At 36.8% G+C, this 72,089-nt stretch overlaps 3 protein-coding genes and 1 pseudogene across 3 annotated transcripts; 2 read left to right on the forward strand and 2 right to left on the reverse strand.

The window, feature by feature from the left end:
* Nucleotides 1-6,683: 6,683 nt before the first annotated feature.
* Nucleotides 6,684-7,758, reverse strand: LOC143624753 (pentatricopeptide repeat-containing protein At1g06270 pseudogene; annotated as a pseudogene).
* A 10,899-nt stretch (nucleotides 7,759-18,657) lies between these two features.
* On the forward strand, nucleotides 18,658-19,173 carry LOC143624785 (RING-H2 finger protein ATL52-like). The gene has a single exon (XM_077095320.1). The coding sequence runs from the start codon at nucleotides 18,658-18,660 to the stop codon at nucleotides 19,171-19,173; it is 516 nt and encodes a 171-aa protein (XP_076951435.1).
* Nucleotides 19,174-21,605: 2,432 nt separating this feature from the next.
* Nucleotides 21,606-23,531, reverse strand: LOC143624786 (glucosidase 2 subunit beta-like). Its single transcript, XM_077095321.1, has 5 exons — nucleotides 23,405-23,531; nucleotides 23,219-23,332; nucleotides 22,144-22,239; nucleotides 21,877-22,059; nucleotides 21,606-21,700 (listed from the first exon to the last, which is right to left on the reverse strand). Exons 1-5 carry the CDS (start codon nucleotides 23,529-23,531, stop codon nucleotides 21,606-21,608), a joined length of 615 nt encoding a protein of 204 aa, XP_076951436.1.
* A 39,296-nt stretch (nucleotides 23,532-62,827) lies between these two features.
* LOC143624754 (LOB domain-containing protein 3-like) lies at nucleotides 62,828-63,649 on the forward strand. Its single transcript, XM_077095302.1, has one exon. It carries the CDS (start codon nucleotides 62,957-62,959, stop codon nucleotides 63,647-63,649), a length of 693 nt encoding a protein of 230 aa, XP_076951417.1. The 5' UTR covers nucleotides 62,828-62,956.
* Nucleotides 63,650-72,089: the final 8,440 nt, after the last annotated feature.

The raw sequence follows: 72,089 nt of genomic DNA on the forward strand, positions 1-72,089 counted from the left end.
CATAGCATGGAACATGGCTTTGAAGGGTGCAGTCAGGCTCTTCCTATGCTCAAGCGACGGCTCAACTAACCGTCGTGCATTCATGTTAGAAAACTTAAGTAACATTATAACACATAACCATATATGCCATTTAGCCATGTTGGAGATATTTGCTAAGTGTGTTAGGGATTCGGGTATTGCAAACACACACAAACACAATATTACTGCAAGAGAAATAATAAACGAAGATGAACACGCGAGATTTACGTGATTCGGTCGGCTGACCTACGTCCACGGGCTGCAACCAGGATACTTTTATTATTGCTTTCTGCCTCACTTGTGATGAGGAATTACAAGTACACAACGAATATAAATAGAGAACATATTAGGTTTTACAACTTAAGCCCCAAGAAACGAATAATGGGCCATAATCAAATAATATGGGCCAGGCCTGCCACTAGTCTTCATTTGATTAATCTGCCACAAAATATGTCTTCTAACTCGGGCCCAATTAAGCCTCCGTAAACCTAACAATCTCTCACTTGGAGGCTTGATAATCTTCAAACTACCTACCGATGATTGTCTGTACCTTTTGTAATCTTCCTCGTCTTCCTGGTTGCATATGCTTTCTCATCAGTTAACCTGATGGCCCGTTGAAGCTCCCCCGAGCTCCAACACCTCAATCATGGCTACAACTGCCACTGACTCGTTCTCTATTCCTACCGACTCCCACTTACACGAACTGCCGAATTCTGGAATACCTTGAGAACAAACAACACTCTCCATATTAAGCAGGTAATCTTCTGGAGAGACTTTAATCGCTGAAATACCGGTTCTCTTAACCCACTGTTTGGTAACTCTGGCTAAGCTTTGACTGGTCGAATTCCAGCGCTCCCACTGCCACGAAAACCCCTGACTGGTTTCTCTGAACCTTTTCTAGCACGTTCAACCTGAATATGACCTGTGGCTCTGGGTTTATCTCTTGCAAAACAAACCTTCTTCTGCCCACTAGACTCTGTGAACCGGACTTTGGTCTTCTTCTGAACCGGGTCGGTCACTCCCTCAGACAATAAACTGACCATATACAACGAACCCCTCTTTTTTCCTCGAGCTATGACAAGATTTCCCTTAACAACTTTCCACTGCCCGTTCCCAAATTTAACCTCATGCCCCTGTTCATCCAGCTGCCCAACAGAAATCAACTTTTTCTTTAAGCTTGGAATCACTCTGACATCCTTTAAGGTCCATGAACCGGCTGAAGTAACTAAATTCATGTCACCTATGCCCGTAACATCAAGAATATCATTGTTCGCTAGTCTAACCTTACCAAAATTACCTTCTTTCAAATTCTGCAATGCTTCACTGCTGTGGTTAGCATGAAATGAAGCACCAGAATCCATAACCCAAGAATCAACATTATCCTCAACACTAAGAACTAAAGCCTCATCCTCTGAGTATTCTTCCGCTGTGTTGACTTATTTCTTTTCATTTTTATCATTCGAACACTGATTCCTAAAGTGTCTCATTTCGTTACAGTTCCAACATACCACATCCTTCCGAGTCCTAGACTGACTCCTTTTCCTGTTCCCACTCCCACTACCTCTGTTATTTTTTCTTCCTTTGCCAACATGCATTAAATCACCCGATGATTCACCTGAATTTCTTCGCCTGACGTCTTCGCCTAGAATAAGATCCCGAATACCATCAAAAGTGAACTCGCTGGTAGAACTAGTAATCGCTGTAACAGTTCCCGACCAGCTATCAGGCAAGGATGATAACAGTAGTAGAGCCTGAACCTCATCCTCGAATTTTATACTAACTGACCTAAGTCTTGACAAAATCGAGTTAAAGTTGTTGATGTGTACTGTAACTGAACTTCCTTCTTTCATCTTCGTGTTCACCAATTCACGAATTAGGAAAACCTTATTAGCTGCCGAAGGCTTCTCGTACATATTAGACAAAGCATTCATTATCCCACACGTTGTGGTTTCCTTCAGGATGTTGAACGCACCATCCTTCGATAACGACAATCTAATAACTGCCTTGGCTTTCTTATCCAAAGTTTCCCACTCATCCGGTCGTATCTTCTCCGGTCTTTCACCCAATACCATATCCAAATCTTTCTGAACTAGCAAATCCTCCATTTGCATTTTCCACCAACCAAAGTCTTTACCATCAAACTTCTCAATCTGAAGTTTTCCACTCTCAGCCATCAACTCAAACTAAGAATTTTCGACTTTGGATCTAGGCAACAAAGTCAGAAAAAATAATCCCGGACAAACAAAATGACCCCTGCTAATCACCACAAACCCACCCGGCTACACTGCCCGGCAAACGCCAAAACTCGATAATCAAACCCGAAGCCAAAACCGAAACTAAAACCCGATGCAAAAACGATAACAAAACCTTAATCAAGAAACTGAAAAGACGAACAGAGAAAGAATGCACCTGATCGATTTCTTCTTGATTGAAAATAGAATTGCAACTGTGGTATTATTTATTTGTTGACTTCACGTTCACATAAGAGACAAAAAATAATTTTGTGATTCAACACACAAATCACAATGGTGGCAGTAGGTTTCTTCCACAAAAGACAAAAAATAACACAATAATTGATATGGTGGTGTTTCAAACCTTTTTGTCTTTTATGGTGATGTCAAAGCTGGGTCACTGGAATCTGAACGAACAACAGAGTTAACGGCTGGCTGCCAAAAAAAAACCCTAGTTCGACCCCAAATCTTGCGATCGTGTTCTCCGGTGTGAACCGTAACCTCGGCTCTTGATACCACTTGTTAGGGATTCGGGTATTGCAAACACACACAAACACAATATTACTGCAAGAGAAATAATAAAGAAGATGAACACGCGAGATTTACGTGGTTCGGTCGGCTGACCTACGTCCACGGGCTGCAACCAGGATACTTTTATTATTGCTTTCTGCCTCACTCGTGATGAGAAATTACAAGTACACAACGAATATAAATAGAGAACATATTAGATTTTACAACTTAAGCCCCAAGAAACGAATAATGGGCCATAGTCAAATAATATGGGCCAGGCCTACCACTAGTCTTCATTTGATTAATCTGCCACAAAATATGTCTTCTAACTCGGGCCCAATTAAGCCTCCGTAAACCCAACAAAGTGATCTCACTTTGACCTATTTATAGCCATTTTCATAAATGATACGTAGATATTTGATCATACATAAGGTGTGCTTAAAAGAGGGGGAAAAAAAAGATTAGTGAGGTGTGGACCCACTCTTTGGGTACCTGGGTTGAGTCTTTTTATTTTATTTAGAAAATGATTTGGTTAGATTTGGTAATTATTTTGCCTGTCCAATGGAAAAAATAAATAATAATAAATAAATAATAGGCTGCTTGTCGACTAAATGTTTTAAACATGTTAGTATAGTTTAGAGGCATGAAATATTACCAGCTTGACTGGTTATTCGGGTCTGTTTAGTTTTCTTGTTGTCTAAGTTATAAACCCAAACACATCTTTATATATTGTCAATCATATACTTGTAATTCCTCATGAGAGTGGGAAGCAAAGCAATAATTATATATTGTTTGCGGTCTGTGGACGTCTATTAGTCACTGTAGTCAAACCATGTTTATCCTAGCGCTCTACCTTTCTGCAGTTAATTGTGTGTGTACGTGCAGGAATCAAGATCCTAATAGTAGAGTTACTCCAAGAATTAACATACTCTCTTATATGGACTAGCTAGATACCAGGAAACATTACAGAAAAGACCCAAACGTATAATAGGTGGGCAACGAGTTAAGTTGCAAGGCCATAAACAATAGAAGAAAAAGTATTTGCAAGTAGAATAATGTGATGCCGGACCCAAACTCTACCGATTAGGGCTCTGGTTTCGTAGCTCAAAATTCTCTAGGGGTCTATTTGGTATGACGTAATGGTACAGATGAGGGAGTGGAATGGATGTAATTAGAATGGAATAGACAAAGGAATAAAATAAATCATTACCATTCATTGTCGTGTTTGGTTACCATGTAGGAATGGAATGATCATCCTTTAATTATTATTATTATTATTATTATTATTATTATTATTATTATTACTAATAATAATAATAAATATTAATATAAGTATTAATAATATGAATATTCATATTAACTCATTTTTAATTATAAGACCTGCGCGTTTCAACGAGACCATTAAACGTATAAAAACAATTATAAAAATGTTAAACCACGTCTGCGCGTTATGAAGCGTTGAGTCGCCAAATAATAACACTAATATTGTTAATACGATAATAAGTCTAATATAATAATTGTTATATCATAATATACAAAAATAAGAATAATATAATAAAATTAATAATAACAATAATAATAACAGTAATAATAATAATATAACCTTGATAATGTAATAATAATTATAATATAATAATAATCCTAATATAATAATAATCATAATATATTATTATTATTATTATTATTGTTATAATTATTGATTCCATTCCTTGAAGGAATGAAAAAATAAAAAAAACACCTATACCTTAAAGAATGAAAATCGTATATTTGAAAGAATTTCATTCCTTGTGAAATTGTTCATTCCATTACCATATAACAACCAAACATGGGTTTTTCCATTCCGTTGGGATGAACTATTTCATTCTATGAACTATTTCATTCTTTCTCACATTCCTTTATACCAAACGCTACCTAAGTTTTACTTGATTATGATCCCGTTTTTGTCTAAAAACCAGTAAATCACTGACTGGCAAATTCATGTGTATATTTAAGTCCTTAATTTTCATATTAAGTTGTTATCTTTTAATCATAAAACTTTGGGAATGCTACCAAATTTATAAAACCTCTAAAAAAGAGATCCCTGTGTAATACTCCAATCATTTGTATTATGTCACTTTCTTTTAAGAATCTATCTTTATGTATTTTCTATTTCCTTGCTTTTTGATCTGGGTCATGACATGAACATGAATATATATGGGCTAAGCTAACTAACAACTTAGATGTAGAATGTTGAATGACAGCTTAGATATGTCCAACGTATGGATATGAATGAATAATTTAAAAAGTTGTCCAATCCTGAAAGTATGCATGAAAGCAATTGATGGTCTGCTCAGCTGATTCACTTAGAGTTGAACATCATCAATGGTCTTTTTAGTATATACATTGTACTCGTTGAATGGTTCCAGAGGTCAAACGAGCAACCCACTCAGTCTTGGCCCAGTTTTTAACTAGTTTAATTTTAATATTCATATGATTATAATCATTTACGATTCGACTCAGATCGGTTTGAAAGAGTATGAGAGTTTCGGTTGCAAGGTGCGCACATGTTATTACAAGATTGGTTTGGTGTTTTTCAACCTAAAAATGTGCAATCCAAAGCCGTCTCAATTGGCATAAAGCGTATAATAAAATTGGGTCGTTTTCAATGAAAATAGATGTAGTTCAACATCATGTCCCAAAAGACATCTCAAAATTCTCTTAAGGTGATATTTTGATACCCAAGTGACGGTTATTGTTATAAGTTAATCCTATAAAAAGATGTAGTTCAACAATATCTGACATGACACAAAAACTAGACACGTAATACGGCTAAGGATTCATAAACAAGATAGCATCTTTAATGTGACCATTCCAGCATGTTAACTCATTCAAAAATAAAAATTAAAACATCTAAATTACATATTCAAATTCGCTTCTAACAAAATCTTTTTAAGATTTTTCATGAATATTTTAAATCCTCCAGAGTCTCACCGTCTAATCTTCATCATGTGCCTTTTGATTCTAGTTCAGGTAGCAAACGGGTTAACCTGTTCAATAAACGACCAAGCTCGGATATATGAACGTGCCTACCCAAAACACAAATTGCCAACCCTATAAATTTCCAACTTTATACAAGTAGCATAAAATAAATTTTGGGTCAACACCTGTAACACACAATACGATGATTTAGACAAACACTACATCACATACCAGACAGCAAATCATACAAGTAATGAAAACCAAACTCGCAAGTGTGCCAAAGAGATCCTGTTTGAGGGGTAAAACACATACAGACTAACTTACCTAAATGGGTAAAAAATTGCCTCCAGTAAATTCCAATGCTATGTGACTAGAGGTGATAAGTGGGTCATGTTCATGGGTTGCAGGTCGAACCGGGCATGAACCCAATAACCGTGTCAGACACGTGAGCACGAACATGACACGAATAATCATGAGTTGACACGAACACAACCAGTTTAACCCAATTTTTTTTAAAAAAATTTATGTTTGGCAATATTTTGCACATTAATACTCTAAAACTACAACTTCGCAACAAACAACACAAATGTATACAAAATGATTTATCTTTAAATTATAATATGTTGATACCATACTCTCTTCCAAATTTTAAATTTGGGCATAGAATACAAACTGTTTCAAGACATGACATGATATCACATTTAAATAAATTAACGAATTGAACGCCAGGTCAACCAGAACACAACCCGTGAGATCAAAATAAAAGTGGTCACAAAATGAATTTAAAAAAGCACCTGCCAAAGATGAAAAAGGTCTGCAAACTGCAGTCACCAAGCAGCCCGCATCGGTTCCATTGCATCTGCCATTCTATTTCAGTTCAACTATGATGGTGTTTTCACGTGTACCTGTGGGACCCACTGAACCCCAGAATTTTTTACTTAAAACCAAGAAAGTGGGCACAAAATGAAGTACAAATCTTTTTGTGGCTCTGTATAAATTTCCGAAAAGATATGTTAAAACGCTAGGAGTTCAATTCTGCAAACTTCTTTTTAAGAACATAAGCAAACTCCACTTCACCAACAGCAACCAACCCATCAAACACTTTCTGTCTCACTTTTACATACGGTATAAACCCTCGGTTTGTCATCCTCACAACAACTTTACCAGCCAAAACAAACAACCCAGATTCCAAACACGCCTCAACAAACAACTCATAACTCTCAAACCCAATTTGCACATCCATTTCCTCAAGAAAAACAACCATTTCAACCGCTTTATGCACATCTTTATGAGCCCGCATCGACTTCAAAACTTTAACCACTATTTCTTTCCTAGGCGATAATCTAAACTTAGCCACCATCTCCTTCATTAACTCCTCAATCTTTTTAGTCTTTCTATGCTGACAAAGTAAACGAATTACCGAACCGAAACTATCCAAATCCGGCACGCACCCTGCACTATTCATGGACCGCAAGACATGAACCGCTTCATCGTATTCATCGACTTTGCATAAAGATGAAATAAGATAGTTGCATACACCAGTGTCAGGTATGTAACCGATTGAACGCATTTGCAACAACATGTCAGCAACGTCAGATTGTTTTCTTTGATGAAGCCATACGCTCGAAAGAAGAAGGTGAGTTTGCGGGACGGGCGTGCAGCCTGACCGAAGGGTGCACTGTAAGATTGCTAAGGATAATGGTAGAGGATTAGAGCTTTGGAGTGTGAATGAAAGGAGGTGGGTGTATGCGCGTTGAGGGTGGGTGCGAGGTCTTACAGGAATGAAGCTTTGTAGAATGCTGTCGATGATTTCGGTTGTTTGTTGTTGGTTAAAGTTTGAGAGGAATGTGAAGGGATTGTTGGCGTGAGACGTTTGTTTTGAGGTGTTAAGAATGTCTGCAATTTGGTTGTAAGTTTTGGTTTCAATGGCGGATTTGATTGATTGTTCAAGCAAATGTTGGGATGAGGTTGTGTGTATGGAGGATGATAAATGAGTAAAAGCGTAGGAAAACGAACGGATTGGTTTGCATAGCTTTAACATTGCTTGATTATTATAGCCTGCAGATACACATAATATAATCAAGCTTCATAACGAACATTAAACGATTATCTCAACATGTTTGTATTTAAAATCCGGTTACTGCAAAACTAAATGAGTAAAATTACGTCATTTGGAAACATCAAATGACAAATGTTTTGAAAATTTTGGTGATGTTGAGTTTAATATAGGGTTCAAATGAGCTCGAACTTTGGTGATATTAGCCGCTCGGGAGCTACCTAAGATCGGATCGATAAGCTCGAAACCAGCCGAACTTTTTCGAGCCCAAGTTCAAGACATTCACAAATCCATCGTAATCATTTTTCATGCTCTTAATTGCATCACAAATAGCATTTACACTAAAACTATTTGTTTTGTTGTTTCAAATCAAGTAATTAGAAATGATTTATTTGAGCCAAAACCTGCTGTAAGTTGAATTCTTCACTGATTTTCCATAATGTTGATAATTAGTAATTATTTTGAGCTCGAGCCCGCTACTAAGTAAATTTTTCAAGCTCGGACTCAACTCGTTTATTATTTATTAATTATTTATATATGTTTGTATTTATTTTTCTCAAAAGCTCGAAACCAGCTGAACTTTTTCAAGCCCAAGTTCAAGACATGTGTTGGGAAGCATGTTCAGGCTCGTCGAGCGTTGTGTATTTCTAGGTTTTTACCTCTTTTGGACTTGTATACATTAATTTCACGGGAAAATTCCCAAAATAGCCCTTTTTTCCTTAAAATCTTTTACAATTTGGACTGGCCAGACGCTTTGGGAAAAAAGAATAATAAAGAGGGACCAGGCCAAATTTTGAAAGAAAGTCAGGTAGGAGACGAGATTTGGAAAAATAATGAAAGTAAAGTCCAAATTATATTGTAATCTTTGGAGTAAAAGTTCCAATTTTTTCAAATCTTTTTTATTCAAAAACCGTCTTGAGAGACTGTTTTATTATGTTTCCTACCTTTCCCGTCCATATTTTCAAATTCTTGGAAAAAGAGATTTTAAAATCTCGTATTGAGAGACGACATTCTACCACCACCACCACCACCCACCTTTCGCCTTCTACCACCACCACTACCGCCACCACCCACCGTTTGCCACCACCACCATCCACCCCCACCACCACCACCGTCTTCTACATCATCATCAACATCATCTTTTTCATCTTCATCTTCACCTTCACCTTCTTCATCTTTACCGTCGGGTGGTAGACGGTGGTGGTGGAGGACGGTGGGTGGTGGTGGCGGATGGTGGTGGTGGAGGTGGATGGTGGTAGAATCTCGTCTCTCAAGACGAAATTTCAAAAATCTCTTTTTCCAAGAATTTGAAAATACGGACGGGAAAGGTAGGAAACATAATAAAACAGTCTCTCAAGGCGGTTTTTGAATAAAAAAGATTTGAAAAAATTTGAACTTTTGCTCCAAGATTACAATATAATTTGGACTTTACCTTCATTATTTTTTCAAATCTCGTCTGCCACGTGACTTTCTTGATCCCTCTTTATTATTCTCTTTTCCCAAAACGTCTGGCCAGTCCAAATTGTAAAAGATTTTGAGGAAAAAAGGGCTAATTTAGGAATCCTCTCTCTAAAAGGGCTATTTTGGGAATTTTCCCTTAATTTCACACCACACAGCCGAGCTCAGACTCATTTAAGGTTTTTTCTCAAAATGTATAAAAATAATTAAAAGCGTGTATAAATTAATTAATAAATAACAAACAAGGTGAGTCCGAGCTTGAAAATTTTACTTAGTAGCCGGGCTCGAGCTTAAATAAATGATCAAAACTATGGAAAATCAGTGAAGAATCCAACCTACAACAGGTTTTGGGTGAAATAAATCAAATTCTAATTACTTGATTTGAAAGAAGAAAACAAATAGTTGAGTGTAAATGCAATTAAGAGCGTGAGAAATTAGGTCAAAATTATTAGTGATTGGGGAATGGTGTTCACAGCAACAGTCGGTGGATATTCAGATTTCTGCTATGAATTAAATAATTTATAAAACCAACAGATTATTACCTTCAAATGAAGCTCTTTCAAATGCCGAAGAAGGTCACGGAACTTCAAATTGTTGAATTTGGATTGAAATAATTTGTTTTTTACGACGAATGCCCAAATTTTTATTATTTTTTTTGTTTGACCCGATTTAATGAAATAAATAGCAAAAGGCATAGATCATGTTTCAAATTCCTTTCACGTTACGTCCTTTGACACTAACCCAGTTAAATATTTTCGTTAAATTTAATCATGTGCAAGGCACATGAGGGCATATCCGTCATTTCACCATTTTATTAATTAAAAATATCAATAACTTATTAATATCCTTTTTAATAAATTATACTTACATCAATAAGCACACATTATTTTATATTGGGTAAAGAGGTTATAAAATAATGTGTGCTTATTGATGTAAGTATAATTTATTAAAAAGGATATTAATAAGTTATTGATATTTTTAATTAATAAAATGGTGAAATGACGGATATGCCCTCATGTGCCTTGCACATGATTAAATTTAACGAAAATATTTAACTGGGTTAGTGTCAAAGGACGTAACGTGAAAGGAATTTGAAACATGATCTATGCCTTTTGCTATTTATTTCATTAAATCGGGTCAAACAAAAAAAAATAATAAAAATTTGGGCATTCGTCGTAAAAAACAAATTATTTCAATCCAAATTCAACAATTTGAAGTTCCGTGACCTTCTTCGGCATTTGAAAAAGCTTCATTTGAAGGTAATCTGTTGGTTTTATAAATTATTTAATTCATAGCAGAAATCTGAATATCCACCGACTGTTGCTGTGAACACCATTCCCCAATCACTAATAATTTTGACCTAATTTCTCACGCTCTTAATTGCATTTACACTCAAACTATTTGTTTTCTTCTTTCAAATCAAGTAATTAGAATTTGATTTATTTCACCCAAAACCTGATATAGGTTGGATTCTTCACTGATTTTCCATAGTTATGATCATTTATTTAAGCTCGAGCTCGGCTACTAAGTAAAATTTTCAAGCTCGGACTCACCTTGTTTGTTATTTATTAATTAATTTATACACGCTTTTAATTATTTTTATACATTTTGAGAAAAAACCTTAAATGAGTCTAAGCTCGGCTGTGTGGTGTGAAATTAAGGGAAAATTCCCAAAATAGCCCTTTTTAGAGAGAGGATTCCTAAATTAGCCCTTTTTTCCTCAAAATCTTTTACAATTTGGACTGGCCAGACGTTTTGGGAAAAGAGAATAATAAAGAGGGATCAAGAAAGTCAGGTGGCAGACGAGATTTGAAAAAATAATGAAGGTAAAGTCCAAATTATATTGTAATCTTGGAGCAAAAGTTCAAATTCTTTCAAATCTTTTTTATTCAAAAACCGCCTTGAGAAACTGTTTTATTATGTTTCCTACCTTTCCCGTCCGTATTTTCAAATTCTTGGAAAAAGAGATTTTGAAATCTCGTCTTGAGAGACGAGATTCTACCACCGCCACCACCATCCGCCACCATCCACCTCCGCCACCACCATCCGCCACCACCACCCACCGTCCACCACCACCGTCTACCACCCGAAGGTAAAGATGAAGAAGGTGAAGATGAAGAAGATGAAGATGAAGATGAAGATGAAGAAGATGAAGATGAAGATGAAAAAGATGATGTTGATGATGATGAAGATGATGTAGAAGACGATGGTGGTGGACGGTGGGTGGTGTTGACGGATGGTGGTGGCGGAGGTGGATGGTGGTGGTGGACGGTGGGTGGGTGGTGGGGGTGGATGGTGGTGGTGGCAAACGGTGGGTGGTGGTGGTGGGTGGTGGCGGTAGAAGGCGAAAGGTGGGTGGTGGTGGTGGTAGAATCTCGTCTCTCAAGACGAGATTTCAAAATCTCTTTTTCCAAGAATTTGAAAATATGGACGGGAAAGGTAGGAAACATAATAAAACAGTCTCTCAAGACGGTTTTTGAATAAAAAAGATTTGAAAAAATTGGAACTTTTACTCCAAAGATTACAATATAATTTGGACTTTACCTTCATTATTTTTCCAAATCTCGTCTCCTACCTAACTTTCTTTCAAAATTTGGCCTGGTCCCTCTTTATTATTCTCTTTCCCAAAGCGTCTGGCCAGTCCAAATTGTAAAAGATTTTAATGAAAAAAGGGCTATTTTGGGAATCCTTTCTCTAAAAAGGGCTATTTTGGGAATTTACCCGTGAAATGTATGCATACAAGTCCAAAAGAGGTAAAAACCTAGAAATACACAATGCTCGGCGAGCCTGAACATGCTTCCCAACACATGTCTTGAACTTGGGCTCGAAAAAGTTCAGCTGGTTTCGAGCTTTTGAGAAAAATAATTACAAACATATATAAATTAATTAATAAATAATAAACGAGCTGAGTCCGAGCTTGAAATTAATTACTTGGTAGCGGGCTCGAGCTCAAAATAATTACTAATTATCAACATTATGGAAAATCAGTGAAGAATCCAACTTACAGCAGGTTTTGGCTCAAATAAATCATTTCTAATTTGCAACCGTTGATGGTGCACGATTCTGGCGCTATGTTGACACACTCCGTCGACGAGTAAGTTGATCTCTCTCTCTCTCTCTCTCTAATTTGCACATCTGAAACCTAATCCGTTATTTTTCATGAATCACAGAAGATGGCGGTGAAACCGACATGCCTTTTTGGTAAAAAATGAAAAGGAGGGCCTGTTGAAAACCCACATGAAAAGGAGGCCTATTGTTAATTAATACTGTAATATGTTTATGTTAAATTAATTAAAAAAAAACAACTTGAATCGTTTTCAAATTGCAATTCCTCGATTTGTTATGTATGCCTTAATTAGCATTAACTAGGTGGTGTACCCGCCGCGCTGCGGCGTATTTAGGTTGTGCAGTTGTTGGGATGCAAACGTTTTAGGCTTAGTTCATAGCTTCGCAAGAGAATATACAAAAATGTTAAGTTATAGATGCTAGCACCCAAGTTTATTTGGGTTTACTTACAAAAGGGCTACATGTTTTTTAACCTAAAACAAACGTCGAACAAAATATTTCGATACATTAATAATATTTTGACATACAAACCTAATAATAGTTCAATGCATTTTAACCTATCAATATTGTATGGCAGCCAACCTTTTTAAATCTTTTGGGTTTTCGATTAATTATATTTCGTCAAAACCGGATAAACACACGATTGGTTTTAGAACAGTTATACGCGCAAAACCCGTGGGTTTGGCGGATACATTACAGGCTTGCCCGACACCCGAAAGGCAAGACGTTTTTTGTTTTTGACAGACTAAAAAGACACCTTGCATGCATAACTAAAAACCGAATAGTATGAGGTCAATCATAAATACTTATCGGCCAGACATTTCATCAAACACCTGGCATGCACAGGTGAAAAGCAAAACTAAAAACTCAAGAATAAAATCAAACACCTTGCATACAAAAAACTTAAAAGGCCAGGCATTTCATCAAACACCTGGCATGCGCAACTGAAAAACAAAGAATGTAGAACAAACAAAAGAAAACATAATGCAACACATCAATTGAAATGCAACAACAGAAATACACCATACGACAGACAACAAACATACCTGTCCAACGAAATGTCAAACGAAAGACCCAATGACGGCAGCCATCTCCTGCAACGAAAAACCCCAGTGCATTTAAATAAACGAAAATAATTTGAGCAAAAGAGAAAGAGAGTTTATGTAGTTCAACCTTTACCTGAGATTTGCGGTTTTCAATTTGAGCTGACGAAAGTCAATGAAAGAAGAAATAGTATAGTGGAAGAAGAAAGGTGGACACGTGGAAGTAAAAGACCTTGGTAAAGCACGAGTTACAAATATAGAAGCAGCAAAACTCCCATAAATGTAATATATATAACTAGTATTTTTCACACGCGGCGGGATGTGAAATCGTAACCAAAGAGTCTTACGATGTTCAAACGTTACCACTAATGTCCGCGCTTCGTGACAGATTGTACTAAAGTCTCAATTCCGAATCTCCCTAATAATCCGAAAAACTGGAAACAACAAAAGCAAAATAAATCTTCATAACATAATCTGATTTTGATTTTGATAGTAATGACTATTATAAAAAACTATGAAACAATAAAAAGTATTCATATTGTATGCTAGCTTTTTGAACAAAAAATTGAAGCTGCAACCTAAAAAAGGTTTGTAATTGTACTTCCAGCCACAGTTGTGCAGGTCCATGTAGTAAAAAAGTAGTATGCACCCAAAATACCAATGGCATATAATATTAATATTTAGCATCTGAAAGAAAAAAAAAGTTAAAATTATACCATAGCTATGTAAGTATTCTAGTCATCGTAAACATTGTCAGTCAAGAAGATTTACATGTTTTGCATTTCTAAGGGTCATTGTTTTCATAAAATATACAACTTTGGATACATATAAACTGCTATTTTAGAGTTTTAAAAGAAGGTGCACCTTGAACAAAACATGAGCCAAAATGGTTGCCAGTTGCCACATCTAGCAAAAACATATGATCCTGCAACAAAAATATAGAGTATGTAAGATAAATTGGTCAATCCAGCAGTCAAAAGCTAAGTACCAAATGTTTACTATAGATATTGTATGAAAAAAATAATTGGTCACAAAAAAACCATTTGATCATTTAACTTCATCAAATACTTGGTGGGCAGAAAAAAAAACTAAATAAACTAAGCTAACGCAAAAAGATCTATTGATGTTAAAAACAAAATGAAACCAACAAAAGGCGCATTAACAAAACTTCGAAAAATCATTTCATAGAATAGGTTGCGAACATATGTAACCAAAACAAAGAATATTAAACCAAACCTACCGTTAGCAACACAATAGAATACACCTAAAATAAGAAAGGCATTTCATCGAACATGTTGCAAGCATATCCGAAACAAAGAATATTTTAACATTTGGAAAAAGAATTAACCATAACATACTCTTAGCAATCTGGAGCAACAAAAGCTCAAGCAAGCACCCAAAACTCCATAGCAACTTCTGCACAAATAAACATGAGATTAAAATACCTTACCTCAAATGGCAAATAACTTGAAATCATGAACAACAACCAATACACACAAACAGAAACAAATAAAATTAAAAATCGAAAAAAAAGGCATTATCAGAAAGAGAGTGTAGGAAGAAAAACTTTTTTGTTTATTGAAGTACTGCAAAATCCAAAATCAATCAAATTAGTGCATCGGTTTGAGGACAAAGTTAACTAAAATCCGACAAAACAGTGATGCGCGTATCTCCCGAAATTGTTGTATTATAAATTACCATTGAATTTATTTCTTCTAACTTTCCATGACTTTGATTTTTATTTTAATTATATTTTCTTTTGTTAGTTTCTTTATATTGAAACATTAACTAATATTGAAATCCTTTCTTTTATCATTTAAGTTACACTTTTAGTTATTATTTATTTTACATATTTTTAAATATGCTTCAAAGTTAAGGTTAATCTATATGTTTATCATAATTTACATGTTTTAATAAAATTTGCATCTTGTAAAGTTTTAAAATTTATGTTAATGTACATTGTTAGCACAATTTACATAATTTAAAATATGTTAATTTACATTTTTAGTACAATTTACATAATTTAAAATATGTTAATTTACATTGTTAGCACAATTTACATGATTTAAAATATGTTAATTTACATTTTTAGTACAATTATTTTTTAGTACAATTATTTTAGTACAATTATTTTTTAGTACAATTATTTTAGTACAATTATTTTTAGTGCAATTATTTTTAGTACATGATTTAAAATATGTTAATTTACTACAATTATTTTAAGTTTTTTTTAAATAAAAGCACCGTGCATTACAAATGAGTTTCTTTTTAATGGTGGAACATATTCTCTTTTATCTGGTTCGGTAACTAAATTGGGAATGCATAATATGGATTTGAAAAAAGTTGTTATATTTATATGCATTATAATCTATATATTTTAGTTATATTAAATATATTATGTTTTGATGCTACAAAATAAGAAATCAAATATGTATTTTTTTATGTTACAACATAATTTAAATGTTTTAATAAAATTAACATATTTTAAAGTTTAAAAATTTATGTTAATTTACATAATTAACATAATATATATATATATATATATATATTAATAAAAGTTACATATTTTAAAGTTTAAAAATTTATGTCAATTTTACATATTTAATACAATTTACATATTTTAATAAAATTTACATAATTTAAAACTTAAAAAATTTATGTTAGTTACATATTTTACATATTTTAATAAATTAACATAATTTAAAGTTTAAAAATTTATGTCAACTAACATAATTTTGATATTTCAATAAAATTTACATATTTTATAGCTTAAATATTTATGTCTATTTACATATTTAACACAATTTACATTTTGTTAAATAAAATTTACATAATTTTAAGTTTAAAATTTTTGTTAATTATATATCCAACATAACTTACATATTTCAATAAAATTCACATTTTTATTCACATTGTGAAATTGAAATGAAATGGTTTGTTTTTCATATTTAAAAATACGTTACATATATAAAAGTACGTATCCTTAATTAAAATTTGTTAATATTGTGAAATTGAAATGGTTTGTTTTTTAAGCGAACGAACCAAAAATCAAAAATTGAAAAATAATATTGAAAAAGGTAACCAAAATAATAAATATATAATAATGTACTAACTGATTACCTGATACAATCTTTATTATTTTTTAAATGCACACTACGATCTAAAATATAAAAACAATACATTCAATAATATAAATTACATTTGCCTTTTTATTTTCAATAATATATGACACTTCTATAAAATAGCGATTGATTACAATATTTATGATTTTGAATTATTATATTAATAAGATTTGAGGTGCTTTAAAAAAATAAGTTAAAAGCTCTAAACATAATGTTTTGTATGAAACATAGACATGGGTGAAAAAAAGAATATTGTTAGTTTATTTAAAATATAATATTTGTTATTTGAGTGGAGTGTGCAAACGTAATGTGGCTCGTTCTGCTTCAGTTAGCTATTTTGAAGAGAGACAAATGCAAATTAGAATTTTGAAATATTATGAGAGTTTTCATACATAGGAAATGACAGGAGAAAAGATGTAATTGTCAGACATGAGAAAGATTATAAATGCCAATATTACCCATGCATGTTTAACAAGTAATTAGTGATGTGGATGAATATGGACCTTACAAAGGGTTTGTAAAGTTTTCTTAAGTCATTAGGGTTTTCAAATTAAACATACCCTCTATATATATATATATATATATATATATATATATATATATATATTAGATATTTATTAATTTTTATTTACATGATGGCCCAAACTTTAAGTAATCTACACAAATAGTCCTTTAAGAGTAGAAAGACGAATTTACCCTCGTGTGCCTTGCACATGACTTGATTTAACAAAAAAAATTAATTGGGTTAGTGCCAAAGGACGTAACGTGAAAGGAATTTGAAACATGATGTATGCCTTTTGCTATTTCTTTCATTAAAGGACGTCTAATGAAAATCGAGTCAAACGTAAAGGACGTCTTTTGCCATTTTGTCTTTTTTATTCATATCCCGGAGCCGGATCTGCTCTAATGTTTCCTGATGCGATATTTTACTTACCCTGGCTATTTAGGTTATTCAGATATTTATATGACTTGACGACGTTTATCACATATTAATAGGTTTACAAGTTGATTACTACTCAACAAACGGACAACTTTTTGACACATTTAGATAAACATGTTATATGCATTGTGTTATTCTTACATGCTTTTAAAAATGTGCGGGTTAGTATTGATGTTTTCGATACGAATAAAAATGTAGGTCGTGTTCATACCGAACAACTCAAACTGTACTTAACCTGACACCATTAACACCTAGGAAATTTCATTAGTTGTGAGCCTTCCTAGTTCCCAGGTTTAGAGGTGCACAAATCGGGTATTTTCAAATACCCGGTTCTGGGTATGCAACCGGGTTCGGTTATGACTGGGTATTGAAAAATCAGGTAGTGGCAATACCTGGGTCGGGTTCGGGTCCGGATATTTACTCTAAAAACTATACCCTATGTATTGGGTTCGGGTCGGCATATAATCGGGTATTCTATAACCAGGTATTTGAATGCCCTATTTTCGGTATTAAAAAACCCTATTTTTGGGTTATTTCGGGTTTTTTACAGGTTTTTATCGGGTATAGATTGAATTTTTTTAAGTGGTTGCACTTTTTAGGGGTATTTTTCGGGTGTTTTTTGAGTAATTTCGAGTATAGATCGGGTATTTGGAAAACCTGTTTTCGGTTATTGGAAAAACCCGGTTTCGGGTATGGAACCGGTTCCGGTTTTCGGGTATTGCTGGGTACAAATCGGGTCCGGTTCGGGTACGGGTTTTGGTATTGAAATGCATACCCTATACACACCCTACGGGTAGGGTCGGATACAAGTTCGGGTATTAAAAACCCTGGTATAAAAAAAACCAGTTCCAGGTTCGGGTTTTTTTTTGACCTCCCAGGTTGTCGGAATTTGGGCCTGAATCATGGATTGGTTCCATACATTTATCACAAATTGGACCTCTTTGTAAAAACATTAGTCGGTCAAATTGTCAAAAATATTTTCCTTTAAAAAAAAATCAAATACCAGTGTGACGCCGCGAAAAGAATAACTCCTCGTTTTCACGGCTATTATTTTGTCTTGACCAATAAAATCCTACGTTGGTCATACATACATACACAACACATTTCTAAATCAATTAATTTGCCTCCAAATTTACGATCAAAGTCATGCAAATACACCTTGTCCTTTCACATTAGCAAGACCTCACCATATATACACATTTTAACTACAAAAAACCATTACGTTACCTCCTTAAACTCTCCATATCTCTCCGCTATGGGCGACTCGAATACCAACACTGTCGACCCACTCTTAGTAGGGGCTCTTGGGGTCCTTTCGGGTGTTGTGTTTGTGGGCTTTGTTCATTGCATAGCGGTTAACTGTCTTAAACGTATTGCTCAAACCCACGCTGAGCCAGCTAGACCACCAAATATGCACCGAAGTCCAAGGATTCGGGTTAACCATGACCCTAACTTCAGGTTATACCTCCCACCTCTTAGTATTGGTGGATCAAGCTCAAATGGTTTGAGCACAATTGGTTTGCCGACCATGTTGGCAGTTCATAAGTACACGAAAGAGTTTAAAGAAGGGACGTGTGCGGTTTGTTTGGGCGAGTTTGAAGAAAATGAGGATGTTAGGATCATGCCCGAATGTGCGCATGTTTTTCATGTGTCGTGTATTGATATGTGGCTTTTTTCGCATGATAATTGTCCTCTCTGCCGGGCTTGCGCGACTCCTCGGGGGCATGATCATGTTCTGTTGTCGATCTTAACATCAAGGCCTGTCGAGTGAGCCGGTTCAATGGTTCAGTTGTGAAGGTTTCTTTAAATCTGTACATATTATAATCTTCTACTATTCAAGAAATGTTTATGGCATATCAGTCTCAAGATTATCATTTTATACATGTTTGAACACAATACATGTTTTCACAGGTTGATACGGACACAACCCGTTTTGACTTAAAATTTTATTTTAATTTATAAATATTAATGCTCTAAAATCACATATTTACAACAAAGATAAATACAAATGTATATATGATAATGCTTTTTTTTATGTTCTAAATTGAGACGCGCGAGCTATCCCTCCTAACCAAAAAGGGAGCCTATATACCTTTCTATCCTATCTCAACTTTACCTTACCCCCTCACCCCCTCCCACCTTCCCCTTTCGCTTCGTATACTCCACTTCTTCTTAGTTAAGTAGAGAACTGTTGAAAGTTATAATATTATGATATCTAATTCTATTCAATGTGTTTAAATATGAGGTACTGGATCAAGTTACTGGATTTATGGGCTTAGGACTTGAGTACATATAATGAAGGTTGGGCTTGTGGCTACTAGGCTTAAAGTGGAGTGGGCTTAAAAGTTTGTAGCTGGAAAATCGTGAAGTCAAGAAGTCAAAGCTGCACATATATATATATATATTTTTTCATCAGAAGATATTTTATGTTACGAGTTATACGATCTAGGGTTTGTTGTTGATCATATTAATCTCTACTGTTGCTCGTTAGATCTTGCTTATGTGTTTCAGAAACAAATCATCATATTGTTGATATGCAAGACGTTGTATTCATATTCTGTATTTGGTGTAATTGGTTGAGTGATTTAAAGTTTTGTTAATCTCTTCTCTGGTTATCATTTTTAACAAGAACGCTACCGGCCCTGCCATCTTGCTACAGACCGACAGAACGCTACCGGCCCTGTCATCTTTCTTTACAGACTGACAGAACGCTACCGGCCCTGCCATCTTGCTTTACAGACCGACCGCTGGAACTTTTTTCTTAGGCATGTGTTTTAAAAATAAACAGAGAACATGATCTGTTAGCTGAAAGTGTTCACAGGTTCGAAATGAAACTAATCCAAACCTGTTTAGATTAAACCTAAACACCTGAACTTCGTGTCAGGTATGATACAAGCTTAAAGTTACTCAATGGGTTAAATAACGAGTTTCATATGACTATACGAGTTACACTAAAACTTGGTTAATATAAAGTGACATCACTAAAGTACCTTTCTTTCGTCTACTAGAGTTAAAAGGGGGGCGTTCACCTCCGACCCTTCAAACGTGTGTTTCTGTTCGGTACCCACTAGAATATCCAAATATGCACAAGAGAAACAAGGAGGAAAGATACCCGGTACAAGCTGTTTTTGCGATTACGTGTTGAACGATTTGGAAATCTGGGAATAATTGGGTCTTCAAAGGCAATGCTTTTTATGATGGCCAATTGGGTCTTCAAAGGCAGTGCTTTTTATGATGGCCAGTGTGATAAAACGAATTCAAGATCAGTTCATTTTTATAAGTGAAGAGTGTGAGCAAAAGATCATATTTAGATTGGAAGAAGTGGTGCGAATTTAACTTTATGAATTCCCCGTTGTAGTTGCTTTATTTATGCTTCGTTGTTTTTTGTGTTCGTTTTCTTTTCGTTGTACTAGTGGGCTTCTTGCTACCTGTGAATTGCCCCTTTTTTTCTTTTAATATATTGGCATTAAAAAAAAAGGTTTATTGATTTTTATTAATCCCAACTATCGTCTTTTGGTCACTACAGGTCTCAACTTACAAATTGGCTGCTGACGGTCCCAACTTTTAATGTATTTGTTCCTAACGGTCCGCGACAAACAGAATCCTAACATCGTTAGTTTCATTGCTAGAAAAACGTTTTTGGCTAGAAAACCCAAATTTTTTCCCGAAAACTCAACATTTTCATCCCAAACATCTTGGTAACTTTGTAACGAACCTTTAAAAACCTTTTTCTAGTAAAATCCCTGATTATTGAGGTCGACGAAAACCTTAGAACTATCGTCGGAATCGGTTGATGATGCTCAAGTGGTGGTAGTTGGTTGGCGATGAGTCACTTGGTGGTGCTTACAGTGTTCAAGTGGTGTTTTCAGGCAATAAATTTGACTTTTCCGGACAAAAATGTTTTTCCGACTACCTGAAACTAACGGCGCGGCGATTCTGTTAGTCGCGACCATTAGGAATAAATACGCTAAAATTTGGGACCGTCAGCAGCCAATTCATTAGTTGAGACCGACAGTGACCAAAAGACAATAATTAGGATTAATAAAAACCAATATACAAAAAGAAAATGTAAAGAAAGTCAAAAGAAAACATTAGCTCAGCACAATGGGCTTTCAGCCCCTCTTTACAATACAACAGTACAACTAACCAATTCTACATATACAAAAATAGTATTTGAATTATGAAATCACAAGTCCCAAGTTTTCAACTAAACATTTTACTAAAACTAATAATATAATCATCAAATAACCCGTTCATCAACGAGGATTTCTCCTCCTCGAATTGGCCCGCCAACGACACTGACAAAGAAAGACTAAAAAAGCGATAATCATCACCTGTATGACTATCAAAACCTTCAAACCTGCAGTCATGTAACTAATGTCATTGCTAGAGACGAAAATGTATAGCCTTTGACTTTTAAAAGTCAAACGAGCAACTAGTTCGACTTCAATATCAATATGATGTCATGTGTTACCTTGGATTTTTTGGAAGGTGTCGTCCCCGCTAAAACCAAACCGTTTCTGCTCGGTGCCACGAGAACCAAATTTATTGACTCGGGAACCATAATTTACTGTCTTGATTTCGGTATGCCCGCCCATAACACACGTATTAGGACAGATGATACCACCATCATACTCATCGCTCCCATCACAACAATCTGGTAAATAAAAAATTATTAAACACCAAATCAATGAATATGCTCTTCTTCATGAATAATATCATGTTTAGTTCATGAAGATACCACAAATTTGATCATTCACGCGAGACGAGAACAGAAACCGAGGTGAACTCCCTGCATTTCTGCAATAAAACTTTGCAGTAGGACATGCATTTGTTCCTGCAGATCAGAAGAACAAAAGCTAAATCATGTATAAGTGTACATATGTCAATTTGTATTCTAGAAGCAAATATGCCTGGGGCATTGTTAGGGGCTGTAAACGAGCCGAATGTTTGGCGGTAAGTTTGTTTATGTTCGATTAACTAAATAAACAAACACAAACAAAGGCCATGCTCATTCAATTGTGTTCGTTTACATTCGTTAATGTTTGTTTGTTTGTTTATCTTTGTTCGTTAAAGGTTTTTAATACTTTTTAATGACTTTTCTAATCTTATCATGTATAGATTTAAAAAATATTATTAACTACAATACAAAAATATGTTGAGTATTATGTGATTAATTTATATGTAAAATTAACATATGAATATGAGTGTTGAAAAACCACCAACATAAACTTGTTGGTAGCCGGACTAAACCATTGACACCAACCATTCTCGATTAGCCAAATGAAATAAAACATTGTTTGTGTGCAAGAACCGTACACGAACTTTATTTCGTTATAATAAATGAACACGAACAAGAAATTCCGTTAAGTTAGCTAGCTGTTCGTGAATCGTTTGCTTGTCCAATCAAGGGGGAAGCTTGCATTGTGGCTTGGGGTGGCTCCAGCTCAGCAGTGTAAATTTATGCGTTTTAGTCCAAAAATTTTTATGTGTAGTGTAAAGTTACTAGTTTTCGTCTGTGAAGTTTGAGCCCGCTACCCTGGTTTATGAAAATTTTTATGCGTATGAGTCCGGCCACTCTGGCATTTTCGTCCAAGCTTCGTCACTGCATCCAATAAAAGCTTAATGGAAGCTTAATGGACGAACATGAACAAGGCCTTGCTCGTTTACAACCTAGGCATTATTGTAAGGTTCACTTAATTAAAATGTATTCTCTGAATCTGTAAAACTCAAATCAATATGACCTAAAAAGTTACAATTAATGCCAAATTTGATCATTTCTATAAAATTATGATAAACTAGGGTTTGAATATTACCAGGTTCATCAGTACCATCAACACAATCACAAAACTCGTCGTTAATTCGATCTCGAGTGAACGAATTCGATCCGTCTTTACAACTTATCACCTCTGAAGCAAAATACTTCTCATCTGCAACACCAAACGATCAAATAAACCTCAAATTCATTAAAAATTTGTAAAAAAACAGAACACACAGAGGACCTAGAGGGTGGATTCCGATGGGTACGTTTGAAGCATTGAAAGAAGGTAATAATAATAATAATAATAAATTGATAGTGAAGAAGATGAAGAAGGCATTCAAGACAAGTACAAGATTTGGTGTGTCCATTTGGGTTAAGTTGGAGTCAACGGTGTGGTCAACGGGTTTGATTGTGTTTGTGTGGGTGTTGGAAAATGGAAATGGTGTGATGCTGGTTTAAACGTAGAATCTGCTTCAATTGTGGTTTAACACTTAAACGTGATGGTCACTCTCAGTACGGGGTGACTCAATCGCAAAAGTTCACCGTTAGCTGGTTCAACTCAGTCGCATGAAGCCCTCTAGCTCCAAGTTCTCTTTAGTTATGAGGAAAACCCAACCGCCTGAACTGGAGATTACATATATCCGAATCTTCCTATATTGAGCCGGATTATTGTGTAATATTGTTTATTTATTCATCGTTGTGTTTTATGTATTAGGTAAATTTGTTGTCATTTTATCACTATATTTATATACTATGATTACACAACGATGTTACTTCATCATCATCATCGTACTCAGTATATCCCACCAATAGCAAAGCTATAGTAGGGTCTGAGGAGGGTAAGATGTAGACAGCCTTACCTCTACCCCATAAGGATAGAGAGGCTGCTTCCGGTGAGACCCCCGGCTCGATAGTAGTTTTGCATCAAGCCTTGGACATAAGGCACATAGCACTCAATCATCGGGACACCGGCTGATCGGTGCATGTACCCTTGTCTTTCGGCTATCAACGCCACTACATGATGCCTGATTAACCGTTCGTCACTTTTAACGTTATTTTCACGAGATTAGTAAAATAACGTCAAAATTAGTGCAATTTCACTTTTGCCCACCCGAGGGTTCACACATATATACATCATATGTGCGCACCGCAAGCAGGGCTATTACAATTTTCAAATTTCTATCACTTTTGAAAAAGCACACACACACACATACACAATGATAAATAGAAAGACACGATGACAAGCAGACATGCACTATGAAGTAATTTTTTTTAAAATTTTATAAAACAAAGTCATACTTATATTAAAGAATATTGGTTTTTAATACTCTCAACTTTCAGTCATTAGTATATAACAACCCAACTAATAATTTGTGTCTCACCACTCCCAACTTGTAATTTGTTTTCTTCTGTCACTCCCAAACTTAACGGACCCTAATTCCGTTAGTTTTTTTTGTTGACGTGACATTTTAAAAAAAAAAGAAATAACTAAATAAATAAAATAGGCCCCACAAATAAACTATTAACTTTATCTTCATCTCTTTTCACTCACAGAATCCTAACCTCCATCGCCACTCATCTCTACTACCACCACTTATCTAAAAGGTCAAATTAGAGATTATCATTACACAAAAAAAGGTCAAATTAGAGGTTATTACTACTGAATATCATGATAGAAGTTTCGAGCTCTAACAGATTAGGCTAGATTTTGCAAGATGTGGAACAAAGCAAATGGACCTCGACTATGGAGAGCTGAACATGGCTTGCCAGAAATGATGATATCGTGGACCTCGTAGATTAACCCCCCCCCCCCCCCCAAATTGAAGCGAGTTTGGCTTGAAAACTGTTGTGGTAAGAGGAAATTGACGAGTCGCCATGTGAATAGTGGTCACAAGCGGTGCGGAGCAAGAGGTTTTCAAAGGTGATCTCTTTGATGAGCCCCGTGAAAATTGAGGTCGCAGCCATGAAAACCGATGAGTCACCATTGAAGGCCTGGTTACAGCCGTGGAAACCGGCTGGTCGTGGTGATAGAGGTGGGTGATGGTGGTGGTAATGAAGGTGGCTGGTTGGGTGGTGTTTGGATTAGATGTTAGGGTATTATGAAGAAGATGATGAAGTTGAGCCATGGACCCACAAATTTCTTAAAAAATGCCACATCGCATGCCACATTAGTAAAAACATGCCACGTCACACGTCATAAAAAAACTAACGGGGTTAAGGTCCGTTAAGTTTGAGAGTGGCAGAAGAAAACAAGTTACAAGTTGGGACTACTAAGAGAAATCGTTCGTTGGGGGTGTTATCTATTAGTTAGTGAGAGTTGGAAGTATTAAAAACCAATATCTCTTATATTAAAGATAAAAAAACATGTTTGTTATTATGGTCTCGTATGAAAAGTTTGTAGACATTTTAAAATTGGAATATTGGCCTCATATAATCCCAACTATGGTCCATTGGCAAATATAAGGACCAACTATCAAAATGGCAAAATATAATCTCAACTACGCATGTGGGTGGAAATTAACGGGAAGTTAACCTTCCGTTAGTTTTTGTGACGTGGCGGCTTAGGTGTGTCACACCCCAACCTAAGGCGAAAATGCCGGGGCGTGAGCATGATTGCTGTAACATCCGCTTTTCTGAGAATTATAAATAACAGAAAGTTTTATAATTAACTGTATGTCGTTAAGTTAATTGGGTGTGTTAATGTTTGGATAATAAATGGAATTAGAAGTGTGAGTGGGTTGTGGGGCCCATAGTCTCCTATATAAACCCAACCCCTCCTTCCTTTTACCACTTTCTTCCCTTCCACCACACACACACACTCAAGAACACACACATTTTCTCTCATCCGAATCCGAATCCGGGCTAAAGCAAGGAAGATCTTGGTGTTCGAGTATCTCAAACATCAAGAAAAAGTCAAGATCTTCGGGGTTGTCCAGATCTGAATCGAACCCGGAGCAAAAAGGTAAGCTTCAGCCAAAGGGTTAAGTTTTATAGTTAGAATCGACATGCAAACCGATGTAATGATAGATCGGGTTGTGAAATGTAAGAAAAACATGAACTTGGTGAGTTTTAGCCTCACGGGTGTATTATAGAACAAAAAAGGTGACGTCTGGACTATGAGAAACACGGGTATACAAAGTTGGTACAACCCAAAACCCATAAAAAGAGTAGAATTGGGTCCTAAGGAGGAAACAAGGAGAAAAATGGCTTTAAAATGGTAAAAAAGACGAAAGGCAGGAATTTCGCATTGCACAGTCATGTGAAGCGAAAAAGTCATGCGAAGCGAAGCGAAATTCCATGCGAAGTGAAAAAGTCATGCGAAGCGAAATTCCATGCGAAGCGAAATTCTTCCATGCGAAATTCTTCCAGCTCGACCCCAGCCAGGGGCTCTGCCCCTTGGACCCTACTAGGGGCTGCCGCCCCTAGACCCCGCTACCAGGGGCGCTGCCCCCGGACCCCCGTTAGTTGAGGGTTTCACTAACTTAGATGTAGGAAGTAGTAGTAATGGATAATTGACACGCGTAATGTGTTGTACAGTTAGCCGTGCGTAACTAAGGAAGGGCATTACCATTAACAGCGAGAGAAACCGACTCCAGGTGAGTTCTAGCCCCTATATCTGTTATGTTTCCGGGGCTGTGTGCATACTCCTATGTAGTATATAATACACTTACTTGATTGGTAAGTGTATGATACGTGTATGATTGTGTATTGAATGTATTGTTACATAATGATTGTATGAACGAGTACGTATATATATTTATAACTAGAAGATATGTAAAGTATGCACGCATGATAAAGGGTTATTCGAGACAGAAGGGACCAGACCCTTATAATATCTGTGATGTTAGGGACCAGACCCTTATAATATCTGTGATGTTAGGGACCAGATCCTTATAATATATGTGATGTTTAAGATAGAATAGCTTATGATATACCATAGGGTTTCATGAAAGAAAGTATGTAAGAATGTATGCATATATGTAAAGTATGTACGAAAGAAGTGATAGTAAATAAGGTATAAATACGTATCTCCGGACACGTATGAGTATGGTATGAATGTAATGTATGTTAATTGATTAACTAGAACTCATTCAGCGTAGATGACTTTTAGTATGCACGCAGGTGAGTAGGATGAGGCACGTTACTTGAGGTGGGACACGTGGCAAATGGATGGAGACTGGCATCGAAGACGGAAGATTCCCGTGTCGTTTATGTTATTGTTTAAGACTTAATGTATTTTGTTAAGACAGGCACTTATGTTATATAAGAATGTTTAATATTAAGTATTCCGCGAAAAGTTTTTAATTAACTCTGATTTTAGAACTGTGTTTATGAGTAAATCCAACACCAAAGTAGGGTTACCGGGGACGGGACCTTACAATTGCTCATAGCTCGAGGTAACTATCATGCAATAATGGCGACAATATCTAATAATTAATTTATTTCATTTAAAACAAAATATCCAAATATAGCAAATAATTCCAAAACAATAATCCATGACAATAAAGGTAATAATTCAAATAACTTAAATTAATTTGTTCTTGAATAAGCCTATGGTCTCAACTAGCAATCCCTGACTTCAATTCTTCAATTCAAACGATAACCTGCATATACGTAGAAAATACAATAGGTTTGTCAACAATAATGTTGAGTGAGCAAGTCATTAATTTTTGCAATAATATATAATATGAAAAGATAGCAAAACGTAAATAAAGCGGTAAATAAACCAAACCAATGAGCAAATAAAGTGTCAAGCGAACCATTTCCAAGCGAATCGGGCGCCGGTTAAAACTAGACGGTCGTATGATCATACTATAATGAGAATATGGTGGACCTCTCCGAATGCGCAAATTAAACAAGTAATCAAATAGCATCTATGTCTAGCGATTCACACACAATATAACGTTTGCTAATTATTAAGATATGTATAATATGGAATACTATAAGTACGTATACGCCCCCAAAACGTTTGAAAATGTATGAAAACGGGGGAATGACAAACTCACCTTAGTAATAAGTGAGTTAATAATAATTAAGAAAAAGAATAACGAGTCTTCTCTCTTGATTGATTCCAGCCAATAGTAAGGGTTCAAGGGTATGTTTTGTTTGTTAATGGAGGGTTTTGAACCTTGCAAGAGTTAAGAAAAGTTTCGTGAGCATGAAGACTTTTGAACTAACAAAACAACAAGAGTGCAAATTCACCTATGATGCCTCTAGAACTTGTTACTCTTTTGGGCGAATGTGGGGTCGTTTATGGGCATAAAATGCACCTGGGAATTCAACCAAACTAAACATTAATGAAATCCTTGGAAGTGGGAAAAAGAATCAACGAAATCGGAGTTTGTTTGATACCTTAAACACGATGACAAAGTAAAAGTATCCCTGCAGTATCGGTTCTTGCGCAGTATTGATGTTAAGTGGATTTGAAGGTCGAAAACTTGATAAAATGAAGTGAGGCCGGTGTTAATCTTTCAGGAGGAGATTGAAGGTTAATATAGAAGAAGAATGGAGTCATTTAGTTGAATTTAGAGTGAGATATGGGTCTTCAAAGTTGACTTTCAGCTGCTGGTAGAATCTAGGAGAGAGATCGTGAAAGATTTGGTAGATTTTGTAGGTGTTGGAGTGGACTGTAAGGTTGTCCAAGATATTGAAGAGTCCAAGAAGTTGACTTCTGGATATCTTTGCAAGATTTGAAATATCTTTGCTATGTCAACTATTATCTAGAAGGTAAATAGATAAAGAAAAAGAAATGTAGGAAGGAAATGGTTTTGTAACTTTAAAATGTTATGACTAGATACTTGGAATTGCCTATGTTATTTAGTAGAGAATCCAAGGGGTTATATTTTTAGGAGAGTTGGAAGTTATCTCAAGAATTGAATTTTAAATCTTTTTGTAAAAAAAATGTATGACTTATATGTGTGTGCATATCTCGATAGATTAAGGAAAAAGGAAGCATGTGTATTGTGTTTTAATATATCTATAATTATGTCATACATATGATTTAATTTTGTTAGCTTTTAAAAATATATGGATTTTACTAGGTTATACATGCACTTTTGTAAAATAAAGAATAAACATTAAATAAATCATGGAGGGCTAAAAGTGAACATAAGGAAACTTGATAACTTGTAATTGCAAAATTTTATTGAAGATTAGGATCCGAAAGATGTTCATACAATGAAAAAATGAAAACAAACGAATATGGTAAAAACCCGAAATGTTACAAGGTGTCTCGTAACCTGCTGACGGGGATGCTGACAACGATGCTGAACTGGCTATTAATTAAAAAAAATTTCTTAAATAGTGGGGCCCACTTGAATGAATTAAACCAAACCTAAAATCAAACCTCTGCCTAAAATCAAACCCCATTTCCGGCCAACTTCATCTTCTTCATCATTATTTTTTTTTCGGCCAACTCTCACAAGTTTCAAATCGGACCCTATTTCCAAAATCAAACTTCTAAATGGTGCTTTATAAGGGTCGAATTTGAAGAGATCTGAACAAAAGTAGAGTTAGAGAGCTAGATCAGTACTCAACGAAAACCTGCAACTTGTTTCTCCGACGAGCAGATCTAATCGGAGCTACAGATCCATGAACTTCAAGCGTATTTAGCTCTAATTATGGCGAAATCGACTGGATTTCTTGAAGGTGGCGGCGATGACGGAAAAGGGGAGAAAGAGGGATTGATTGATCGGGTAGCGATAGTGTATTTCGACATGCTCTGATGGACAAGATGAAGACGAATTTAACTCAGCTAGATGTGTACCTGAGTCATCCGCTTCCAACCCCGAGTTCGCCGAGGAACCCACCGGTTATACCATTCAGATCTTGTTGCCCGGTAAAGTAAACCGAACCACTTCCATCATACATATGAGTCAACAACGACGAGTCATGTGTCTCCGTTTGTGACACGTCAGCATACCGGAACGACTAGGTCCTCGTGTACTCGTGTCGCCGCCGAGAAAGTCCTCCAGCTTCGGTGCTTGCGACTGGTTGATGTGTGACTCCATGAAGCTTCGGAACAACGGCGAGTCGTGGGTTACTTTCACGTCGATAACGGTGGTGTTGTTGTACATCGCCGGTGTTTTGTCTCCGGTACCCCAATCTACACCGCCGCCTGCCGGAAGTTCATAGTATATATATACAACATCTGGTTAAGTTTTTTCTTAATTAATAGCCAGCTCAGCATCCCTGTCAGCATCCCTGTCAGCAGGTTACGAGACACCTAAGCCGCCACGTCACAAAAACTAACGGAAGGTTAACTTCCCGTTAATTTTCCACCCATATGCGTAGTTGGGATTATATTTTGCCATTTCGATAGTTGGTCCTTATATTTGCCAATGGGTCATAGTTGGGATTACATGAGACCAATATTCCTTTAAAATTATCAGGGAATTAATACATGTTTTGCATGTAGAAAGAGAAAAAATGTGTTTTTTCCTTTATGCTTTTCTCTCTTTAGTTCACATTTGACACATGACAATTATGACTTCTCACAATTATCATTTTTATAATCATTTATAAAATAACTCAACTCTGGTTGTATAATACCTTGAGCTCGAGTTATTTTAATAAAATGTTTTTAATTATTAACAATTAATCATTTTAAACAGTTCACTTCAAAATAGAACCTTAACTCTTTTGAGTCATATGATCTAGTTTTCTTTCTAACTGTTACGCTACTTGTGGATTTTAATAGGGACGGCAAAAGTGATGTGGCATGATAAATGAGCTTTAAACCATGTCGGGGTGTTAACGCCCAGGCGGTAAACAAAGAAATGATAACGTGGTAACGAGGCTTTAACAAGGAAATGTTGGGCCCAAATGCTTTAACAAGGAAATGGCGGGGCTTTAACATGGTAACGAGACTTTAAACCATAACACAGCGTTAAAGGGTGTGTAAGTTAAAGCTCCACTGCCTACGTGACAATGACGTGATGCTTTAACTTGACGTTTAAAGCCCCACCACATCTTGTAGCCTTATCATCTCTTTATCTTTTTGTCTAAAAATGTTGGATATTTAGACTCAGTTAAAATGGTGTAAATACGATATTGTTATGGATACATTATATTAGGTATTTGATTATTTTCTTTGCATAACTTTTATCACTATATTCAATTATTCTCATATTTTATGAGACAGATCTCCAATTAATTTTCTAAGTTAAAGATCACGAACACGATTGTAAACATGAATAATAGTATGTGTATTTGTGTTCTTGGTGTTTTATTTTTATATAAAGATATATTGTTCATCGTGTTGAAATTATGGACCGGTTTAGGTAAGTTAATACGGCTAACCGGGTTATGACCCATGAGAGTTACACCGTGAGGTAACAAACCACAAACCTGCTTAAGTTCGTTAACCAAGTCAGACACTTTAACAAGATAAAATTACTTGGAACGGGCTTTGGAGCAAGACGTGGACTTATTGGCCCATTGGGTTTATAACTAATTAGATTAGTTATATAAATATATGATATTTATAACCTTAACCTTAATCCATAACAAGTCCATTTCTTTCCTTCTCAAACCTAGCCGCCGGTCAACACCACCACCTCCGCTGCTTCATCGCCGATCGCTGCCCAGCCACCGCCGCCCATCTAGCCTACGCCTCCGGATCCTGCACTGCCGCCAGAAACCGCCCAGCCGCAGCTGCTAGGCCGCTGTGCCTCCAGCCACTGCTCGGACCCCACCACCGCTGCTGGGTTGCCGTCGTGCACCTCCACCGTTGGTCGTTGATCTTGTTGTGTCACCTAGCGCGGTCCGTTAGCCTTCGGTGTCTCAACCGGCTATTTATTAACCGAGGTAAACTTAAATATACAATTAGTTCTAATTATATATTTATTGTTTAACTCGTACTCGTATTGTTAGTAACCGGATCCTGTCGGGTTTAGTTTCGGTGCTGATTAATTGTATACTTTCCGCTGCGTATAATTATTAATTAATGAGATTAATTATTATTTGCCACATTTATTGAGCCGGTTTTTAATAAACAAAATTTTTAATTGATCACCACTGAAACCCAACAGTGGTATCAGAGCCTTGGTTACAACAAACGAGTTGAATCCGGTATTTTCACCGGTTCTACATCATAAACTTCAAAGTAGTTTGGTCAATTTTAGTTTGGTCAAAATTTTATTTATTTTATTTGACCAAAATATTGCCCCACTTTTTTCGATGAATATGTAAATTTGGCCCGACATTGTTTGTTTGGTTGAATGATTTTGTTTTGGGCATATGGATGGTTCAAAAGTAGTATTTAGTTTTCGGTTTTATTTTATGGTTTTTGGCCACCTTGATGGTTCAAAATTGTAATAGATAGGGTTTAGTTTTTCATTACTTGTATTAGTGTAATATTGTAACGAAGAAGACCTGAAGGAAAACCGAGGACGAGCTCATGGAGTTCTTGAAGTCAGTGGGAGTTACCAAAGATGACGGGATGCATCGAGAGTCCATCCTTGTATTTGTTTTGTGTTGTGACCCCTTGACCCGATTGATCTTGCTAATAGGCTCTAAGAAGATCAATCACTTATCTTAGCCATTTAAGATTTACATATTCTTATTTGCTATTGTGGTTGCTTGCTTAATTATAATAGGTTATAATACCACCAAACTAATACAAAATATTTTAAAATAAATTAGCCAATCAGGTTTTGCAAAATTAAACTAAATTTAATTTTCCATAACTAATAACTTAATAGGTAAAACTATTAACTTAAAATTGGTTAGTATTATCGCGACAAACTTAGTTTTAATAGGTAATATAAAACTAAGTGTCCTGAGAGATGAAAGGGTTCATCAAGTTGTCTCGATCAATAAAGTAAAACTGGACTTTTTCTCTATTCGTAATATTTAAAATTAATCTCAATTTAAATCAATAGTTTATGCTATCCTACTGTAAGTCACACTTGAGGCATACTGCGAAACTTCAGTGTTTGGAGCTACAGCACCACACTTGATTTCTAGCCTATCCCTTCAAGGTGAAAGGGTTTCCTTGACACATCCAGCCCTTTCACAAGTGACTATACTAGGGCGACTATTACTTTACTCTCCTGTTACGTGCTACAGCTGTCTGGACACTAAGGTGGGCATAGATGAGGCTAAACGTGTCTACTTAGGCAAGTGTTGTCTTAATAGGCCTCATAAACGAGAGTTGTGCTCTATTTACAATTGGCAATCGTTGTCTGTCTGCCTAACCACTTACTAATGTTGTGTGCTACAACTGCCATTAGTAACTGGAAGCCAAATTCTCAAGTTCCTATTTACTAATGTTATTGGGTCATTAATAATAGGATTAAAACATCGAAAATACTACTTAAAATTTACTTTTGCTTATTTAAACAGATGCCAACTGATAAGAACTCCTCATTCACCCTCAAGGCTATCCTTGAGAAAGAAAAGTTGAATGACACCAAGTTTCTTGAGTGGCACCGCAACTTGGGACTTGTTCTCAAGATGGCAAAGAAGCACTATGTTCTCAATGGACCTTGACGAGAGGTCGAAGACTCACTCAAAAATAAACAAAATACTACTAAATAGATAACGGTAAGTGGGTATCGAACACGAGGAGTTTGTGGAAAATGTGTTAATAAGTAGCTTAACAATTAAACTAATATAAATGTAAATGACACAAAGTAATTTCCAAATTGGTTTTGATTTGATTTTGTGAACTAAAATAAACTAAACGAAAGTTGTAAACGATTTATTAAACAAGTATTCCTCTTGGAGTTCGGGTTATTACGCAACACTCTTATTAAAGTTCAATGGATAAATCACAATATCTTGATTTTGTGTAAATGTAATTGTTTGTGATTAATCAAGAACTAAGTACTCGGGTTCCTAGAACGCGAGTTTGTTACTTGGTAATCAATCAATATGTTTAACCCTAATTCGTTCCACTAAATCTCAATTGTCAACGACACCAAGAACGCATAGATTGACATTAGGTTTAAACGATATGGACAATTTACAAACAATCACATAAACATCATGATTATACAAACATAAACAATTAGACAATCAATCCAAGTTCAAGAACAATTAACATAAAGTGCAATGTAAATACCCTTACATCCAAGAGAAATACCAAAGAAATTAGCCACACATGGTTTGGTCATCATTGCTTCAATTGTCTTGTTCATACGAATCAAACACACAAACTAATGATTGTAATAACCAAAAACAAGGTCTTGGACTCCAGAAATCGCCCTAGGGTCGTCCCAATTGAAAGATATCTGAAAAGACACCCAAAAAAGTCCTAAAAAGTGGCCCAAACTCAACTGTTCCGAGTCGGACCGTGGGCTACGGGCCATACCGTGGACCACGGTCAAGTTACGGTGCCCGGAATGCCACGGTACGGTGTATTCTCTTGATTTTGGTGCCAGTTTGACCGCGGCCCATGGTCAACACCGTGGACCACGGTGGAGCTCTTCCTCAATTTCTTGTTTTCTTCGTATCTTTTTCGTTTCAACTCCGTTTTCTTCGCCGTTTTTGCCCATGTTCTCGTAATTTCATCATCTATCTCCTCCTACCTGCAAACATATGAGTAACCATAGTCAACTAATTCCATGAAATTAAGTTGGTTAAGCCAATGCATTTATATCTTTTAACTCGCTTAACGGCTTCCTTACGAGTCACTCATCACATTCCCACACTTAACCGTTGCTTGCCCCTAAGCAACACTTAAAACCACAATTGCTTTCAAAATACAACCAGCAAACATACCAACACACCCGGTTCAGTCAATGTCCCAAATCATACCCTATTCCCTCATTATTAGAGGTTTGCATTAGTATTACTTAATATTATATTCAAAACATAGAATTCTGGTCAACCTTAACATGCTTTCGGTTTTTTACCCACACATAACACACCATCACTCATTGACTCTCTTATCGGTGATCGTTCCATATATTCCAATAATACTCAATTCTCCTCGCATACGCTTGTACTACCGTCAAATCTCCACCTATATAAATGCTTTGACACAAATGCAAATCAAGAGGACTTAAAACGGGTTATAATGGGGCAAGGTGTAAGGGTATGGAAGGGGAATATTGAAAGTAGCTTAGGCGATCTGATCCGGCTTATTACATCAAAACTAAGTAAACAATAAAATAAACAACTATAAACATTACTGACTTGCATCTCAACACTCACTACACAATACTTCGAACATTGACTCTCAACTTTTTCTGTCGTTTCTCTTTTTTCTTTTTCTCTTTTCTTCTTTTTTTCTCTTTTCTTTTTTTTTCTTCTTTTTTCATATTTTTTTTCTTTTTTTTAATACTTTTTTCGAGTAAACATTCTTAATACTTCCTATTGATTAGTACTATAACAATTACAAATATAAAGAAATACCTACTACGCCGGATCGTCTCGCAAATTAACATCAGGGTTGATTGAATCAAAAAGAATAGGTCCAATACTGTTTTCTACGGGAACCATCCCCCCGCCCCTCTCATTGCCCACGCTCATATGTGTAATGTATGAGGCCCAACCCCCCAAAACCCACACTCACGCTCATCCAGACGAGGCTTTGCCTCTATCACTTTTGCACTTATGCCAAGCTAAGGTCTCGAAATGCATTAATCGCACAAGTTCTAACGGAGAATAACCAATCTATCACCAATCTTCACTCTCCCAAAAAACAAGTGGATATGGACATGTTATGCAGGTTATTGTATCGAAAGCATGCTAACCTTGACTAGAATACTACACAACCTTGTTTTTAAAACAACTAAGCAAACTTGAATTTAAGGGAATTGTGACCATGAAAAGGGATCAAAACTTTACCCCGCCATCTTACCACTTTCCGGTTTTCTAATAAAAAATTATTTTTCTTAAATTTTTTTTCTTTTTATAATTTTTTTTTTGTAAAACCAAAAACTTCCCAATCCCTACACTTGGGATACATTGTACCCAATGTATGGTTTTGAGAAAATAAAAACAAAGATACTACTAATTAAAAGCACCACTTCTTTTCATGAAAAACCCATGTTGTCCCTAACATAGTGTCGAAGAGAAATCCATAAGAATTTCCCCACACTTGGTTTTTGCTAAGATGGTAACTTAAAATAGCATTAATAACAAACAACCTAGAAATTATAAAGCAAAATAAAAATAAAAATATACAAAATGTACAATTACCACCTTTTTGAAACTTTTATGACATTCAAGGTGGGTGACTGGCACACTCCCGTACAACCTTCTCATTATAAGCACTCTCTTTTTCAAGCAACTGTTGCCAGTCTTCCGGCAAACCAGGGTCGGGCCCGAACATCCTCATCCTCCACCCTGGACCATTTAGGTTAGGTGGATGTCTCACTTTCGTCTTCCTTGGTCAGCCCTTTCTACCACCTTCTCACTCTGTTGATGCTCAACTTCTTTCTTCTCAACTGACCTGTCAATCACAAAACACTCCATTTTCGTGTGATCCTTGCTCAAGGATACACACTTGTTAACAAAATCCGCCTTCAGGCTTTCCTTATCAAGAAAAGGGTCAGTAGTATTTTCAAATAATAATAGCTGTTTATTACGATTCCCACATTTAATTCCTAGTGTCCCCTTAGCACAATCAATTACAGCAAGTGAAGTGGTGAGGAAGGGTATACCCAATATGACTGTGGGTTGCGTATTAGTTACATTTTTAGCATAATCAAGTACTAAAAAGTCAACTGAGTAACAGAAATCCTCCACATGTACCATCACATTATATATCATGCCTCGGGGAAGTGTATGGATTTGATCCGCTAAAACCACGGTGGTGTTTGCTTTTTGTAGCGGACCAAACTCATACTGATCATATAAACTACCGGGCATGATACTAACACAAGCTCCAAGATCTAGCAGTGCCCGATCAGTTTTAAATTCACCAATTTGGATTGATAAAAGGAGCACTCCTGGGTCTTGAAGTTTACTCGAGATAATATTATTATTAACCCTCTCATCCCTTATTTTGGTTAATTTTTCATTTAAACATTTATCAAAAGAAAAATTTTCACAAAAAGATATTTCATTCGGTTGTAATTCAGATTTATTTTGAAAAATTGTTTCATGATTACCCACATTTTCAATCTCATCGCTAATATCTTCCACCACCCCCTCAACAAACTGTGGTATTGGATCAACTTGAACACTAGAAATTCCAAACTTAGGTAAAAGACTTACCGCATTGATATGCACGTTGTTCCCCTTCTTTAAGCTCAAGCTGTTTTTCTTCAAATTCTCAACATCGGTTGCAAGTTGACCCATTTGAATGGTCAACGACTGAATGGCTTTGTCACGGACTTCATCCTTTTGCATGCGCACTTCATCAAGTTGATTTCTCCTTTGCATGTCTTGTTGTATCATCTTAAGCATATCCATGACTTCATTCCCACTTGAAGAACTTTGACCCGAAGACCCACTTTGAGCATTCCCCTGATTAAAATATCGTTGACGAGAAACAAAATGTGTTTGAGAAGTCCCTTGAAAATTAGGATTGAGTTGAGTCGATTAGTTTCCATAACGGAAATTTGGATGATTTCTCAACCCGGGGTGGTAAGTGTTTGAGTTCATGTTGAAATTCCAATTACCACCCCCTTGACCTTGAAGTGCATTTACCTCTTCAACTTGTGCTTGCCATACCGTACACACATCAGCCACATGACCCATCTCGTTACAATTTGTACAAACATCAATTCTTTGATTAATATTTTGTACCCCCACATCTTCCACGGCATGAACTGGCGGTCTTCCAATTGCCGGTCTTGCTCTTCTTGCAGTTTGAGCCTTTCTCTTCGATGTGACTGACATTTGTTCCAAAAATGCCCAATCGTCTTGTTCATAATTGGTACCGAACGTACCATTTGTGATTGACATCAAATCCCTTTCATCTTCCGCATTCAACCCTTCATGAAAAGCATTCAATAACTCCCAAAGAGCTATACCATGTTGTGGACAATTCTTGATCATCTATTAAACTTCTCAAATGCTTCATGAAACATTTCACTCGATTGTTGTTGGAAAGACCTCAAACTTCGTCTCGCATCATTATTCTTTTGGGCCGTGTAAAACTCTTCTAAGAACCTTTGTTGCATCTCGGCCCAAGTGTAAATCGATGCGGATGGCAATGTGTAAAACCATCTCTTCGCCTTATCCTCCAACGAAAATTGAAATAAAACCATTTTCACCTCATCCGGTGAGAAACCTTGACCTCCGATTGTGTTGCAAATAGAATCATATGCCTCCAAGTGAAAATAGGGTTCTTCCGTTGCTAGACCCTTGTATTTTGGTAAACTTTGGAGTGCATTAGTTCTCACCTCAAACGTTATTCCATTTTGGTTTTGAGGAATAACCACCGAAGATGGGTTGTTGGTGATGACCGGTCTAAAATGAGCTTCAATTCCTCTAACCATCTCCCTTGCATGCCTTTTTGGTACCCCCAATGGTACTCTCGGTTGACCCATTTGTCGGTAAACGGGCCTTTGTTGCATATTTTGTTGAACTTGCGGTTGGGGATTTGGTTGTTGGAATTGAGGTTGTTGATAATGCGGTTGTTGTGGAACTTGTTGCAATGGTTGTGGTTGTTATACTTGATTGACATTCCGGCCACCCCATTGTTGCACTTGTTGTTGCGGTTGAAATTCGGATCCATACCCAAACTACCCTTGAATCCACAACTGAATCCCATCAACCCCGCTTGAATATCCTTCTTCGAAATCTTCATATCCTTCATTTCCATCACCATACAGTGGCCCACCAAACAAATGCGGGCCCGATCTTTGACCACGTGAAGTATGAATTATAGGTGGGTCTTGGGTAAATATGTATGGTTGTTGATAATGTGGATTTTGTTGAGATTGGAAGGATGCTTGTTGTGGTGAGTTTGGTGATTGTCCTTGAATAGGCATGAAATTTGTCAAGGGGTGGGAGGTTAACTGGTGGCTGAAAGCTAAACGCAGCTGAAGTAAGTTCACTTGTGGAATTGTTAGTGGTAATGGGTACAGTAGATAGTGGGTTTGGGGAATTAATGGGTGGTGGCATCGGCGGTACCGTTTGTTCCGAAGCCATGATTGTGGTGTCAGTTGTTTGACTTTTTGTGCTAGGCGACCCAATAACCTTGTTTTCCCTTTGCAAAATCCGGTTCTGACGAAAGGTTCTCTCGATTTTAGGATCAGACGCTAATGGTGATGAAGACCGAGAGCGTCTTGTATGCATATACCTGTAAGTACCTGCACACTAGCACAACCCACGTAAAACTGACAATAACAATTTAAACAAAAACTACAAAAATAACACACATTGCGCACTACTCCCGGGCAACGGCGCCAAAATTTGACGTGAGGTCGAAGACTCACACAAAAATAAACCAAATACTACTAAATAGATAGCGGTAAGTGGGTATCGAACACGAGGAGTTTGTGGAAAATGTGTTAATAAGTAGCTTAAGAATTAAACTAATATAAATGCAAAAAATGAAACAAAGTAATTTCCAAATTGGTTTTGATTTGATTTTGTGAACTAAAATAAGCTAAACGAAAGTTGTAAACGATTTATTAAACAAGTATTCCTCTTGGAGTTCGGGTTATTACGCAACACTCATGTTAAAGTTCAATGGATAAATCACAATATCTTGATTTTGTGTAAATGTAATTGTTTGTGATTAATCAAGAACTAAGTACTCGGGTTCTGACGGGTGGATTGTAGCACCACCCTTAAGTGTAGTATTTCTCGTTAAAAACGTGTGCGTTTATGTTTAATTCACGAATTTGGATTACAACACTTTGTTGTGTGTTTGTAGGTACAAGGGCTAAAAATGGCGATTCAAGTGAGTTATGATGGAGAGGAGCAAAGAACTCGAGAGTTGGTGATGGAAGTCAACAAGTCAAAGAAGAAACAAGGATTTTAGGGCTGAGGCTACCGTAGCTTACGGTAGCCACCGTAAGCTACGGTAGGGTTCCAGCGTAGCGGCCTGGCATAAACAGATTGAGGCTGGCGTAGTGACTTTCAAAGCCACCGTAAGCTACGGTGGCCACCGTAGCTTACGGTGGACCCTGACGCAGAAATTGTAACTGCCATTTAAGGCCGTTTTGGGATGACATTTGGGTATCTTTTTCATTATTTTTTATTAGAGACACTTGGGGAGGCGATTTGGAGGAGCTATAACTCAATTTTGAGTTGTTTAAACATTGGAGACTTTTTTTTAATTCATATGCACATTGTAGTCGAAGGGATGATGACCCGAATCATGCTCGGCTAATTTCCTTTGTGTTTTCCCTCGGATTGTAAGGTTTCATATTGTTTGTTGATTGAATGTTTATGCTATTGCTGAGATCGTAATCTTGTATTATTTATTTCATAATTATGATGTCTATGTATTGATTGATAAGTTGTTAGTTTGTTTAATTCGTGTTCTAAACCGTCAGTTCTTGGTGCTATAGGCAATCGGGATTAATCGGGTGGAATTCGGGGTTGGATAATCTAATTGATTTTGAGTGATAACCTTGCAATTGTTAATCCAAGTACTTAGTCCTCAATTATCACAATCATTTGCATATTCATGAATTATGTTTTATAGTTCGTCTCAGACTAAACTTTTACATTAACATTCATTGAAACCTGAAACCGAGGGAAAGCATATCCTCTCATCTTTGATTAAAAAACCGTGTTAAGTGTTTTAGTTAATTTTCGTTATTCAAACAAAACAATCAAAACTTTGAAATTTTATTTTCTTTATTTAGTTTAAATTTAGTTAATCTATAAAACTACTTCTTAACACATCTTCCACAACTCCCTGTGTTCGATACCCATTTGCCGCTATCTATTTAGTTGAAATTGGTTTATTTTTGCGCGAGTCTTCGACCTCGTGTCAAATTTTGGCGCCGTTGCAGGGGAGTAGTGTGCAACGTTTGTTATTTTTTTGTAGTTTTTGTTTAATTGTTTATTGTCAGTTTTACGCGGGTTGTGCTATTGTGCAGGTACTTACAGGTAGATGCATACAAGATGCTCTCGGTCTTCATCACCGTTAGCGTTTGATCCTGAAATCGAGAGAACCTTTCGTCAGAACCGGATTTTGCAAAGGGAAAACAAGGTTATTGGGTCGTCTAGCACAAAAAGTCGAACAACTGACACCACAATCATGGCTTCGGATCAAACCGTACCGCCGATGCCACCACCCATTAATTCACCAAACCCACCATCTACCGTACCCATTACCACCACCAATTCCACAAGTGAACCTACTTCAGCTGTGTTTAGCTTTCAGCCACCCGTTAACCTCCCACCCTTGACAAATTTCATGCCTATTCAAGGACAATCATCAAACTCACCACAACAATCATCCTTCCAATCTCAACGAAATCCACCATATCAACAACCATACACGTTTACCCAAGACCCACCCATAATCCATACTTCACCGGGTCAAAGATCGGGCCCGCATTTGTTTGGTGGGCCACGGTATGGTGATGGCAATGAAGGGTATGAAGAGTTTGAAGAAGGTTATTCAAGTGGGGTTGATGGGAGTCAGTTGAGGATTCAAGGGCAGTTCGGGTATGGATCCGACTTTCAACCGCAACAACAAGTGCAACAATGGGGTGGACCACATGTCAATCAAGTACAACAACCACAACCATTGCAACAAGTTCCACAACAACCGCATTATCAACAACCTCAATTTCAACAACCAAATCCCCAACTGCAAGTTCAACAAAATATGCAACAACGGCCTGTTTACCGACAAATGGGTCAACCAAGAGTAACCTTGGGGTACCAAGAAGACATGCAAGGGAAATGGTTAGGGGAATAGAGGCTCATTTTCGACTGATCATCACCAATAACCTATCTCTGGTGGTTATTCCTCAAAACCAAAATGGAAGAACGTTTGAGGTGAGAACTAATGCACTCCAAAGTTTACCAAAGTACAAGGGTCTTGCATCGGCAGAACCCTACTTTCATTTGGAGGCATATGACTCTATTTGCAACACGATAGGGGGTCAAGGTTTTACACCGGATGAGGTTAAATTGGTTTTATTTCAATTCTTGTTGGAGGACAAGGAAAAAAGTTGGTTTTACACATTGCCATCCGCATCGATTTATACTTGGGCCGAGATGCAACAAAGGTTTTTAGAAGAGTTTTATACGGCTCAAAAGACAAATGATGCGAGACGAAGTTTGAGGTCTTTTCAACAACAATCGGGCGAAATGTTTCATGAAGCATTTGAGAGGTTTAACATGATGATCAAGAATTGTCCTCATCATGGTATAGCTCTTTGGGAGTTGTTGAATGCTTTTCATGAAGGGTTAAATGCGGAAGATGAGAGGGATTTGATGTCAATCACTATTGGTACTTTTGGTACCAATTATGAACAAGATGATTGGGCATTTTTGGAGCAAATGTCGGTCATATCAAAGAGAAAGGCTCAAACTGCTAGAAGAGCAAGACCGGCAATTGGAAGACCACAAGTTCATGCCGTGGAAGATGTGGGGGTACAAACCACTAATCAAAGAATTGATGTTTGTACCAATTGTAATGAGTTGGATCATGGGGCTAATGTGTGTACGGTAGGTCAAGCACAAGTTGAAGAGGTGCATGTACTTCAAGGTCAAGGGGGGTGGTAATCGGAATTTCAACATGAACTCAAACACTTACCACCCCGAGTTGAGAAATCATCCAAATTTCCGTTATGGAAATCAAGCAACTCAACTCAATCCGAATTTCCAAGGAACTTCTCAAACCACCTTTATCCCTCGTCAACAGTACTTCAACCAAGGCAATCAAAATAAATTTCAAGGAACGGGTGGTAATCAAGGTGGGTCTTAGGGCCAAAGTTCATCAAGTGGGAATGAAGTGATGGACATGCTTAAGATGATGCAACAAGAGATGCAAAAGAGGAATCAATTGGATGAAGCTCGTATACAAAAGGATGAAATGCATGACAAGGCCATCCAATCGTTGACAACTCAAATGGGCCAACTTGCAACCGAGGTATCTAACTTGAAGAAGAACAAAGGTCAACTCCCGAGCGACACCAAGGTGAACCCTACTCACAATACTTCTCACAATGTGCCGATTAGTCAGGTAAGTGTTTTAAGAAGTGGTAAAGAATTTAAAATCAATACCACACCGGAATTAATTGAAGGTGTGGTAGAGGGTGTGATGGGGGTAGAAAGTGAAGATGAATAAGCTTCACCCATTCAACCCCCTAAACCATCCACGTTTTCTAACAAAGATTCAGATCAAAATGAACTTTTAAAGGATAAAAGCAAGGAAGTGGGAGAGGTTCCAATTCCATTTCCTTCTGCCTTGATCGATCCGGGTAAGAAAAACGTGATTTTAAAACAGGGTCCTCAAAAAGAGTAAATGTGGGAAGTGTTTAAACAGGTTAAAGTGAATTTACCTTTACTTGAAGCAATAAAACAAGTACCCACTTATGCAAAATTTTTAAAAGAATTATGCACTCAAAAGAGGCAACAAAAAGTGCCTAAGCGGGTAGACTTAACCGAGCGGGTAAGTGCGGTGTTAAAAGGAGACCTTCTTCCTATGTTTCAAGATCCGGGAACACCCTTAATTAACATTCAAGTGGGTGATTTTCAAATGTCTAGGGCGTTATTGGATCTGGGGCCGGAGTGAGTATTCTCCCAAGGGGTTTATATGACCAATACGACTTTGGTCCTTTGAAACGTTTGGAGACCACGGTTGTATTGGCCGATTTATCTCATAAACTTCCCCGTGGAATCGTACGGGATGTAATTGTGAAGGTAGAGGATTTTTATTATCCTGTGGATTTTTTTGGTGTTGGATTATTCAATGGGTGACTCAAGTCAACAACAAAATGTTATCTTGGGTCGACCATTTTTGAACATGGCCCATGCAATCATTGATTGTAGATATGATACCGTTGACATGGCTTTTGGCAACCTGAAAATGCGTTTAAATGTTTTTACTAATGTTGCTAATTCTTTGAGTGGTGAAGAATGTTTTTTGGCAGATGTGGTGAATCATTGCAATCCTCATGAATATGATGAGGATTGTGTAGAGGCTTGTCTTTTTGATGATTCTGAACAGGTACACATTTGTGCTTTGCGGATGGAAGAACAAAAACAGAATGTACTAGCTCTACAAGAGGGAAGACCACCATGGACACAACAATGGGAGAGTTTGCCAAAGGGAATCAATTCGGATACAAAACCATCTTTGGAGTGTCCACCAAAGATGGAGTTGAAGGAGCTCCCAAGTCACTTGAAGTATGTGTTTTTAGGGGAGAATGAAACATTTCCGGCTATCATTGCTGCGAATTTGGAGCAAGAGCGGGCATTAGTGAAGGTGTTGGAAGCACATAAAGAGGCTATTGGATGGACGCTTGCAGATATAAAAGGTATTAGTCCTTCTATTGTTATGCATAAAATAATTACAGATGAGGAGGCTAAACCAACAAGGGAGACTCAAAGGAGATTGAACCCAAATTTGCGGGAAGTGGTGAAAAAAGAGGTAATCAAGTGGTTGGATGCGGGGATTATTTATCCTATTTCAGACAGCTCATTGGTGAGCCCAACACAGGTAGTGCCCAAGAAAGCCGACATCCAGGTAATAAAAGATGATAACGGTGAACAAATCGCCACCCGACCGGTAACCGGGTGCCGAGTGTGCATTGATTATAGAAAATTGAATACCGCCACCTCAAAAGACCATTTTCCATTACCATTCATTGATCAAATAATTGAAAAACTTTCGGGTCAAAAATATTATTGTTTTTTGGATGGGTATTCGGGTTATAATCAAATTGCAATTCATCCCGATGACCAACACAAAACCACTTTTACTTGTCCATATGGCACCTTCACTTTTAGACGGATGTCATTTGGATTGTGTAATGCCCCGGCTACTTTTCAAAGATGCATGATGAGCATATTTTCAGACATGGTCGGGGATTCACTTGAGGTTTTTATGGATGACATTTCTATTTTTGGTTCAACTTTTGAGTCTTGTCTCAATGATTTAGAAAAAGTTTTAAAACGTTGTGTTGAGACAAACTTGGTGTTAAGTTGGGAGAAAAGTCATTTCATGGTACAAGAAGGTATTGTGTTGGGTCATGTGGTTTCAAGTAGGGGGATGGAAGTTGATCAAGCAAAAATTAGAGTAATATCAACTTTGCCACCCCCGAAAAATGTCAAAGGGGTGAGATCATTTTTGGGACATGCTGGGTTCTATAGAAGATTTATTAAAGGTTTTAGTGCAATTTCAAAACCTTTATGTAATCTTCTGTTGAAGGATGTTCCTTTTGAGTTTACTAATGAGTGTTTGCAAGCATTTGACAGTTTGAAGGGGAAGTTAGTGCAAGCACCAATCCTACAATCACCGGATTGGTCAAAGCCGTTCGAGATTATGTGTGATGCTAGTGATATCATAGTAGGAGCGGTTTTGGGTCAAAGAGTGGACAAAAAGCCGATGGTGATCTATTATGCAAGCAAAACTTTATCCGAGGCACAATTGAATTACACCACCACCGAAAAGGAGTTGCTTGCGGTGGTGTATGCCTTAGATAAGTTTCGCTCATATATTTGGGAAGTAAAGTTGTGGTGTACTCGGATCATAGTGCGGTGCGTTATTTGATGGAAAAGAAGATGTGAAGCCGCGTTTGATTCGTTGGGTGTTGTTGTTACAAGAATTTGACCTCGAACCGTGACAAGAAGGGTTGTGAGAATGTAGTTGCGGATCATTTGTCGCGAATTACCCTTGAGGGTGTTGATGATCCGAAATAAATAAATGAGAAATTTCCGGATGAACAGTTGCTTGTTGTTTCAACCGCCCCGTGGTATGCTCATTATGTCAACTATTTGGCCATGGGGGCAATTTCAGAATTTTGGTCAAAGAAGAAAAGGCAACAATTCACAGCTCAAGTTAAACAATACATTTGGGATGAACCGGACCTCTTCAAGATTGGAGCAGACCAAGTAATGAGAAGATGTGTACCCGAGAATGAAGTACAAGAGATTTTGAAACATGCCTATTCATCGGCGTGTGGTGGCCATTTTAGTGGTTCTAAAACGGGGTACAAGGTACTTATAGTGGATTCTATTGGCCAACAATTTTTAAAGATGCCAATGAATATGCAAGGCAATGTTTAAATTGTCAAAGAATGGGGGGGGGGGGTATATCGAAGAGAAACGAAATGCCTCTACAACCTATTTTGGTTGTTGACATTTTTGATGTATGGGGCATAGACTTCATGGGCCCATTTCCAAACTCATGTGGGTATCTCTATATTCTTGTTGCGGTTGATTATGTGTCAAAGTGGGTAGAAGCGGTTGCAACAAGAACTAATGATTATTCCCTGGTGTGCAAGTTTGTTCAATCCAACATCTTCTCAAGATTCGGGATTCCCCGAATTATCATAAGTGATGGTGGGTCGCATTTTAAGAATTTTGCATTTGGCAAATTGTTGAAACGTTATGGTGTGAATCACTGAATTGCAACGCCTTACCATCCTCAAACAAGTGGCCAAGTTGAAGTGTCGAATCGACAAATCAAAGAAATTTTAATGAAGACGGTGCGGGTTGATAGAAAAGATCGGTCTATTAAGTTGGAGGATGCGTTGTGGGCCTATCGCACGGCTTACAAGACACCGATCGGTACCACCCCTTATCGGTTGGTGTATGGTAAGGGTTGTCATTTTCCGATGGAGTTGGCTCACCGAGCATTATGGGCAATTAAAAATGTGAATTTGGATTACAAGGAAGCTGGTGAGTTAAAAGTTGAAATTGAATGAATTGGAAGAAATCCGGGATGAGGCATATGAATGTGCATCGAATTACAAGGAGAAATTGAAGAGGGTGCATGATGCCAAGATAAGGAAACGGACATTTGAGGTTGGGCAAAAAGTGTGGCTTTATAATTCAAGACTAAAACTGTTTCCCGGGAAACTTAAAAGCAAATGGATGGGCCCGTATGTGATCACAAGAGTTGGGAGGATTGGTGATGTGGAGATTGAAGACATGCAAAGTCAAATTAAACAAGTTGTGAACGGACATCGCCTCAAACCTTATTTGGAAGGAAAGGATTTGAACATGATTGACAAAAATAAGGTGAGTTTTCTTCTAAGCTCACAGGATGGCTCCATTTCGTAAAGGAAAGGCTCAGGTATGTTGTATAAGGTAAATAGTTTTGTTAAACACTTATTTTTAAAAATTATCTTTCTCATGCGAGTGTGTTCGAACCAAGTGTGGGGAAGTTCTTAGGAATTTCTTCACCGTGTTGAGGACAACTCGGGTTTTTCATAGGGGGTAGGGTAATTTTTAGTGGTTTGTAAATAATTGTAGTTAGTTTTAATGATTATTGATTTAAAAAAAAAATTGTATCAGGAGCCACCGTAGCCTACGGTGCCACCGTAAGCTACGGTGGACCTGAAAATCCTACGCCAGCAACAATCTGTTTACGCTGGGTTTCTTACGCCAAGGACCTACCGTAAGTTACGGTAGCCACCGTAGCTTACGGTGGACTCTGAGTGTCAGCGACGGGTTTGTGCAGTGTATATAAAAAAAAAATTCCGAAAATCATAACAAATTCTCATCCATATCTTTTACTTACTTTCTCCTTCTTCACATTCATCCACTATCTTCTTAATCATCTTTCTCTACCAAACCCTAATTCCCAAATCCTATCTTCTTCAAATCTTAACCAAAATCAACGATTTTCGGGTCTACCTTGACTAGATTTTCGCAAGGAATCACATACTTTGCTCGGTTTTCATCTATCTTAAAGTTTTGGGGTTCGATTTTGGACGTTTTTGGTCCGGAAATTGTGAACATCAAGTGGGTTTTGCAAGTGACTAGTGATTAGTGTGATTAGAGTGTTTAATTCGGCTTAAAGGTATGTTTCTCTTCACTCTATTGCTACAAAACTCATTAGTTAAGATTACATGTTGTACATTGCTTACACTTGCTTGTTGAATGTGAGAAAGTTTGATGATAGTTTGAAATTGTGTTGTGGTTGTAAATATGGTATGGAAAATTAAAGTTTGACAAAAGTTGAAAATAGAATATATTCTATGTTTAAACGAAACGCTGTCAAAAATTTTGTGAAAAATGGCTTATGAATTTCATATATTCACAACCGTAGAAACAACCAAGTGTGGGAATGTATATAGAGATGAATACTAACTTGGTTAATGTTTGTCATTGTTTCGATGGGACGTTCTGCTAAGGATAAAGGAAAAGGGATTGCGGGTTCATCTAGCACTTCTGCTGCCGAACAAGCAAAAAAGCGGAGGTTAGAACAACAACAAGAACAGGAAGAAGAGGTGGAGTATGTTAAACCAGATTGGACTCACGGACCACTAACAGATCATGATTTGAGATGGCAACCAGAGTTATTTCACGAGAAAATGAATACTTTAACAAGGAAGTACGACGCGTTTATTTGTGAGAAAGTGGTCCCGGAGCGTGAGTTTGGGCCGTTTGATGTTTTTGATCGATTCAGGGCATTGGGTTGGGAGCAGCCCTTAAGTGTTATGATAGAAATGAGAAGTATGTTTTCATTGATGAAATTGAAGAATGGATGGCAACATTGAGATGTCCTTCATTTAATAAACCTTCGGCGATAAAGCTCATAGGAACTGTTAACAACATTGAGGTCACTATGTCATTTGAAAAATTGAGGCAAATTGCACGATTTGACAGTAAGCCTCAAAGCAACTACGTGTATCCAGATTTTAATGATTTGTATTATCAACCCGACAGGCATCCAACTTGGAGAATGATGTTGGAAGCATTGTTTTTACCCGGCACTTATGATGGGAAGTTATTGAGGAAGAATTTAAAGATTGAGCCAAAGATGTTGCTCATCATTTGTTTACACAATGTCATGCCAAGAAGAGGGGATATGCAAGAAGTTCGGTACCCCAATGTCCCGATTTTATACTCTTTGATGCATGGAGGACCACTTGTTTCGTTCCGGTATCTAGTACTTAAAAATATTTGGATAAAACGGAATAATGTGAGTAGGAAGATTATTCCACACTGTCGGTTGATTACTGCGTTGTTGATGCGGTTTTGTGTTATTGAAGATAACAGATATTGGAGTTGGGAAGAAACACAAGCCGTTTGATGTGAAAAATTTGGGGGTTGGTTGGGAGTACCGAGCAAGTGACAGGTACCATATGTTGAAAAGCGAGGGACACAGATGGAGGGCATTGAAGGTTGATGCTCGACCTTTGCAACCGGGAGAACAAGATGAAAGTGAGAGTGATGATGAAGAGGGAGAGAGTGGAGAGGATGATTATGATGATGAACTGGGTGAGCGGGTTGCGATGGAAAGTGAAGGAGTAGGTGGTAGTTCAAGTGCGCAAGGACGGGGACGGGGAAATGCCTTACCATTTGATTATTCGAGGCAAACATTTGACTCAAATTGGGCACACCATGGCAGCATGCAGGATGTGATAATCAACAACAGGCCAACACATTTCTATAATTGGGCTGAGACTACTCAGACATTATTTGATCACCAAACTTTCATGGGCGCGAGCATGGAACGGGCCCAAAAGCAAATGTATGATCGCCAAGAAGTGTGGAACCGGACCCATGCTTATGCTGAGCAAAGAGAAATTAATCATCGGTATGAGGATGACCGTCAAAGGAGAATGCATGAAGCATAACATTCTGGTCAACCTGTGGTGGCTGACCCATCGATCGTCGACTACACCACATTGCCACCATATGACGGTACGGTGAATTATCCCATGCCTCCATTGCACCATTTCGAATGGGTGAACCCGCATCAAGCTCAAGGAGAAGGTCAAGCTGGGGGAGAGGATCAGGGGGCGTTTGGTTTCGGCGAATTCACGAACGTGATGACGTCCATCTTTGGACCACCGCAACCATGTTACTATTGAGCTGCGTCAGCGGCAAATCAGGTGTCCTCTTGTACATTTTTGTATTATATTTTTCTGTTTATGTTTGGGTTTTGGGAGGTTGGGTGGAGTAATGACAAGTAGGAATTTAAGGGTCGTGCTTGTGGTGGTGTTTTTGTTATCCTAAAAACCCTACATTGAGGACAATGTATCTCAAGTGTGGGAAGGAGGGATGAAAATGAAAATTAAAAAAAAAAACAAAAAAAAAAACAAACAATTTTTGAACGAAAAAACACCGGAAAAGTGGTAAGATTGTCGGGGCAAAGTTTTGGTTCCCTTTCATGGTCATAATTCCCCAAAAATCAAGTTTGCTTAGTTATATTAAAAAAGTGTGGTCGAGTAGTATTCTAGGCAAGGTTAGCATGCTTTTGGTTTATCCAATCACATAACATGCCACAGTCACTTGGGTATTGGGAAAACGAAGTGCGGTGACGGAATGGTTATTCTCCGTTAGAACTTGTGCCATCAATACATTTCAAGACCTTAGCTTGGCACAAATGCAAAAGTGATTGAGGCACTTAGGTTAAAACCTCGTCTTGGATGAGTGTGAGTGTGGGTTTTGAGGGCTGGGCCTCATAAATTACATACATGAGTGTGGATAATGAGAGGGGGGGGGGGGTTGGTTCCTTTAGAAAACTTTATTGGACCTATTCTTTTTATTTGATCAAACCCCGAAGTAACTGTGAGAAGATCCGTCTTAGTAGGTTGTTCTTTGTAATTGTAGTTGTTTTGTTAGTAATAAATAAAGAGTATTATTTAATTGTTTATGCAAGTTATTATGTCAAAAAAAAAGAGAGGAAAAGTCGAGGCAATGTTCAAAGCCTTGTGGTTCGAGTTTGTTACGAAAGCTGTTATGTAGATAGTGGTATGTTTTATTGTTTAATTTAGTTTTGATGTAACAAGCCGGATCGGATCATTTGAGCCACTTTTAATATCCCCATTCCATACGTTTACCCCTAGCCTCATTACAACCCGTTTAAGACCTCTTGATTTGCTTTTATGTTAAAGCACGATTAGGTGGAGATTTGACGGTGGTACAAGCGTATGCAAGGAGAATTAAGTATGATTGTGATATTTGCAACGGTCACCGATAAGTGAGTTAATGAGTGACGGTGCGTTATGTGCGAGTAAAGACCAAAAGCATGTTAAGGTAGACTAGAATTCTATGTTTTAAAATGTAATGTCAAGTAAACTAGTGCAAACCTCTGATTATGTGGGAATAAGGTATGACTCAGGACCTTAACTGAGCCGGGCTTGTGGTTTGTGTGGAGGTGGTGTTCTAAAAACCATTGGTTTGATGAGTTGCTTGAGGGCAAACATCATTGAAGTGTGGGAATGTGACGGGTGGATTGTAGCACCACCCTTAAGTGTAGTATTTCTCGTTAAAAACGTGTGCGTTTATGTTTAATTCACGAATTTGGATTACTACACTTTGTCGTGTGTTTGTAGGTACAAGGGCTAAAAATGGCGATTCAAGTGAGCTATGATGGAGAGGAGCAAAGAACTCGAGAGTTGGTGATGGAAGTTAACAAGTCAAAGAAGAAACAAGGATTTTAGGGCTGAGGCTACCGTAGCTTACGGTAGCCATCGTAAGCTACGGTAGGGTTCCAGCGTAGCGGCCTGGTGTAAACAGATTGAGGCAGGCGTAGTGAATTTCAAAGCCACCGTAAGCTACGGTGGCCACCGTAGCTTACGGTGGACCCTGACGCAGAAATTGTAACTGCCATTTAAGGCCGTTTTGGGATGACTTTTGGGTATTTTTTTCATTGTTTTTTATTAGAGACACTTGGGGAGGCGATTTGGAGGAGCTATAACTCAATTTTGAGTTGCTTAAACACTGGAGACTTGTTTTTGATTCATATGCACATTGTAACCGAAGGGATGATGACCCGAATCATGCTCGGCTAATTTCCTTTGTGTTTTCCCTCGGATTGTAAGGTTTCATATTGTTTGTTGATTGAATGTTTATACAATTGCGGAGATGGTAATCTAGTATTATTGATTTCATAATTATGATGTCTATGTATTGATTGATAAGTTGTTAGTTTGTTTAATTCGTATTCTAAACCGTCAGTTCTTGGTGCTATACAATCGGGATTAATCGGGTGGAATTCGGGGTTGGATAATCTAATTGATTTTGAGTGATAACCTTGCAATTGTTAATCCAAGTACTTAGTCCTCAATTATCACAATCATTGGCATATTCATGAATTATGTTTTATAGTTCGACTCAGACTAAACGTTTACATTAACATTCATTGAAACCTGAAACCGAAGGAAAGCATATCCTCTCATCTTTGATTAAAAAACCGTGTTAAGTGTTTTAGTTAATTTTCGTTAATCAAACAAAACAATCAAAACTTTGAAATTTTATTTTCTTTATTTAGTTTAAATTTAGTTAATCTATAAAACTACTTCTTAACACATATTCCACAACTCCCTGTGTTCGATACCCATTTGCCGCTATCTATTTAGTTGTAAATGGTTTATTTTTGTGCGAGTCTTCGACCTCGTGTCAGGTTCCTAGAACGCAAGGTTGTTACTTGGTAATCAATCAATATGTTTAACCCTAATTCATTCCACTAAATCTCAATTGTCAACGACACCAAGAACGCATAGATTGACATTAGGTTTAAACGATATGGACAATTTACAAACAATCACATAAACATCATGATTATACTAACATAAACAATTAGACAATCAATCCAAGTTCAAGAACAATTAACATAAAGTGCATTGTAAATACCCTTACATCCAAGAGAAATACCAAAGAAATTAGCCACACATGGTTTGGTTGATCATCATTGCTTCAATTGTCTTGTTCATACGAATCAAACACACAAACTAATGATTGTAATCACCAAAAACAAGGTCTTGGACTCCAGAAATCGCCCTAGGGTCGTCCCAATTGAAAGATATCTGAAAAGACACCCAAAAACGGCCTAAAAAGTGGCCCAAACTCAGCTGTTATGAGTCAGACCGTGGGCCACGGTCAAGTTACGGTGCCCGGAATGCACAGTATGGTGTATTATGTTGATTTTAGTGCCAGTTTGACCGTGGTCCACGGTCTTGGTGGAGCTCTTCCTCAATTTCTTGTTTTCTTCATATCTTTTTCGTTTCAACTCCGTTTTCTTCGCCGTTCTCGCCCACGTTCTCGTAATTTCATCCTCTACCTCCTCATACCTGCAAACATATGAGTAACCATAGTCAACTAATTCCATGAAATTAAGTTGGTTAAGCCAATGCATTTATATCTTTTAACTCGCTTAACGGCTTCCCTACGAGTCACTCGTCAGACCTGTTCCAACCGAGCCTGAAAACAATACTGCTGATGCTAAGAGGATTCTTGGCAAACATATCGACGAATCTACAAAAGTCGCCTGTATTATGCTAGCCACCATGTCTTACGAGCTTGTTAAGGGCTTGGAAGATTTTGGTGCCTATGAGATGCTTGAGCAACTCAAGGGCATGTTCCAGAAACAAGCTCGTCAAGAACGCTATGACACCATGAAATAGCTCATCAGCTGCAGAATGGAACAGGGATCACCTATTAGTGCGCATGTCGTCAAGATGAAAGGGTACATCGAACAACTAAGAAACTTGATTATCTTCTATCAGATGAAATGGCAGCGGATTTCATCCTAAACCGTCTTCCCAGCTCTTACTACCAGTTCGTAATGAATTTCAATATGAATGGCTGGGTGAAGACAGTGCCGGAGCTTCATGGAATGCTCAAGACGGCTGAGATGAATATTCCTGCTAAAAACAATCAAGTTCTCATGGTTCGATCTACTGGTGTTGTCAAGCCTAAACCCAAGAACCGGGGTAATAATGGTAAAGGCAAGAAGAAGGTTACTTTTGCTGCCAGATCTGCCACCAACACTATCAAGGGTGTTGCAAAGGTATCACCACCGCCTCCTAAGGAGCGCCAGTGCTACAAGTGCAATAAAATGGGACACTGGAAGCGTAACTGTCCAGACTACCTTACTGAGCTGAAAAGGCAGAGGAACAATGGTGAAAGCTCCTCTAAAGGTATTTCCATTTACGTTATTGAACTTTTCACTATTTCTAGCAACACATGGGTATTTGATACCGGATGTGGTTACCACATCATTAATGTCTTGCAGGAGCCTGAATTTGGAAGAAGCTGAAACAAGGCAGCATGGAACTCATCGTTGGGGATGGGAAGAGAGTCCCAGTTCTTGCAACTGGCACATATCGTTTTGCTTGTCTATCTGGCCTTGTGGTTACTTTAAATAACTGTTTTTTTGCACCTGGTTTGACCAGAAACATTATTTCAGTTTCTTTACTATTTGAACAAGGATTTAAGTACGCTTTTAATGGTATTACTATTTCTGCCTACTTGAATGATATATTTTATTTTGAGGCTAAACCTCAAAATGGTATTTATGAGATTGTTGTTCAAATAAACAATAATGTATATAATCTTCTAAATGTATCAGATCTGGCATCACTGATACATTTCTATGGCATTGCAGACTTGGCCACATAAGCAAGGCATGAGTTAAGAGACTCCAATTTGAAGGGATTCTTGAATCCACAGGACCAGACTCTTTTGATGACTGCGAATCCTGCTTAGCTGGCAAACTTGCCAAAGGCTCCTTCACTCATAAGAATGAATGAGCAAAGGATCCGCTAGGAATCATACATACTGATGTATGCGGTCCCTTTAGAACCGTGTCTAGAAATCATGAAAGATACTTCGTTTTGTTTATTGACGATTATAGTTGATATGCTTATGTGTATCTTATGAAACACAAGCATGAAACTTTTGAAAAGTTCAAAGAGTTTCAAAACGAAGTGGAAAACCAACTCGGGAAAACTTAAAATGCTTCAATCAGATCGAGGCGGAGAGTATCTCAGCTCAGAATTTACACATCATCTGAAAGAGCGTGGAATTGTTTCACAGCTTACTCCACCCGGCACACCCCAACACAATGGCGTGAGCGAGAGGAGAAATCGAGCCTTGCTAAACATGGTCCGATCAAAGATGTGTAGAACTAACTTGCCCCACTCCTTTTGGAGCTTTGCCCTTATGACCGCCACCCGCATTGTCAATCTAGCTCCAACTAAAAAGGTAAGCAAAACCCCATATGAGATATGGCATGGACGTAAACCAAATTTGTCTTTCCTTAGAGTATGGGGATGTGATGCTTATGTCACTAGTGATTCTGATGATAAGCTTGATCCTTGCGGCGTAAAAGTTGTTTTCGTCGGATACTATAACCAAAACGGATATTAATTCTTCCATCCTGATACAAATGTGATTTCTATCAAAAGGAAGGACCACTTTCTCCAGAAGGAAATTCTTGATCGAAGAACTTGAGATAATATTGTCGATCTTGAAGAAATTCAATAACCACAAACTACCACTGAGAAAGTTGGAACGTCTGATCAACAAGTTGTTGTTGATACATCGAACATGAACACAAGCGTTTGCAGAAGTAATAGGACTCGCATACCAAAATCTAAATACCTATGGCATCTAGATGGTCCCGAGGTCCTCTTAGTAGCCGAGTCAAGAAACGAACCTACTAATTACAAATTTGTTATCTTAGATCCGAAATCTGAGAAATGGCAAGATGCTATAAACACCAAGATGCAATCTATGCGTGACAATCAAGTCTGGAACTTGGTGGAGCTACCCCCCGAGTGTCGGGCATTAGGGAGCAAGCGGATTTTCAAGAAGACCGACATGCATGTAAATGCACAGACTTATAAAGCACGGCTAGTTGCAAAAGGTTTTACTCAAACTCAAGGTATTGACTATGATGAAACCTTCTCGCCTGTTGTTATGACTAAGTCGATAAGAATATTACTTACCGTAGCAGTGTATTATGACTACGAGATATGCCAAATGGATGTCGAAACTGCTTTTCTTAATGGACACCTTTTTGAAGATGTCTATATGGTTCAGCCTGAAGATTTTTTCGATCCTAAATATCCTAACAGGGTGTGCAAACTGAATAAGTCCATTTATGGACTTAAACAGGCATCTCGCAGCTGGAATCTTCATTATGATGAGAAAATCAAAGATTTTGGTTTTATCAAAAATGAAGATCAGCCTTATGTTTACAGAAAGGCTAGTGGGAGCACTATATCATTCCTCCTGCATGTGGATGATATACATTGGAAACAACATGCCTATGCTTAAGGAAGTTAAGAACTGTTTGGGATCTTGTTTTGCAATGAAAGATCTTGGTGAAGCTGCTTATATTCTAGGAATCAAGATCTACCGAGATAGGTCTAAGCGGCTTCTAGGGCTGAGTCAAAGTACATACATAGACAACGTAGTGGCACACTTCTCAATGGATAACTCCAAGAAAGGAGCTCTCCTCATGGCTAAAGGAACCGTGTTGAACAAATCGCAATCTCCGGTAACGGACATTGAAACTAAGCACATGCAAGCAATTCCATATGCTTCAGCGATTGGTTCTATCATGTATGCAATGTTATGTACTAGAACTGACGTCTCGTATGCGCTGAGCATGACTAGTCGTTTTCAGCAGAACCCTGGCATTGCCCACTAGACTGCTGTGAAGAACATTCTGAGGTACCTGAAAAGGACCAAGGACATGTTCTTAGTGTTTGGAGGAGTGGAAGAAGAGCTCAATATAAGGTGTTACATTGATGCTAGCTTCCAGAATGACCAAGATGTTTCTTGCTCACAATCTGCTTGGATGAAGAAATTCATAGCCCAACTCGATCTGGTTCCAAGTTTTCAGAAACCGATCGGCCTAATCTGTGATAACACAGGAGCCATTGCTCAAGCCAAAGAGCTCAGATCTCATCACAGGGCCAAGCACATTCTAAGTAAGTCCCACCTTATTCGGGAAATAATGGAACGAGGAAGCATCATAATAAGCAAAGTGGACATAGATCAAAACCTAGCTGACTCGTTGACTAAATCGATGACTTAGGACAAGCATGGTTATCACAGGGATGCTATCTCTTAGATTAGCTAGTAGTTTGTTTTGATTTAGTATTTGGATGTGTGAACATTTCAAACAGTTATACTTTTAAGTTCTCTTTTGATTTAATGGTTAAATGCATATGTTGAATAATATAACTGTGTTTGGTTTTAATATGTTTAATCCGTGAATATTATATTCTAAACTATCCGTAGTCGGTCAGACTCGTGGGAACGACTCTGAATTAAGACTATTCTGACTTTGGACTCAAGGAGTTGACTTCTAAACTCACAGACCTCATTATGAATGACGTTGGATGTAACTCACATCAAATCATCTTCATGGATCTTAGTCTTAAGATGTTTTGATACTGGTATACTCATTTAGTATCCTTATAACTGAGATACATATGAGAACTTTCGTTTACTAAAGGCTATTCTTTGATCAGTGTCAATCACTGTCGCGTAACTGCTAGCTATAAAGGCATTGGTTGGGAATAATCTGAAGTTTAGTGGGTTTTGTATGTATTCAAGATGGGATTATGTACTCTTACATGATATGTAATAGCTAGACATCTTGGCGCCCTCGTTGATTCAAACTGGTGAAGTGTGAGGCCTCACCAAAACTTACTGTGTGCTTGATTGGACCACTTTGATTCTAGATCGAGAACTATAATGATTGAACGCCATATGAGATTTAATGTAAGACCCCGAATCCTGGGAATCCTACAGTTGGTAATTATATCCAAAATTCACAAAAATTTAAAACCGAAGCAATTTGTTTTATTCAAACCAATTCAGAGTAATCAACAACGGAAATTAACCAGTATCAAAAACCCCAGAAAACGGGGACATTTTCCCAAAGTTAAAATAAAATAAAATGTTTTGTTTTATTAGAAGTCCTTGACTAGAAATGCCTTCAACCCTCCAAGTAGTCTCCAGCACGTCCAAGCGGTAATCTCCAATCCTCAACCTGTAAATCAATCTAACATACACACAAAGTCAGCTTGAGCTGAGTGAGTTCAAGTTTTTCATAAGTAACATCCAATAAACAATTTAACTCCATAAATATAAAATGTAGGAGAAAATCATAAGTAATTAGATATATAACTCTCCTTGGTCAAGCCATAGATAAGTAAAATAATAAATAACTCTTCTTGATCAAATCATAAGTAATTAAGACTTTAAACAGATTTCTTGACCAAATCATAAGTAATTAAAACATTAAACATCTTTTCTTGATCAAATGCGCAACACGGGTCTCCTCACCCCAGGTCTTCCCCGAGTAATATATTTGACCCAGCCGCGATTTAACAAAACAACAAAATCATGCAACACGAGCCTCCTCACCCCGGGTCATCCACAAGTAATATATTTGACTCGGTCACAGTTTAAAAAAACAAATATCACGCAACACGAGCCTCCTTACCCCGGGTCATCCCCAAGTAATATATTTGACTCGGTCGCGGTTTAACATACCCAAACACGTGATACGGGCCTCCTCACCCCGGGTCTTCCCCAAGTAATATATTTGACCCAACCACGGTTTAACAAAACGGCGGGCCTCCTCACCCCGGGTCTTCCCCAAGTAATATATTTGACCCGCCGGGACATAAACATGCAACACGGGCCTCCTCACCCCGAGTCTTCCCCAAGTAATATATTTAACCCGGTCACAGTTTACCAACACATACACATTCACATACACACTTATAAACATCTAATTCAAACATTCAACCAAACCATATCATCACATTCAATCCATAAATAATGGATAATCTAGGAATCAATATTAGGCCTAATAGTATCCTCGAGCCTAGACCATAAATAATATATATAACCTTAAGGAATATAAGACCATAAATGAGTCTAAAATATCCTAACGCATAAAATATAAATCACACATATTTTCATAAATCCACATATACGAAAGAGGGTATGTAATACCATCCAAATAGTTGTAACAAGTAAAATAAAGTAAAATTGTAATACGGTGTGTATGCTAGCCCAAAACGTAAAAAGATTAAAAAGGGGAATCATGAACTCACCTGACACAAGGTATGATTTCACCACAAGCTAGAGGATCCCTACGTAGCCCCACAACTCAAACTACTGTCGGTTTACATACAATAAACACTATTGACATCAAGATGACTTGTTTATTCTATGAGACGTCTAACATGGTTCGAGTTACCTAAAGCCTCGACCTCATCAAACTCAATCACAACAGCCCCCGGGGCCTTACATTCACCAACACGACCCTTAGATACTCCCGGGAATAATGAATTTCCAAATTACCCCCGGAAGCACTAGGTTGCACCAGCACGCGCGTTTAAGAGTTGTTTAGGAGATTAACATCCAACTCAGGCCCGTGTGGACCCATTATGATAATTTTACAGCCAACAAGTCCACACGACGCTACACGAGTCAAATGGGTCGGTAACTCGCAAGTACAACGCACCAACTATTCAATAAACGCGAATGCGCGTCGTACCGACCCGTTTGAGTAACCGACAACCAATTCAGCCCCAATACTTATAAAAATCATTTTCCAACAGCCCGCACATTAAACCGAAGCTATCCTAACTGAATTGGTCATCACTTACTTTATCCCTCGCGTTAAACGCAACAAATCACCATTCTAGACAACCGAAAACTAGTTTTTCAATCTATCGACAATTGATCATTCAAACGAGCTTCATAGTCCACGATACTCAAGTATAACACATATGACATACCTAGGAAGATGACGGAGCAAAAACTCACTTCAAACAGCCCCGAAAAGAACACAATTGGACAGCCACCGGTTAAACCTAAAATGAACGTGTCGATCAATAACAAGTAAAACGTGTAGATTTTAGCATGCGAAGATGCATTTAATTACATATGATAACCTTTGAAATAAATTATAAATTTTTACCTGACTTTAATAAATGTCTTAGGTTTATAAAAATATTTTTATTATATTTTCCTAGTAGACACAAAAATCATAAAAATTCCTCCAACACAGAAAGGTATGTGCAGCTATTTCAGTGCGCAACAAAATGGTTTTATTTTTATAAAAATCATTACCCAGCCAAATTAAACAATTCCAATTGGGTTTGGTTCCTAACTCAAAATATTAACTTCCAGAAGTGGAACCAACCAATTTTAACTTGTCAAAAAAGAGTTATGATGTCGGGAAGACAGACCGGAATCCGTCATCCCGCATCAGCTTTGACACTCGATCTTATAAAATAAAAAAAAAAACATTCAAATCTCGTCCAAAAATTACGTATTATACCTTTTTGGAAACTAGACTAAAATTAGAACATTATAGAAACAATAATAGATCAAAAACAGTATATTTTCATCGAGTTATAGACCGAACAATAAACGAGTACGAATCTGTCAGAAATCATTATAACCAAAACTCAACCCTAACGACCAATAAGCGCGTTAATATGATCAATTAAGGTGTAAAAGACTCGGGGAATCATGGAACTAACCTTCAATTGAAGTTTCACGCCCTATACTTGGCTGCAAAAAAGAAAAACGATGGTGATTAGGGCTGCCATAGGTCCGATCGGCTGAAGTGAATGGGGAGGGGTTAGGGTTTTTATGTTTTATGTTATAATATAAAATTTTTCATCATAGCCCCTCCAAGTTGAAAGATATGGCGACTTGAAAGAAAAGTTAAGTGAATTTAACGCACCGGAAAGATGGTAAGGTCGCCGAGGAATGCTGAATAACTCCCGAGAAATGTACATACTTTACAAGCTTTAAATCTTTAAACCGAAAATTAACGGGCGTTACATTTAACCTGATCCATGTCTCATTGTTCAATTGGTGTCTCATACAGAAAGGATAGATGATAACGATTACCATAAATTCGTAATCTTGTAATAGTGTATTCCAAGATAGTTTTGGTTAATGAATTTAAAATGTTATAACCTGTTGGGGGCAGCTATGTGTAGCAAGAGCACAGCTGGCTATCAGTATTGAGTAACTTAACCGGAAACCGTCCAAGTGGGAGGCTGTTGGCATTATGGACCGGTTCGGGTAAGTCAATACGGTCAACCGGGTTATAACCCGTGAGAGTTACACCGTGAGGTAACGAACCATAAACCTGCTTAAGTTCATTAACCGGGTTAGACACTTTAACAAGATAAAATTACATGGAATGGGCTTTGGAGCAAGAAATGGACTTATTGGCCCATTGGGTTTATTACTAATTAGATTAGTTAAACCTAATTGAGGGATTATATAAATATAGGATATTTTATAACCTTAATCTTAATCCATAACAAGTCCATCTCTTTCCTTCTCCAACCTAACCGCCGGTCAGCACCATCACCGCCGCTGCTTCATCGCAGTTGCTGCCCTGCCACCCTCGCCCATCCAGCCTCCGCCGCCGGATCCTACACCGCCGTCGGAAACCGCCCAGCCGCAGCTGCTAGGCCGCCGTGCCTCCAGCCACTGCTCGGACCCCACCACCGCTGCCGAGTTGCCGTCGTGTACCGTCACCGTTGGTTGTTGATATCATTGTGTCACATAGCTCGGTTTGTTAGCCTTCGGTGTCTCAACCGATTATTTATTAACCGAGGTAAACTTAAATATATCATTATTTTAATTATATATTTATTGTTTGACTCGTACTCGTATTGTTAGTAACCGGATCTTGTCGGGTTTAGTTTCAGTGCTGATTAATTGTATACTTTCCGCTGCATATAATTATTAATTAATGAGATTAATTATTATTTGCCACGTTTATTGAACTGGTTTTAATAAATAAAATTTTTAATTGATCACTACTGAAACCCAACACATCGTTCTAATTCTGATTAGTAATGTTCATTATGCTTGTGTTTTCAAGAAAAAAAATTGAATTATGTATATCCAACGTGATTATAGGACAAGGACAACAGATGTTTATTAGATGTATTGTGAATAGTTTGTATGAGACGTTGTAATAATAATAACTTAGCATCTTCCTCTCAGCCGTTGGGTTTACAAGTATTTAGTTCTTAACTAATACACTTTCACCTAAACTTTGGTAACGCTCATGTATAAGCATGGGATCTAGCTCGTTTAGTAAAGAAGTTCCAATTTATTCTCAAGCTCGTTATAAACTTTATATGACTTGATCCCAAGTAGCTCACAAGCCAATTCGACTAGTTTACGCCCAACCTTTTAACAAACGATGTTATAGCTTTTAAACCAACTAATAATTAAAAAGATTTATGATTGTTAACATGTATTCATTTCTTGCCAAAACATATGTTGAACATACAAGTAAATATTTCGGCCTAGATTGCATTTGCTAAAACATAGGGGGATCAAGTTCAATTTTGGTTGAACATATGTTCAACGGGACAGTATTTAATCCTTTTTAATTAAATCATACCTTTTTTTTCTTTTATATCTTTATATATGAAGTATTTTATATAAATTCTATTACTAAATGATATCACAAACTGAATATTAGATAAATCATAGTTTGTTATCAAATCTTTATCAAATTTTAGATAAAAATAAACATATCATAATATCATATTCAAATTAATAAACATATTCAAATTTATTCAAAAACTTGAAAAATAAAGTTATCATTTAACTAATGAGATAATAAATAAACAAACAAATAAATAATGAATACAACATTCGTCTTCATGTGAAATACCTACAAATTATTCTCGATCTTTCCATGCTATCTCTTGGTATGTCTACTTCTCTTTTCAAGCTTTTTATTATATTCAAGAAACACCCTTTTCATTCTTTACATAAATAAATGGGTCACAATTATGTAAGGTATCTTGTTTACTTTTATGAAACACATATGGGTTCATGATCTTGTTTATATATAGATGTAAACAATCATATTTGTAATTTTTTACCCTAAATCTATCAATTAATATTCTTTCATTCAAAGCTTTTCTTGATTCTTGATTATTCATCCGGTTCTTGTTTTATATAGAACCATCACAAGATGCAGAAGAACCACAATGGTCCAACCACCAACCCAACCATTAGGGTTCTTGATCATGCACCTGCACCCTTCCCATCACCCCCACCCACCACCGGAGTCCCCGCATGTGCTTCGTGCCGCCACCAACGCAAGAAGTGCACCGAAAAATGCGTTCTTGCACCGTTCTTTCCTGCCGATAAAACCCAAGATTTTCAAGCGGTGCATAAGGTGTTTGGTGTTAGCAATGTGACTAAACTGGTTAAGGATTTGAGTCGAGAAGATGCTAAAAAGGCGGTCGACTCGCTTATCTGGGAAGCGAACTGTCGGCTTAAAGATCCGGTGTTGGGACCATTAGGGGAGTTCCAAAGGGTTTCTGAAGAACTTGGGGCTTATAAAACACAATACCAACAAGCTAATATTCATCATCATCATATTAGACAAGTTCCTATTACCCAAGGTACCGTTTTGTATGGTAATAAATCTGCGCAACAGCGTTTGATTCGATGGAATGGTGACAACAATGGGATCAACAATGGTTCCATGTTGGATTATATTCATAGTACTGGGATTGTTGGTGGTGGTATCGATAACTCACGTATGTTTAACTATGGATCTTTGCAAAATGCTGAGAAACTAAAGCAAGAAAGAGAACAGCAAGGTTCTTTGATTCATCCACCTCAACATATGATGAGTGAATTCAGTCCGTTTTACTAGCAAGGTATTTACTTGTTTGCCCTATTTAAAGATTATGGTTTTAAGTAGGGTTCTTTATTATTCTCTCACAAACATGTTAAACCGAACTGATCATCTAAGCAGTTTAAAACTGAACAGAATTACATATTAGTTTTCAGTTTAGTTTAAACCGAAACTAAATTGGCTTTTTTGGTTCCAAAAATTTAAAAACAATTCAAACTGTATAAACCAAGTAACAAATTAATAATGGTTATATATATATATATATGTTTTATCATTCAACTCAATTACAATTTTAATATAATCTTATCTGGCTAGTCCAACTAATTTAATGGGGAAAGTTAACGTACAAATGAGATTAGCGTGCTATTTGTGAGAATCAAGTAGCTAATTATGTAATTACATTAGTAAAGAGTAATTACATAAGCAATTATGTAATTACTCTATTTGATTCTCATAATCAACACGTTGATTTCATTTGTATATGATCAAAACCCTCCATTTAATAACAAACAGTGGTAACAAAAGTTTGTTAGGTTTGGTTGATAGTTTTATTATTCAACTCAATTACAATTTTAACTCAATCTTATCTAGCTAGTCTAAGGGGCTGTTTGGTAGCCTCTTAATGGCCATTAAGAGGCTACCTCTTAATGGTTCATAATCGCTTAATAGTTAAGAAGTAGTCTTAAGTCTGAACGGTTAAGAGGTAACTATTAAGAGATAGTAAAAAAAAAGGTTTTTTAAGGTTTGTTTGATTTGAACTGAATTTGACATATTTTTCCCATTGAAAAAATCTTCAAACGAAATAAACAAAAAAACAAACCTATGATAATAGTATTTGTTATGATTTTTTGGATATAAAACGTTTATATTTACTATAAGACCGAGCGTTATAGGTGTTAGCCTTTCACCTCAGTTTTTGGCACCAGTTAAACCATTTCAGGTATGGATGTGGACTGTGGAGGGTTTTAGTCTTAAAAAGCATTACACACTTTTGAAAGTTTTGTTAATGAAAACCTTTTTTCTCTTACAAGACTGTGACGCAACGACACTATTGATTACTAGCCTAACCCCTCCATAACACCTCTAAGATATGACTGGGTTTTTTTTTAACTATCCTCATTATACTCTTATCAATAATCACACACCATATATACCATATATGAGTCTTAACTCTTTAAGGTTCTTAAAATAGTCACACAAATTTTCTTTTAATTTTTCTTTGCCACCTATTTCAACACAAATTTGTAAATAAAACAGTTAAGCAGTTTTAACGGTTACTAACTGTTTGTTTATACGCAGGTCAGCAAACGACTACGTCCAACAATAACTCCAGTTACTTCATGGCAGCTTGGAACGCTTGGCTTATTGATTACCTTTTTTTTTATCATTTATTTCCTAGTTCTTTTGTTTTGAGTATACAAACGTAATATTGTGTCGTTCTTTAAACATCTTATTATTCCCTTTTCTGCCTAAGAAATATTAATTTGTAAATTACTTAAAAATCTGTTTTTTATTAAGCATTAAATAACTATAATCAAACTATATTTAGCTAGATCCATCTCATAATTAATGATATTCTATAAGTATTGAAAATAAAATTCAAATAACAGTGGAGCTTGAAGAGGAAACTAAATTCAAATAACAATGGAGCCTGAAGAGAAAGAAATATAAACAAAGGAAACCTCAAAATTAGGAAAAGATGTGATAAATAGTTTCAACTATATATCACCTATTAGCTCACCTATTAGCTGGTAACAATTCTAACCAATGAAATATTTATTGACAAAAGACTCACCTTTAAACATGTAATATTTTCTCTCAACGATCCCCGACTAACAAAGGTCATAACGCCATTAGCATGTTGATGTGTGGCATATTTGCTTGTCAAAATCCTCCTTATGTGTGAAATACGTAGCAATCTTCATTTCACAACACCATGGCAATGACCACCACCACCTGCCACTATCACCATCGCCGTCACCACCCCAACCACCACCACTATGGTAGCAGCCAGATCATAGTTGTTTGTTGACACGGTTGTGATCTTAATTTGTCATGTAAATAGCTAAACATACATCAAATTCTTCCACTATCAAATAAAAATTGACAAATCTAACAACGTAATGAACAGATCAAAGAAAATAATCAAACAAATGTCAACGGAAACGATTACCTTTGATGGGACACAATCACCGTTGACGCAAATATGACCGAAAGCACCACGCTTCTCAATGCACGTAGTTTTTATCCCTCTTAAAGCCGCCTTCATCGCTGCCACATATCCGCCAGGGCAGGTGGAATTTTTGGACGATGGTGATGGTGGTGGTAGCGGTGGCTGCCATGGTGGTGCAATACTGCAACGATGGCTATCACATTTTTAACAAATAAGGACGATTTTGACAAACAGGCATGCCACGTTATTAACATGCCAACGAAGTTAGGATTCTTTTAGCCAGGAATCCTTGGGAGAAAATGATAAAAAGGTGACACTGTCACTTAACATTTCTTTAGTTGGAACTATTGTTGGGTAATAGGCAATAGCTGAGATTATTTAAATTCAATTTTCTTTGTTATATAAACCCATGCAATTGACCACTATCAGATATAGAAAAAACCCACCTTTAACTTTTTGCATGGTATCAGAGCGAGATTACATCTGCTAACCAAAACCCTAATCGTCGTTCTCCAAGCTTAACGACATGGCAGGCGATGAAAAAACTCCAATGGATTGAAGACCGAAGGCGAGCAAAGTCCCTTACCTAGCTTGAACAACTAGGGTATGTTTGGCTGAAGGTAATGGAATGAAGGGGGAATGGAATGGGAGAAGGAATGGAATGGATCATTACCATTCTTATGTCTTGTTTGGTTAACTTATAGAAATGAAATCAATTATTAATTATTATTGTTTGGTATACAAAAAATTGTAGAAATGAAATAGAAATAATAAAAACACTTCAAAATACTTTTTAACCCAAAAAAACAGAAAAAAGAAAAAAAAACCTACAATGGCGACGGTGGTAGCTCCGGCGACGAAAATGGTGGTGGCGGTGGCAGTGGCGATGGTGGCGGCGGCGGCAGTGGTGTCGGCGGAGTTGGTGGTGGTGCCAATGGTAGTGGTGGTGGTGGTGGTTGTTAGGTGGTAGTGTTATTGAGAAAGTAGGGTGAAGGAGGAATGAAATGAAAAAAAAGAAGGGGGGTGGGAAGAAATGGTTTTGATGGAATGGGATTCCATGTGTAATGGATGATTCCATTCCATTGAGCAACCAAACACCACTTTTTTCATTCCCCCGTAATGAATCATTCCATTCCTACTGTCATTTCTACATACCAAACGCTACCCTAGTATCATTGGTTTCTAAGCATATTTGCAATAAAGAAATCTTCTGCATAAGAAAACATTGCACCTGCTACATTTCTACGAATATGACAAGTAGATTCCATGAGGGTAACAAGTGGTTTATTAATTCAAGTAGCACCAAACATATAACACACATGTTTGATTCGCCTTTAATAACAATAAAACCTCACAAGAATTGCCCGTGGCAATACCAAGTGGGGATTCCATAAATCTTTTTATGAAAAAAAATACGTATTTAAACATAAGAAATACATAATTTTTTGTTTAAATACATATTTTTTTCATAAAAATATATAATTAGTTTTTTTTTTTAAATTTCCAGGCCTAACAGGGTGATCTAGGCTGGGGCCGTTGTAACATTCGTTAAATTTTATTGTTTTTTTAAACCCGAAACTGACCCGTTTTAGTATTCGATGTGATTCGTTTAGTTATACATATAACCATATGTTACATATTTCGTATTCATATGTAATAGTTTTTATTTCCTAAAGTTATTTAATGATATTAATCGTTATATATATATATATATATATATATATATATATATATATATATATATAATTGCCTACCATAAAATCTTACTTGTCGCTCTCACGTCGCTCTCCATCCCTTCTAGAGCTACCAGATTGCTTGATTTTTGAATGGAGGCTTCTCATTGATTTAACCCGGTTTTAATTATCGCGGGTCTCATGGGTCACCAAACATGGATATCCGGGTCATAACACCTCTTACATCTGTAACCCTAAAAACTTGCCTCCCTCAACCGATCCTCACCCCCAAATCTATCCTTCGCCCTTATCAACCCGTGCTCCCTTCTCATCTGATTACAAACAAACCCTGTAGGGCTTCTGATTCATCATAAAACACCACCATCCTAAATTGATTTGTTAAGCGATCAATTGCTATTAAGATGCCGTCTATTTTACAACAACCTAGGTTGCGTCTCCAACAAATTTCTCCATTGAAGGTAAAAGTTTATTACGTTCTTATTTTGTAAGTGTATTTTGATCGTCTCTTTATGTTTTCTTTGGATTTATTAATTGTTTAAAGATTTATTGATAACCGAGTTGTTGTTATTTGGTATTTTGGTTGCAGGATTTGTGCTATAAATCTAATTAGTGAGTTTATTGGGTGTGGTTAATAGTAAACTAAATTGATGTAGGATGCAGAGATCACATCTGAAATCGGTCCTACAGATTACTGATGTTCAGATTGCGCAGACGTAAACTTCGACCGTTGATGGCGAAAACAAGGAGCGATAACCAAACCCAAAACCGAACGGTATTCAAAATTGAAGTTCTGGTTTTTGTAATGTTCATATATCTGGAATTGCAAATTTGGGTTGTTGTATATATTCATGTGAAAATTGGCATATTGAGTACAGTTGCTTCAATTGTGTGTGTTTTTAAAACATTGTACTGCTTTATGTGTAAAGTGAATGATTTGGTTTCTTCAAACAGGTGCGCGTTTAAAGAATGCATTTAAATTTGTTCTATGCGATGATTTTTATTTGAGAAGTGGCTCACAGGCCTGCTTATTTTGTTCCTGGTATGGTATAAACCAACATATTATAAATATAGTCCACATGACTCTTAAATGAACTACAATTTTGTGTAAATTCAATGTTAATGTGGAATCTTTTGAGGGAATTTTGAATTAGGAAGGTTCTTATGACTATTTTGAATTAGGAAGGTTCATATGGCCGTTGATCTTAAAGAATATGGAGGAACAATGGGTGTATGTTGATCGACTTTTATTTTTGCCTATATTATATTTCAACAAGTTTAAGCAAGGATTGACTTTAACTTTGTTTCTCAACAAGCAGATTGTAACCCTTGATGATGTCGCTGGGGAAATTGTTGTCGAAATCTTTTATGAGAATGACTCAAAGGTAAATATTAAAAAAATTCAAAATTTTATAAAGTTCACACTCCGAAATCGGAAATAGTTAAAGAATTACTTTATGTGTGGTCTATGAAGGGGTGTACGCTTAATGCATAAAAACAAGCGCCCGCGTATTAGACCATAAGGGTGCATTTTGCACTTAACTCTTAAGTAATTATAAGAAATTAATAAATGGTGTAGCCAAAATAATATATATGAAAATTTGTGATAATCACTTAATCATTAATCAATAAAAATATTTTGGCCATTTTTCGGCCTAGAGTTTTCAAGCCTAAATGGTAAAATCGAAACCAAATTGAAAAATTGAAAGCCAATGGATTTCAAAAACCCAAAAAAACGATTTTTTTGGTTTTTTGTTCGGTATGATTCCAAAACGACCCATACACACCCTATATGTATTCATTTAACGTGTAGATTGTTCTAGAAATCAACTTGATTTATTGTTTGCTTATTGTCATTGAACAACTGCATCAACTTTAAATTATGGACTTTTGATTTGGTGAGACAAGATTCTTGAAACTGCGAGACGCATGTCATAATCCACTTCAGCCCGCCTCATATACTTTTTTGTCTAGAATCTTCTACAGAAGGCCGATATACTTGGAAAGGGTTAGTCTGTGAAATACGTTTTTTTAAAGAATTTATTTTTCTTTTCATTAATATACCAACTTTTTGAGTAAAATATTTTTGAGGTTATATGCAACAAACTGACCAAACTTTGACCAATTTGGTTATCTTTTTAGCATTTCCTAAATATGAATAGTTTCAAATACGGGTCAACATGCAAATACTAGATGCAAATAATTTCAACAATTAGTAGCAGTTCGACTTGGTAGGAGCTGCTGTTCATTATGACATTTTTTATACCAATTTCGCAATTGCCGGCCTTTTGTCTGCCAATTACCAATAAATTTTGAGAATTTGAATTTTTATTCTTGCAATTCATTTTGGTTTCTTAAATATGTAACGATAAAGATGAAGCGGAGGTATGGCTTAGTGGCCTTTAAGCACTAATATCATGTGGCTGTAAGAAAAATTAGAGAACAGAATCAAGACGTGATGAAATCTCATCTAAATCTTATAGTTTGTAAGCATACAAACAAAGAAGCTACCCTTTAAGTTGTCAATTTGGTAATGTCAAAAGCTTACATAAGGTAGAAGCTCTAATCTTCAGATTTAATTTGCATTCATTGGTAGTTTAGAAAAATTCTTTAAAAAATTATAAGCGGGTCAATTTGATTGTGTCAATAGCCCACAGAAGGTAAAAGTTATAATCTGCATATTTATTTTGCTTAAAAAATTACAAACGGGTCAATTTGATTGTGTCAATAGCTCACAGAAGGTAAAAGTTATAATCTGCATATTTATTTTGCATTAGTGGTAGTTTAGGAAATATATTTAAAAAAAATTGCAAACAGGTCAAAATTTCGTTATGAATCAAAGTTAAACGGTTAGCTGCCAGAGGACATTTTAAGTCAAAAAAAATTTACAGCGACATTTGTTCAGGTTTGTGGTCAAAGCTGGTTTCATTTAGTGATATAGTCACATTGCATATTAATTATTAAAGGTTAATATGTGGGATTACAATTGAAGGTAAGGGGTACTTTCGGGACTTAAAATTCAACCTGGTTTCATTAGTCGTTCCTCAGTTACTGATTTGCAGATTTATGCAAGGGTTGTTTGGAATTGTTTTGAAAACCAAAGTATAAGGAAAAAAATAGCAAATTTATTTTGCTCTAGGGGCATTTCAGGTATAATTTGTTGTTGTCGTTATAAAAATGCATTCTGGGTCAAAATTGGTAAATTTTTTGGTGCATCTAAAATAGGGGTGTGCATGAGTCGGTTTGGGACGGTTTTGAGCCAAACCCATAACCATAACCGCTATGTCGGTTAATGGATAACCATAACCATAACCGACCCATTATGGCGGTTTTGGTTAATCGGTTTGTAGGTTATAGTGTGTGGTTATGGGTCGGTTAACCGTAACCAAAACCATGTGATTGAGCCTAACAATTTGATACCAATTATTACAAAAAAAACGACATGACATAATCTAACAAGGTATATAATCCATAATATTAATACCAAATATTCAAAAAAGAATGACATTATATAATCCAACAATGAAATTCAACTTAATTTGATAACAAACGTTGAACCAAAAACATCAAAATGATATAATCAAACAACATGTTTGGTGGAAATTAATCTCAAACATATTAAACATATTGTTAGTTAAATAAATGGGTCGGTTCGGTTATAGCGGTTTTGGAATTATCTTTAACCAAAACCGACCCGTATTTGGCAGTTTTTAAAAATTCATTAAACCGACCCATCGGTTATGTCGGTTATCGGTTAAAATCGGTTCGATTACGTCGGTTATGGTTCAGTTTAACGGTTATGGCGGTTAAGTTGTTTACCCCTAATCTAAAAGTGACCTAGAGTGATTGACTTGGTTAAAAAAAGCTGTTCCGTTACAAGGTAACATAATAACATATTCATGCACATTTGTGTTGTATCACATCAAAGTATGTTTATAAGACAAACAAAATAACTGTTCTTGTATATAATTCAAGTTTAAGCCAATTGACTAACCAATTTTTTAGTGTATTTGGTTAAAGAGTTTTAAGGGTTTTAAACCTCATTCATTTGAACACGATCAATTCATGCTCCCATTTGAGTGTATTTGTACATTTGTATGCTAAGTGTTTCACGTCCTATTGATTATACATATTTATCTCAAATTCTCAATAGATAGATCTTCCTTTTATGCAAGCATCACCATCTTGTGGCTTAAAGTTCTAAGCTACCATATATCTATTTTCTTGAATCTTGAATGTCATGCCCTATATCCTATCCTACCAAAGATGTAAGAAATAAGACATGATTTTGTTGTTTGTATAATTGGAATAATCAAGATAAGGAGAAACTTGAAAGTTCATAGCTACTTTGTCCACTAACAATATGTATCTTTTCATTTCTTCAGATACAGAGAATGACACATCGACAAAGAAGGTGGGCAAACATCCTGCGCTCAAGACCCATGTAATACACGTGCTTGGCTTGAAATGATAGCGGGAATGGATGTTTAATTTATATGCCCTCAAGCAATGTCAACATTCACATCCATTCTACCAAAAGTCATTTAAAATTCATCTAACTTTAAACAAACATTTAATTGAACAAATATTTGTT

The sequence above is a fragment of the Bidens hawaiensis genome, unplaced genomic scaffold, assembly GCF_021521415.1.
Source record: "Bidens hawaiensis isolate Kalapana, Puna unplaced genomic scaffold, B.hawaiensis_p1.1 tig00003961_1, whole genome shotgun sequence".
Lineage (NCBI taxonomy): Eukaryota > Viridiplantae > Streptophyta > Magnoliopsida > Asterales > Asteraceae > Bidens > Bidens hawaiensis.

Bases quoted from the DNA above. Each gene is read 5' to 3' on its own strand.
- LOC143624785 (XM_077095320.1), top strand. From the start codon at position 18,658: ATGGGCGACTCGAATACCAACACTGTCGACCCACTCTTAGTAGGGGCT.
- LOC143624786 (XM_077095321.1), bottom strand. From the start codon at position 23,531: ATGGACACACCAAATCTTGTACTTGTCTTGAATGCCTTCTTCATCTTC. The intron at 22,060-22,143 runs GTATCTTCATGA...TTTATTTACCAG, and splicing joins CGTGAATGATCAAATTTGTG to ATTGTTGTGATGGGAGCGAT. The intron at 21,701-21,876 runs GTAACACATGAC...TTTCTTTGTCAG, and splicing joins CACCTTCCAAAAAATCCAAG to TGTCGTTGGCGGGCCAATTC.
- LOC143624754 (XM_077095302.1), top strand. From the start codon at position 62,957: ATGCAGAAGAACCACAATGGTCCAACCACCAACCCAACCATTAGGGTT.